Source organism: Lissotriton helveticus, chromosome 9 (genome assembly GCF_964261635.1).
Source record: "Lissotriton helveticus chromosome 9, aLisHel1.1, whole genome shotgun sequence".
Lineage (NCBI taxonomy): Eukaryota > Metazoa > Chordata > Amphibia > Caudata > Salamandridae > Lissotriton > Lissotriton helveticus.
In genome coordinates this window covers 1006788184-1006860272 of record NC_136070.1, presented here as the reverse complement: position 1 = coordinate 1006860272, position 72089 = coordinate 1006788184, and positions in this window count along the sequence as shown.

The window sequence follows — 72089 nt, the reverse complement described above, 5'->3', positions numbered from 1 at the left end:
GTGCTCTTAAATGCAGGGCCGGACTGGGAACCAAAACCGGCCCTGGCAAAGTGCTCGGCCGCCCCCCCCGGGGGGAGGTTGGGGGTGAGACCGAGCTCTTTGCCGGGGCCGGTTTTCGGTCGATTTTGTTACAGGGCCGATTTTGCAGCCATGCTGCAAAAACGTCCCTGTAACAAAAACGGCCCCCAGGGGCCCAAAACCGGCCCCCACCCTTGCGGCGCACCGGGGGATTGCCCGGTGCCCGCAACGGCCAGTCCTGCCCTGCTTAAATGGCATGGTTTTGGCCCTTCTATTCTTTCCTTTATTAGCTTGCTTTATACTTCTCCTACTACCTCGGTTTTCATCAATGGCTCTCAATCTTCTTATTTATCTTTACAAAGAGGCACTCGTCAGGGATGTCCTCTTTCTCCTTTACTTTTTATTCTTTCTCTAGAGCCCTTTCTTCACTCTCTACGACATTCCCCCTCATTTTGCGGTTTTATACATAAATCTGTAGAAATAAAATGTACTGCATATGCGGATGATATTATGTGATATGTATCTGATCCCTCTACTTTTTTGCCTGCATTTGCTGATATTCTCTCAACTTATGCTGCCTTGTCAGGATATAAATTAATTTTTTTTAAGTCTGAGGTACTCCCTTTAAACAAATATTGTCTAAGAAGTATGTTTCAGGGCATCAATTTTAAATGGAATACTAATAGCATTACTTGTTTAGGAATTAAATACTCTTCTACCCTTGCAAAAAAATTCAAGTTAATTTGGAAGAGGTCTTGTCCAAAGTTAAAAGTATGGCTGATAGATGGTCTCCTCTCTTCTTGTCATGGTAGGGTGGATCAGATACCATCAAAATGATGTTCCTCCCAGTTATTAATTTTTACTTTTTAAACACCTCAATACTGTTTTAAGTAAATTGCTTTGGAATGGCCGGAAAGCTCGTATTTCTTTGGCCCTTCTCTCCACTCCTAAAGATCGGGGTGGTGTTCAGTTCCCTAACTTTCGACAATATCACTCTTCTTTCTTACTACCCCCAATGCTACCATATATATCAGCGGTGGAAGCACCTACCACTTCAATTTGGCACAGATTAGAGAAATCTCTGATTTCTCCTTTCCCCTTTTCCCTTCTAGCAAGTTTCACTCATCCTCCTCGATCTTTTAATTGTTCAACGATCTCAACATGTATTTCAGCCTTTCAATCTAACTATTGTAAATCCCAAAGTCCTTTACAGATATTTCTGGATTCACCTCTTTGGCACAACAAAAGAATTACATTGTCTAACCGTACTATCTTTTGGAAGACATGGGCCGCCAAAGGGATTTTTCAGGTTAAACAACTAATACGGCGATCTCCATGTCTATCTTTACAAGAAGTTCAATCTACTTTCGATTTATCTTCATCCTCTTTATTGAGATATGAATCTCTACGTTTGTTCTTGGTGGAACAGCTTTCTCTACTTTCTAAAGTATCTTCTCCCTCTCAACATCCCTGATAGAACCTTTACCCACTTCTTCTTCTATTAAAGTTTCCCAAATTTACAAGTATTTACACTTTTTCGTCCCTACTCGTCCTAAAAGTAAAATTGAACTCATATTGGAATCTGATCCTCGGCGTACCCTCTCTGTTCATACCTGGAACTCCATCTGGGCACGCATACATCACACCTCATGCAATTCCAGTACCACTCAGACCCTTTATTATTTCTATCGAAGATTATTTTTAACCCCTTTATCAATCTCCAAATATGGCCCTAATCTATACCCAAATTTCTGGGTATGCCCTTCTACTCCCAGCTCCTTCATGCACTCCTTTTTCTTATGCCACCAATATGCTCGATTTTGGACCAAGATATGTGAATCAATTTCCTCTATCTGTAACATTGATTTTCCATTTGATATATTTTACATTTTTTGGGGAAGTTACTCTGTAGTACGGTTTGGATCACGTAAGCTGGGCATATTTGTGGACCTTTTAATAGCGATTGCTTTTCAGGTAATTACTTCTAATTGGAAAGACGCCGCCAAAGTTTCCTTTTCTGCCTTGTGGAACCTTCTATGTTATCATCACAAACTGGATCGTGCTTCTGCCAAAACATCTCAGCAACTTATTCGTAAAGAATAATTCTGGTCTCCACTTACCAATCACTTATCAGCGTCGGCACTGCGTAACCAAGACACTTCCTTTGTCTTTCAACCACCATAAGAATCTTTCTCCCTTATTCTTTTAATTAATTGTCTCATAGTCATCAATTTATCTTGGAAACCATTGTTTATTTGACGATTTTTAAGATTGTTATTATTGCACCTTCAATTTCTTTTCTCCCGTTTTCTTTTCTTTTTCTTTTTCTTTCCTCTGTTTTCCTTTTTCTCTGTCTTATATATCTTTCCTACTCTTTGTCCTTCCCTTTTTATTTTTCTTCTATTCTCTTTCATTTTATCTTATCTTTTCCTTCTCTTAAAATTAAAAAATGTAAAATGCTATTTGAATTTTTGGTACATATTTCTCCTACTACGTTCCTCCTTTTGGCGTATTTTGCATTTACCTTAGCTCTACTGTATTAGTTATTAGCCAAATCATATATTCAGTTCCTCATTTTAATGCTTCTTGTTGTAGTTGCATGGATGTATATTTTACCTATGTCTTTAAATTCTTTAATAAAGCTCTTAAACTCAAAAATAAATAAATAATTGAATTAGTAAATGGTATTTACATCATTAGTATAAATACTCATACAGTCAAACATTTGGCATTCTTACAGTGCATGCATATCTCTTATATACAGGTTATGAACAAAGTCAAAAACCTGCCTTCAAATCATAGTGTTGCTTATGCACTTGTGAAGTGATAACAAGCAGAGGGTCTTTATTTACATCCATTGCATGGGTTTCTAGGTGTTAGGCTCCCGATAGCACTGACCCAGGATGGGATTCCTAAAAATAGAGGGCTTATTGCCCTTTAACTGAGGCATTTGGTTTGACCCCAGATGGAAGTGAGAATAAGAAACCCCCTTACAGGTTGCTGTTCTCAAAGTAAAGCAGTCAATGTGTGGCTGTTGCTGAAAGAGTCCTGGTGTCAGCAAATTACACTAGGAAAAATTCAGCTTGTTTCACCAATGTTGCCCCTGATCCCGGATCCAGCTCAATAATAGCTGTCTGATACCCCTCATTTCCTTCACTGATTACATATAATATGCATAGAAGGAGAAAGTGGAAACTTCTGCTGAGGAGGCAAGAAATGACATAAGGTACGGAAATTGAGAATTTCAAAAAGATGTGGGGATTAAAAGGGACTTACAAGCCTGACATCACCTCGCCCAGATGAGTTTGCAAAACTGGTCATGACCCAGCATCATGCTGCACACGTGTAGTGCTGCTTTCACGTGTAATTGGCATATATGTGACTATCGATCTATGTGGTCTGAGGAGAGGCCAAAGATTGCATGTGCAACTAGCCTGAACTTCTTAATGACCTACTGGTAGGCTCTGTGAGAAACTTGTACTACTTTCAGCCTTCTTAATCGTGCCCATCATGAACACCCACCCACAATCTGAACTCACCCAGACACCAGGAGGCGGCTCAGTTCATAGTATGTACTATACGATATTCATAGGTTGCTTCAAAATAAATCTACATAAATATCACCTGGAAAATCAAATATTCTTAAGGATGAAGTCAAGCATGTGAAATGTAAACAGGGGCTGCTTTGCTGACATTAATTACCTTAGGGTTTTTAAGGTCATTGTTGAGAAATCAATCCATGGTCTTGCCTTCAATGTTAAGAACATAAAAATAGGTAGCCATTTCAAAGTCAGTTTTAGGACCCGCCTCATGTAAAGACCATTGTGGGTGAGGGGTATAAAGTAGTTGCACAGGCTCATGAGATTGCCTAGGTCGGCAGTGGTATGATAGCAGGACAGCCCGAATGATGAAGTCGAATAGATTGGGATGAAACAAGAGGAGTGATGACAGTGTCAGCAGATTTGAGAGTGTTTCTGATGTTGAGGGGAGGATGTTGCTGTAAGTTCTGGGAAATGGGGCCTTTTAGACCCCAAGCAAACACATTTGCTTCATGCCAAGACTGGGAGCTTCTGTCTAGTTTTTGCTGCAACACGAAGCCAACAGTGGTATTGTATTACTTTCGATGCCTGATTATGGGGTCATTGTGAAGGACTGTAGAGCGGATGGCAGAGAAGAAAATTGGTCAGAGCCAGTAACCGTCTCCTTTCTGGCCTCTTCAGGACATTTTAACTGAAAGTGTGAGCCTGTCATCTTACGGTGGAGACCCTCGCAGCAGTCAAACAGGACTGTTCTCCTTCTAGTCTTTTAAGTTTTCCCCCAGTCACTTTATATTTTAGCACACTACTTAATAATCTACCACAATGTTTATTTTTATTGTTGTCCCATACTGCCATGAATGAATTGTAAATTAGACTTTTTTGTTCAAATATCTTGAGGCAAATCGATACAATCAAACCTTGCCAGACAAGTCCTGCTGGAATTACTTTTACAGAAGGGCTGTTTCATAAAAAATATATCATTGGCATACATAGCAATATTTTAGAAGAGTAAAGTGGAAGGCGCTTAAAAAATGACGGAGGCAATTTCAGGCAGAATACAGGCAAAAAAAAAACCAATTCTGGCATAAAAAATCATGAGCCTCCCGTCTGTATCGGTTCTTTTGGCATTTATGCTTTGTGTGCTGTTACTTGAGCAAGATCCATTTTGTGTTCTTTTTTGGAGCCACACTGCTGAAATAGCTATGATTTCCAGTTATTAGATTTAATTGAGGCTGATTATAATCTGTTCTCGTAGAGTGAATTCATCAATGCCAGGTTGAGGAGGGATTTGTGGTTACAAAAGTGCCAATTGGAAGGCCACAGTGGGGACTGTTCTTCAAAATGAGAGTTTTTAACAGAATTTGTTCGCAATTGCAGACTCCCTGTGGAGTCTATTGTACCTCCTCCTACTATATGTATATTGAACAGACTTTAGGATTAATCTTAAAATGTTTTCTGAAGGCTATTTTTCCATAATTTGTGCGTGGCATCTTTGGGCTGTTTTTTGGTCTGATACTGTTCTGTATCGTGCTAAATTTGGGCTTGTACTTGGTCAGCTTTGGGCTTTAGATGGGTCTCAAAATCTGGCAACACTGTCTGGAAGGCTGCAGTGCAACACAGTGGAATCGATTGGCAAGCTGTTCCTGAGGGGCATATGTATTTTACCGAAAATGCCAGACTTTGTTCTGACATGGCCAAGAAAGATAGTGTGAATTTTCAGAAAATATGCTTTCATTTTAACTTCTGGAGTACCTTCCATAACCTCTATGAGAAAATCATGAAAAACAGTTTTCTCCCAAAAATGATTCATGAAATCCCAGCAGAAGGTCAGCATTTTTCACAGAGTAAAATCACCTCGGAACACACCACACTTCTTAAAATTAGTACATTACAACCAACTTATGATTCATATTGTAACCAAAATCTGTTATTACCTTTTATACGTGCTCCTTTTTGTCAAAACCTACCATTCGCTACGATGCATTTCAAAGGAGTCCATGTAACAGAGTCCTGTAACAGCTAGCACAGCATGTTGTCCATGTTCTGGCCAGCTACAAATAGGGGTGGTTCCCTTTAGGACCCCATCCCTTACTTTCCCTCTGGGGCCTGGGTGTGCTCTCCCTGCCCACTTACATATTTTTAGATTCATTTTCAGGACATAGGTGTAGCGTCGTTGCCAACCCAGGTACTCGACAATGGCTATGCCACACACATAGCTTAGTATACCACATCTTAATTCTTCTCTGTGTAACTGCATACCCAACCACACGTACCTGCCGCCACCGCCGAGAGTCATTTGCTGGCACTTACCTTACCGCACCTGGGGAGAGACTGCTGCCGCCACCGCCGAGAGTCATTCCAGGCAAAAATTAAGAACTTACCTGTGCTGACGCATTGGCCGCCACCGCCGAGAGTCATTTCCTGGCATTTGAAACCGCGCCGCCGCTCCGGGGGGACTTCAACTCCCGGCAGGCCACGCGGCGGCGCGAGGAGGTGACGCAGCACGCGCCAGCGAGCGCGAAAGGCAGCATAAAGGGAGGAGGAACCCGGCAGAGCGCCGGGAGACACACGTACCTGCCGCCACCGCCGAGAGTCATTCCAGGCAAAAATTAAGAACTTACCTGTGCTGACGCATTGGCCGCCACCGCCGAGAGTCATTTCCTGGCATTTGAAACCGCGCCGCCGCTCCGGGGGGACTTCAACTCCCGGCAGGCCACGCGGCGGCGCGAGGAGGTGACGCAGCACGCGCCAGCGAGCGCGAAAGGCAGCATAAAGGGAGGAGGAACCCGGCAGAGCGCCGGGAGACACACGTACCTGCCGCCACCGCCGAGAGTCATTCCAGGCAAAAATTAAGAACTTACCTGTGCTGACGCATTGGCCGCCACCGCCGAGAGTCATTTCCTGGCATTTGAAACCGCGCCGCCGCTCCGGGGGGACTTCAACTCCCGGCAGGCCACGCGGCGGCGAGAGGAGGTGACGCAGCACGCGCCAGCGAGCGCGAAAGGCAGCATAAAGGGAGGAGGAACCCCGCGTCGCGGGACGCGAGTGGGACGCCCGGGGCTAAGCCCGGGCAAAGGGCGGGCCCTCTACGGCCCTCATCGGCACTAGGAGGCCAGGCTAGGCCACCCCTTTTAATATTACTTTGCTGTGCAACAGGGGATTATCCTTAAAATTGTCTACGGCAAGTAGTGGTGTTCCTGACGCTGGTACAGTCAACTACACTGATGATTCTGTAAAGGAGTCCGCTGGATATCTGCACAAATTTGAAGTAAGACTTTTTTGTTTTAATTTTGGGAACTATATTTTGTCAATCAATTGAGCAGTGGGCATAAGACTTTCACATTTCTTTGCAAAATATGCGTAAAAGAAACAATCATACGGCACCCGACACACCGAAGAACACCATGGAGAACTACCTTGTTCAAGTGGTCAGTAAAATAAACAGCAAACGCAGACAATCGTTAGGTCTGTCCCAATCACCTATTCTTCATCCCATGAGCCCACCCACCTCCTCACAAACCAATGAGTCCCTGTTAACCCCTTCGCTGCTAGGCCTTTTCCCCTCCTGTGCTGAGGCTTTTTTTGGCGTTTTGGAGTAGTGCGCGCTTAGGCCCTTGTAACTTTTTGACCACATAAGGTATCCACGCCAAATTTGCGTCCTTTTCTTCCAACATCATGTGGATTCTAAAGGCGCCCTGGGTTTGTGGATTCCCTTGGAGGGGGCCCAGAAATTTAGCAAAATATAGTGATTTTTTTGTTTTTTTCAGAAAAATGGGAAAAACGGGCTGCAAATGAAAGCCTCTAAGTGTTTCCCTGAAAATGGTATCACAAAAAGGTTTGTGGGGCTGAAATCTCCATTTTCTCAGCTTTCAGGGAATGACAGACTTTTGTCAGAGAACCGAAATTTTTCACTCAGTTTTGGCATTTTTCTGGGACATAGCCTATTTTTGCTATTTTTAGAGCTTTCCACCTCCTTCCAGTTAATGGTAGAAATGAGTTTGAAAGCAATAATGGATCCTGGAAAGCTTTACATTTTCGAAAAGTAGACAAAATTCTGAATTCAGAAAGGGGTCATTTGTCTAAATTCATGAAGGTTTCGTTATAGAAACTAACAGTTAGATATTGGAATATTTGAAATTTTGTTGAAAAAAACAGCCTTTTGTCTCAACGTTTTCACCTATAACTTTTTCTAATTTTGACAGCTCTTGGAAAGCAATATACCGTTACATCCGTTAGACCTTCCTGGTTGTGGGGATATATAGGACTTGTAGTTTCACCAAGAACCCGACGAACCCAGATCCAAAAACTGAGCAGCAACTTGCAATGGTATTTTTTCATTTACTGGGTATAGTGCACTTTGTCTTGGAAAATGTATACATGGAATAATCTGTATGAAAGACACCTATGTATTTCTGAATTGGGTACAAATTATAGACTTCAGAAACAGTATATAATTGCACATTTTCAAAGTTGGGAATACTCATACTAGCATGAGAATTATTGGTCATTTTTCATAAAGATTTTTTTTTTACTCAATGTCTTTCATTCAAAGGGAGAAATGCATGAAAGCTCAATTGGTAATAACAGTTGATTTACAAATCTGAATTACCCCAAGTGTCCCGATAAAAACGGTACCTCACTTGTGTGGGTCGGCCTTGTGCCTGCGACAGGAAACGGCGGAAAATGCAACGTGGTCACACCTAAATTTAGCAGTTACAAATTGACCCTTTTTTGGCAAAGTGCCTACCTGTAGTTTTTGCACCCTAGCTCTGCCGGCACCTAGGGAAACCTTGCAAACCTATAAATTTTTGAAAAGTAGACACCCAGGGGAATTCAGGATGGGGTGACTCGACTGCCTACCACCAGGTTTTGTTACCCAGAATCCCTTGCAAAGCTAAGTTTTTCACAAAATAAACACATTTTCCTCACATTTCTGTGGTGGAAAGTTCTGGAATCTGCGTGGATCAACAAATTTCCACCCACCCAGCGTGCCCCCAGGTCTCCCGAAAACAATGGTACCTCACTTGCGTGGGTAGGCATAGTGGCTGCGACATGAAACAGCGCAAAACGCAGCATGGTCGCACCTCAATTTCCCAGTGAAATTTAGCACGATTCGGACAAAAAGACTACCTTTTGTTTTTGCGCCGTAGCTCTGCCAGCACCTAGGGAAACCTAGCAAACCTATACATTTTTGAAAACTAGACACCCAGGGCAATTCAGGATGGGGTGACTCGCCTGCCTACCCCCAGGTTTTGTTACCCAGAATCCCTTGAAAACATAAAAATTTGACCAAAAAAACACATTTTCCTCACATTTCTGTGGTGGAAAGTTCTGGAATCTGCGTGGATCAACAAATTTCCACCCACCCAGCGTGCCCCCAGGTCTCCCGAAAAAAATGGTACCTCACTTGCGTGGGTAGGCATAGTGGCTGCGACATGAAACAGCGCAAAATGCAGCATGGTCGCACCTCAATTTCCCAGTGAAATTTAGCACGATTCGGACAAAAAGACTACCTTTTGTTTTTGCGCCGTAGCTCTGCCAGCACCTAGGGAAACCTAGCAAACCTATACATTTTTGAAAACTAGACAACCAGGGGAATTCAGGATGGGGTGACTCGCCTGCCCACCCCCAGGTTTTGTTACCCAGAATCCCTTGCAAACATAAAAATTTGACCAAAAAAACACATTTTCCTCACATTTCTGTGGTGGAAAGTTCTGGAATCTGCGTGGATCAACAAATTTCCACCCACCCAGCGTGCCCCCAGGTCTCCCGAAAAAAATGGTACCTCACTTGCGTGGGTAGGCATAGTGGCTGCGACATGAAACAGCGCAAAACACAGCATGGTCGCACCTCAATTTCCCAGTGAAATTTAGCACGATTCGGACAAAAAGACTACCTTTTGTTTTTGCGCCGTAGCTCTGCCAGCACCTAGGGAAACCTAGCAAACCTATACATTTTTGAAAACTAGACACCCAGGGGAATTCAGGATGGGGTGACTCGCCTGCCTACCCCCAGGTTTTGTTACCCAGAATCCCTTGAAAACATAAAAATTTGACCAAAAAAACACATTTTCCTCACATTTCTGTGGTGGAAAGTTCGGGAATCTGCGTGGATCAACAAATTTCCACCCACCCAGCGTGCCCCCAGGTCTCCCGAAAAAAACGGTACCTCACTTGCGTGGGTAGGCATAATGGCTGCGACATGAAACAGCGCAAAACGCAGCATGGTCGCACCTCAATTTCCCAGTGAAATTTAGCACGATTCGGACAAAAAGACTACCTTTTGTTTTTGCGCCGTAGCTCTGCCAGCACCTAGGGAAACCTAGCAAACCTATACATTTTTGAAAACTAGACACCCAGGGAAATTCAGGATGGGGTGACTCGCCTGCCTACCCCCAGGTTTTGTTACCCAGAATCCCTTGCAAACATACAAATTTGACCAAAAAAACACATTTTCCTCACATTTCTGTGGTGGAAAGTTCTGGAATCTGCGTGGATCAACAAATTTCCACCCACCCAGCGTGCCCCCAGGTCTCCCAAAAAAAACGGTACCTCACTTGCGTGGGTAGGCATAGTGGCTGCGACATGAAACAGCGCAAAACGCAGCATGGTCGCACCTCAATTTCCCAGTGAAATTTAGCACGAATCGGACAAAAAGACTACCTTTTGTTTTTGCGCCGTAGCTCTGCCAGCACCTAGGGAAACCTAGCAAACCTATACATTTTAGAAAACTAGACACCCAGGGGAATTCAGGATGGGGTGACTCGCCTGCCTACCCCCAGGTTTTGTTACCCAGAATCCCTTGCAAACATAAAAATTTGACCAAAAAAACACATTTTCCTCACATTTCTGTGGTGGAAAGTTCTGGAATCTGCGTGGATCAACAAATTTCCACCCACCCAGCGTGCCCCCAGGTCTCCCGAAAAAAACGGTACCTCACTTGCGTGGGTAGGCATAGTGGCTGCGACATGAAACAGCGCAAAACGCAGCATGGTCGCACCTCAATTTCCCAGTGAAATTTAGCACGAATCGGACAAAAAGACTACCTTTTGTTTTTGCGCCGTAGCTCTGCCAGCACCTAGGGAAACCTAGCAAACCTATACATTTATGAAAACTAGACACCCAGGGGAATTCAGGATGGGGTGACTCGCCTGCCTACCCCCAGGTTTTGTTACCCAGAATCCCTTGCAAACATAAAAATTTGACCAAAAAAACACATTTTCCTCACATTTCTGTGGTGGAAAGTTCTGGAATCTGCGTGGATCAACAAATTTCCACCCACCCAGCGTGCCCCCAGGTCTCCCGAAAAAAACGGTACCTCACTTGCGTCGGTAGGCATAGTGGCTGCGACATGAAACAGCGCAAAACGCAGCATGGTCGCACCTCAATTTCCCAGTGAAATTTAGCACGATTCGGACAAAAAGACTACCTTTTGTTTTTGCGCCGTAACTCTGCCAGTACCTAGGGAAACCTAGCAAACCTATACATTTTTGAAAACTAGACACCCAGGGAAATTCAGGATGGGGTGACTCGCCTGCCTACCCCCAGGTTTTGTTACCCAGAATCCCTTGCAAACATAAAAATTTGACCAAAAAAACACATTTTCCTCACATTTCTGTGGTGGAAAGTTCTGGAATCTGCGTGGATCAACAAATTTCCACCCACCCAGTGTGCCCCCAGGTCTCCCGAAAAAAACGGTACCTCACTTGCGTGGGTAGGCATAGTGGCTGCGACATGAAACAGCGCAAAACGCAGCATGGTCGCACCTCAATTTCCCAGTGAAATTTAGCACGATTCGGACAAAAAGACTACCTTTTGTTTTTGCGCCGTAGCTCTGCCAGCACCTAGGGAAACCTAGCAAACCTATACATTGTTGAAAACTAGACACCCAGGGAAATTCAGGATGGGGTGACTCGCCTGCCTACCCCCAGGTTTTGTTACCCAGAATCCCTTGCAAACATAAAAATTTGACCAAAAAAACACATTTTCCTCACATTTCTGTGGTGGAAAGTTCTGGAATCTGCGTGGATCAACAAATTTCCACCCACCCAGCGTGCCCCCAGGTCTCCCGAAAAAAACGGTACCTCACTTGCGTGGGTAGGCATAGTGGCTGCGACATGAAACAGCGCAAAACGCAGCATGGTCGCACCTCAATTTCCCAGTGAAATTTAGCACGATTCGGACAAAAAGACTACCTTTTGTTTTTGCGCCGTAGCTCTGCCAGCACCTAGGGAAACCTAGCAAACCTATACATTTTTGAAAACTAGACACCCAGGGGAATTCAGGATGGGGTGACTCGCCTGCCTACCCCCAGGTTTTGTTACCCAGAATCCCTTGCAAACATAAAAATTTGACCAAAAAAACACATTTTCCTCACATTTCTGTGGTGGAAAGTTCTGGAATCTGCGTGGATCAACAAATTTCCACCCACCCAGCGTGCCCCTAGGTCTCCCGAAAAAAACGGTACCTCACTTGCGTGGGTAGGCATAGTGGCTGCGACATGAAACAGCGCAAAACGCAGCATGGTCGCACCTCAATTTCCCAGTGAAATTTAGCACGATTCGGACAAAAAGACTACCTTTTGTTTTTGCGCCGTAGCTCTGCCAGCACCTAGGGAAACCTAGCAAACCTATACATTTTTGAAAACTAGACACCTAGGGGAATTCAGGATGGGGTGACTTGCCTGCCTACCCCCAGGTTTTGTTACCCAGAATCCCTTGCAAACATAAAAATTTGACCAAAAAAACACATTTTCCTCACATTTCTGTGGTGGAAAGTTCTGGAATCTGCGTGGATCAACAAATTTCCACCCACCCAGCGTGCCCCCAGGTCTCCCGAAAAAAACGGTACCTCACTTGCGTGGGTAGGCATAGTGGCTGCGACATGAAACAGCGCAAAACGCAGCATGGTCGCACCTCAATTTCCCAGTGAAATTTAGCACGATTCGGACAAAAAGACTACCTTTTGTTTTTGCGCCGTAGCTCTGCCAGCACCTAGGGAAACCTAGCAAACCTATACATTTTTGAAAACTAGACACCCAGGGAAATTCAGGATGGGGTGACTCGCCTGCCTACCCCCAGGTTTTGTTACCCAGAATCCCTTGCAAACATAAAAATTTGACCAAAAAAACACATTTTCCTCACATTTCTGTGGTGGAAAGTTCTGGAATCTGCGTGGATCAACAAATTTCCACCCACCCAGCGTGCCCCCAGGTCTCCCGAAAAAAACGGTACCTCACTTGCGTGGGTAAACATAGTGGCTGCAACAGGAAACGGTTCAAATTGTACGGTGGTGAATTTACATTACCTTATTGCAAAACTACCTTGATTTTGGGGGGGGGCATCTGAGTTTGTGGCCCGGGGCTCGGTGGTATTCTTTGCAAAGTAGCAAACCCAAACAGTTCTGAAAACTAGACACCCGGGGGACTCCAGGGAGGTATGGCATGCATGGGTCCCCCAATGTTTTCCTACCCAGAACTCTCTGCAAACCTTAAAATTAGGTAAAAATTGCACTTTTCCAAACTTTTTGGCGTGGGATCGCCGGGTCGGCAAAAAAGTCATACCACCCTGCGTTCCCCTTGTTCTCCCGAGTAAAAGGATACCTCACTTGTGTGGGTGCCCCAAAGCAGAATATGCCAAAAATGAATTTTGAAAAAAGTAGTTTTTACTCATATTTACGTTTTACAAATTAAGCACCCCAGCCTAAGTCACATGCCTTTGGCCCACCCACACAAGTGAGGTATCATTTTACTCGGGAGAACAAGGGAAACACTGGGTGGTAGGACATTTGTTCCGGCAGCGAGATCCCACCCAAAAAAGTATGGAAAAGTGGGTTTTTTGACCAAAATTTCAGGTTTGCAGGGGTTTCTGGGTAGGAAAACATTGGGGGACCCACGCATGCCATACCACCCTGGACTCCCCCGGGTGTCTAGTTCTCAGAACTGTTTGGGTTTGGTAGTTTCCAAAGATGCCTGCCAAACCCCGGGCCAAAAGCTCAGGTGACCCCCTCAAAAAATAAGATTATTTGGCTAAAGGTAATGTTTTCGTCTCCACAGTATGAATTGGGCCTTTTCCTAAAGCAGCCGCTATGCCTACCCACGCAAGTGAGGTACCATTTTTATCGGGAGACCTCGGGGAACGCTGGGTGGGAGGTAATTTGTGTGTGCCCAGTGATGCCACGCTTTCCCACACTAAAACGTGTGAAAAAACTGATTTTTTACCATGCAAAAAATGAGGTTTGCAAGGGATTCTGAGTAAAGGAACGTTGGAGGATCCACGCAAGCCATACCTCCTTGGAAGCCCCCGGTTGTCTACTTTTCAGAAATGTGTGGGATTGGTAGGTTTCCCTAGATGGCTGTCTCGCACGGGGCCAAAAACCCAGGTAACCCCTCTTGCAAAAGCTGGTGGACTTAGGGGTTACCTGGGTTTCTGGCCCCGTGCGAGACAGCCATCTATGGAAACCTACCAAACCCACACATTTCTGAAAATTAGACACCCGGGCGCTTCCAAGGAGGTATGGCTTGCGTGGATCCGCCAACGTTCCTTTACCCAGAATCCCTTGCAAACCTCAATTTTAGCAGAAAAAAATCAATTTTTTCACACGTTGTAGTCTGGGAAAGCGTGGCATCACTGGGCTCACACAAATTACCTCCCACCCAGCATTCCCCCAGGTCTCCCGATAAAAACGGTACCTCACTTGCGTGGGTAGCCATAGTGGCTGCAACAGGAAAAGGTCCAAATCTAACAGTGGTGAATATAAAATACCCTGAAGCAATATAACTTTGATTTTTTGGGGGGGAGGCACCTGAGTTTTTGGCCCGGGGTGGGTGGTATTCTTTGGAAAGTAGCAAACCCAAACAGTTCTGAAAACTAGACACCCGGGAGAGTCCAGGGAGGTATGGCATGTGTGGGTCCACCAATGTTTTCCTACCCAGAACTCCTTGCAAACCTTAAAAATAGGTAAAAATAGCACTTTTCCAAACATTTTGGCGTGGGATCGCCGTGCCGGCAAAAAAGTCCTACCACCCTGCGCTCCCCTTGTTCTCCCAAGTAAAAGGATACCACACCTTAACAGAGTTACTCAAAAGTCAAACATTCAAGCACGGCTATCTATTCCTCAAAGACACACACATACAGGTTGGATTTGGCACGAGGGCGAGTGATGGTTCAGTACATAAAATTTTATTAACAAGATATTTCAAAAAAATGAAATGCTCTGTCAATAAATAAATGCATAAAAACTGAACCAGTGACTCGCAACTCGTGAGCTGTAAAGCCACGACAAGGCACCAACCGTTTTACAGGCCATTCACGCACCTTTCATACCTGATACAAACCAGACCATTGACACCATCCGAATGGAAAAGCAACACATAACAACAATCACAATAAGGGGCAAGGTACACCCTACTGCAGAAATTAGAAAAAAAACAATTATTACTGCACACCCATCTAATCCGCAAGCACACACACATACTGGTTGGATTTGGCACGAGGGTGAGTGATGATTCAGTACATACAATTGGATACGCAAGTAATTTCATCAAAAATGAAATACACTGCGTATAATTGAAAGTATGATAAACTGAACCACTGACTCGCAGCTCGTGAGCTGTAAAGCCACGTCAAGGCACCAACCTCTTTACAGGCCATTCATACACCTTTCGTACGCGTGACACATACAAAACATTCACACCGCCAGCCGCGGACCCATCACATTTCAACACTCACACCAGCAAACAGCGCCATTCAAGGGCCCATCACTTTCACACACCCACATTTCTGACACTGCAACTACACAAAATGATGGACTGTGTGGAGTGTCACTCAACTAGCAGTGTGTGTAGTGACCAACAGAAAGTAACTACTCACACACCGCCTGCCGAGCGCCAGTCCACCCACACCACCATCCAAGCACCAGACCATGCACACTGCCAGCCAAACACCACTCAGCGCACACCGACAGCCAACTACCACTCCACACACACCACCAGCCAAGCATCACTCCACGCACACCACCAGCCAAGCGCCACTCCACAAACACAACACCATCCAAGCACCACTCCACACACGCCGCCAGCCAAGCACCACTCCACACACACCGCCAGCCAAGCACCACTCCACTCACACCGCCAGCCAAGCACCTAACCATACACTCCGCCAGCCAAGCAAAAATCCACGCACCCCCCCAGCACAACTCCAATCCATGCACTATGCCAGCCAAGCACCAGACCACGCACACCACCAGCCAAGCGCCATCCACTCACACCACCAGCCAAGCACCTAACCATGCACTCCGCCAGCCAAGCAAAAATCCACTCACCCCCCCAGCACAACTCCAATCCATGCACTATGCCAGCCAAGCACCACTCCACACACACCGCCAGCCAAGCACCACTCCACTCACACCGCCAGCCAAGCACCTAACCATACACTCCGCCAGCCAAGCAAAAATCCACGCACCCCCCAGCACAACTCCAATCCATGCACTATGCCAGCCAAGTACCAGACCACGCACACCACCAGCCAAGCGCCATCCACTCACACCACCAGCCAAGCACCTAACCATGCACTCCGCCAGCCAAGCAAAAATCCACTAACCCCCCAGCACAACTCCAATCCATGCACTATTCCAGCCAAGCACCAGACCACGCACACCACCAGCCAAGCGCCTGTCCACGCACACCAACAATCCAAGCACAATCCTGCACACACCACCATCGAAATTAGAATTTTTTAAAGAAATACCACAAATCAAATGTAGAAACCTACAAATTTGCTAACACAAATTCAAAACCTAAATGCTTTGCACTAATGCAAACCTAAAAGCAAACAAAAAAATATTACAGAAAACAAACCAGACAGTACACTTACAAGCTCAATGAAACTCCCAAAACTTCTTTTGTGTGTGGTACGATTTAAAACAAGCTGGCACACACAATCCAGGATTTGAAGGACAGTCAGGACAGTGCATACGAGACTCCCTCCGCACTTCTCTTCGCCAACAGACGCTACATCTTTTAGTGGGATTGTCTTTTGCAGTTGTGGGAGGAATGTATTCTGGAAAGTGGCGATCTTTCAGTCTAGCCACTTCCTCCACCACTCCAAATCTTGGCACACTTGCCTGTTCCACTAGTACAAGGCTGCCTATTATAGTCTCCTGAAACTTAACAAAAGGCATCTTTGACTCAGGACAAGATTTCTGGAAAACAACAAAAGCATTAAAGGATGCCAAGTGGAAAAGATGGATAGCCAACTTCTTGTACCAAACGTAAGCCTTTCGAAGAGCAGCATAAGGTTCCAACCTCTGATCTACTCTGTCAACACCACCCATGTGCCTATTATAGTCTAAAATGCACACAGGTTTACGCACTTCAGCAGTCTCACCCCGAACTGGCAGAGCTTCAGTGCTTTCGTCATGGATAGTAGTCAGCATGTAAACATCTCTCCTGTCTGAAAACTTCACAGCTAGAAGCTTCCCACATCGCAATGCAGTAGACTGTCCCCGCACAAGCCTTTTGCAAACAAGTTCTATTGGAAAACCTTTCCGGTTACTGCGCATCGTGCCACATGCAACAGTGCCCACTTTGGCCAACTCCTTGAACAAACGCACACTAGTGTAGAAGTTATCTACATATAAATGGTGGCCTTTGTTAAATAATCGTCTACCTAGTTCCCACACAATTTTCTCAGTCACTCCAAAAGTGGACGGACAAGCAGAAGTGTTAATGCTGGAATCCTTACCGGTGTACACCCTGAAATTATAAACATATCCAGTCTCACTGTCACACAGCATATACAGTTTGATGCCATAGCGTGCCCTCTTACTAGGAATGTATTGCCTAAAAACCAAGCGGCCCTTGAACAACACCAAAGACTCGTCCACAGCTATTTCTCTTCCAGGTGCAAACATCTCAGGAAAACGATCAACAAAGTGATCAAGGACAGGCCGAATCTTAAAAAGACGGTCACAATCAGGGTGATCGCGTGGCAACGCTAAATCATTATCAACAAAATGCATCATGCGAAGAAGAAGCATATATCGATCACGAGTCATAACTGCTGGAAATATAGATGTTGCCATCAAGGGACTAGTGGACCAATAAGAAGACATTGATGGCTTCCTTAGCAAGCCCATCAAAAAAGTTAATCCCAAAAACTTCTTCATCTCTTCAACATATGTGGGAGACCAATGGGTAGCTCTGGAATGGGGCTTAAGGCTGGCACTGTGGTCCCTCAAATACTGCTCTGCATACAAATTAGTTTGCTCCACAATCTCCTGCAAAAACTCATCGTCAAAAAACAATTGAAAATATTGAATTGGCAAAAAATTGTCAGTATCCACTCTACACCCTGGAACACCAGTGAAGTCTGGCAATTCCGGCTGCACCATGCCAGGGGCAACCCAGACGTCATCACTAACATGAGGAGAAGAAGCCACCCTAGCCTGCAGGCCAGATGCCTCTTGCTGCACTACATCAACGGGAACACTAGCATCCCCAGATGCCTCTTGCCTCACTACACCAACAGGAATACTAGCATCCCCAGATACATTTTGCATCTCTTCACCAACAGAAGAACTCACATCCCCAGCTGCCTCTTGCATCTCAACATCAACAGAAGAACTCGCATCCCCAGATGCCACTTGCTGCTCAACAACAACAGAAAGACTAGCAGCACCAGATGCCTCATGCTGCTCAACAACAGGAAGACTAGCAGCACCAGATAACCTTTGGCGCACCACAGCAATGTGAAACCTTTTGGGCGCAGCCTTTACCACACTTGCCTGTTCCTGACGAGAAAAAAAGGGAAACCTTGAGGACCTAGGCTGCCGCTCACATGGCTCTTCCCTCTCTACCGGCACATCAATGTCCCTCTCTACCACAGGCACTTCATCAGCACTAGAAGAAGAATCATCATCCGATGATACCATGCGAAGAGAAAACTCACTGCCTGAATCTTCTGCACCTAACTCAAGCTCCGAATCGGAGTCAGTGTCTGGACCATGGTCAGAGGAAGACTCAAAAAGCAAACTAACAACCTGCTTAGCAGTAATCCTGCGAGCAGCCATTATCCTTACAAATCAAGAAGACTACACACACAAGTGAACAACAACCTACACTGTGCAAAGGAAGAAGTAAACAAGGTAGAGTCTTCACACAAAAATCAATACACTCAAAAACAATTCAAATCTAACCAAATATAAGAAGACTCACCAGCACCTACTCTGCTGAAACACAGCAAAAAGAAAGGAAATCCCACTGGAAAGAAAAAAAAAACAAGTATAGATTAGACAAAGTACACATCAAGCAGCAATACAAAAAAAAAAGTTAACAATCAAGAAACACAAAGCCACACAAACAGCAATAACTTCACTTTTCATAACAACACATTTATCTAGGAAAAATAGTACAAAAAACATTTACTTACCAAGCACATGCAACTACACAAGCTGCAAAACCAGCATTAACCGAACCACAACCTACACCAATACAAACAGCAAAAGCCTGGATCAAAAACAAAGAAGAAAAAAAATAATTTAATACTACATTTCACAAACAACATAACAAATGAATAAACAATACACAAATTTACCCCCAAAATCACATCCACACAGATGGGCCATCAAAAAGGGCAAAACGGACAAAAGTACGGGTTGATTTGCCCACCGGGGGGGGGGAAGCCAGAAAATCTAAATTTAAAATCCGACCCACCTGAAAGCGACCCTTGCACAATGGGTCACTTCCTACAATCTAAAATAAAATCCCTGGTGCTAGTGGGGGCATTTCCACCGCACAATCGCAATGCTGTGCGCGACCGTGAGCCAGAAATGCCCTGCAAAGAGACATCAGAAGAGAGGAAAATCACTTACCTCTCCCCTGATGCCTCTTTGCAAACCCCCCCAAATATCTCAAAACCAACCTAACACCTCCAGGCGCAGGAAGCAAATGGCTTCCCGACCGCCTGGGAATCCCTGAAGATGTTGGCGCGTGCTGTGCGCGCTGACATCATCAGGGATTCTCATGGGGAGGGGGACAACAGAATTACTGTGGTTAACTGCGATGCTGGACAGAGGCACTTGCATTCTTGATTTTCACAAGCGCAATCCTAAAACAGTTCCTATGACCAGGAGCTTCTTTCTCCCCATCTGCTGCTCTCAACAGTCTCTGACCATTTATACACATAAGAGGCATGTGAACTCACACAGAAGATCCCCTATTGGCAACGCCCACCAACTAGCGGAGTGCACCATCTTTCCTAAATTTACCCACTATGATGGACAGCTCACTGAAGGGACCTGTGCACACATTGGTGCGATGGCATAGTAACACACACGGACACTGGAGACAAAGCAAGCGCTCGAGTTGCAGCACAAATTCAGGAAAACATTCATCAGCCCAAAAACATTTGTGACCTTCCCACTATGATTCACAGCTCACACAAGGGACCCCTGCGCACATCTGTGCAATTGCATAGTAACGCACACATGGACACTGGAGACAAAGATGGGGCTCGAGTTGCAGCACAAACTCAGGAAAGCAATCATCAGCCCAAAAACATTTGTGAACTTCCCACTATGATGAACAAATGGTCTCTGTTTCCAGATACCTAAGAGCCTTGCTAGTTTATTCAGATAACAACCAACACACACTGGGGTCGATTGTGAAAATATGGTATTGTGTACAAAAAAGGGGAGAAATGCTCCTCTTTTAGGTGTCCCCTCACTCACCAGGGTTGCCCCACGGTGACATGCTTCATCATTGGGGCCATCCCAGTCCTCTACGGGCTGGGGCGTGCTGCGACTTGCGAAAGTTACGTAGGAGCACTTTATTAGACTATGTGTGGTGCATGTGTATTTGAGGAGTGGACTATGTGATGTGTGAAATACCTGCCCAGTAGGTTTACAATAAACTTTATTCTTGCCTCTAGGTGGTAATAAACGGGGTGGAAAGATAGGCTGCCCTAAACGTAATGTGTCCAGATGTACCTATCAACTCCTATCGTCGACATGTTTCGTGCATACACCAAGCACTATGATGGACAGCTCACACAAGGGACCCCTGCGCACATCTGTGCAATTGCATAGTAACGCACACATGGACACTGGAGATGGCGCTCGAGTTGCGGCACAAACTCAGGAAAACAATCATCAACACAAAAACATTTGTGAGCTTCCCACTATGATGGACAGCTCACTCAAGGGACCCCTGCGCACATTTGTGCAGTTGCATAGTAACGCACACATGGTCAATGGAGACAAAGATGGCGCTAGAGTTGCAGCACAAATTCAGGTAACAATCAACAGCCCAAAAACATTTGTGAGCTTCCCACTATGATGGACAGCTCACTCAAGGGACCCCTTCGCACATGGCATAGTAACACACACATGGTCACTGGAGACAAAGCATGTGTTTGAAAAGCAGCACACAAAAAAAAACATTCATCAGGCCAAAAACACTAGTGAGCTTTGCCTAGGCAGCACAGGTGTGTTTTTTAGCCACTTCAGAAACACACATCAGTATAAGTAATGAAGGACAGAGGCACTTGCATCCTTCATTACAATGAGCACTATCATTTTACTTTATAAATGACCCCCATCAGCATTTTTGTACAAAAAACGGCCTTTCCACAACATTGCAGCCAAGAGAAGACTTCATAGATAATGTTCCCCCAACAAGGGGAGCGACCCTTCCCCAAGGGGCCGCTCCCCGAACTAAGAAACTGATCACAAAACCCAAAAAAAAAAAATCCCTAACATTCCTGCTGCACGATCGCACGATCGTGCAGCAGGAAACCTCTAACATGCCACCGAGGGAAAGGAAAAGCCTTTCCTTGCCCTCGATGCAAGTTGCATCACAATCCCCCCCGCCCCAGCCGCAAAACTAACCTCTTTGTGCAACGACGCGCAGGAAGCAAATGGCTTCCCTGCGCGTCTGTAAACAAAGGAAGCCTCCGGTGATGTCAGCGCGCCTCGCGCGCTGACGTCATTGATGACGTGGGCGGGGAGGGCGGGGGGAGGCAGGGGAAGGTCTTCCCCTGCCATCCCCGCAAAAACAAAAAAAATCAGGCAGACTCGGAGGGAGCGCTGGCGCTTCCCCCGAGGGTGGGGCTCATGACGAGCTGGGCTCGTCATGAGCGTGCGAGGAGGCTACGCCATGACGAGCCCAGCTCGTCATCAGCCCCGAAGGGGTTAATAGACCTGAACAACGATCTTCAGGTACCAGCTTCCCCAGAAACTGTTAATATCGATGTGAGCGCATTGAATGTGGGGGATACTGATCATCACGTGGTTAATGAATCTGATGCACAGGTTATCATTGAGGTTGAAGGAACTAATGACAATGATAAAGAAGATGTGGAGGATGACCCACCGGCCAAACAGTCCTCAAGGGCAGTTAGAGCCTGTCGCAGATTGCAAAACAAACGTGGGGGGGCACGCTTTGGGAAAAACAAGGCTACATCACCACCACCAAAGGAAAAAAACATATGCAAGTACAATGAGGAAAATAATCTAAGGGACACTTTGGACGAGGACTTAATGTCTAAAATAGCGGAGCTGTTAGAAATAAAAATACAGACAATTATCAAGCCACTTATTAGTAAGATTGATAAACTCTCCGCAGAGATAAAGAAGCTTGGGAGTGCACAAAATGGCCTAGCAGATGCAATAGGCAATGCCCTTAGTAATGTCAACAAAGACAGTGATCTCCCAGAGAAAGATAACGTACCCAAGGTAACGCCAGACGCTACTCCTCCAGTAGTAATTCCTGTAGAATGCCCACAAATCTCTGGCAAAAATACTATCAACTTGCCACTAGAAGCCCCGATTGACCGACCAATTGATTCCATGCAAACTATAGTGCACTCTTGTTTTGATGAAAATCAAACACAATTTGTAGTTGAAGCAGCACCGTTAGTGCTTGTGTTAGCCAATACACCAACCCTATTACCGGACCAAATTGAGTCAGCCTCATCATTAAAAAGTAAGGCATTATACTGGCTCTCAAATAATATGCGGCTAGCGCAGGGGGGTGAACAGCGGTTGGCCGATGAAATTAAAACAGCAAGGAGGGTTGGTTGGATAGGTAATAAGCAGAAAAAATGGAAGGGCGACTGTGTGATACTAAACCTCTCGTCTGCAGCTGCTCTTCCAGATATTTTACCAAATATCCTTCCACCACAAAAGAGAAGTAGCTCTATAATCCCTCTTACACTAGAATTTTTCTATAATGAAATAGAAAAGGCCAACATTCAAAAACCCCGGAAGCCAGTTTGGTCAACAAGAGCGCATGGTTGGGGAGGGGGACCATCAGCTTCTGACATGATTTATGCTCCCCAAAATAGGGTGGGTCAATGGCCACCAAATCAACACAACATCTTTCAAAACACTACCTTAGGGCAAAATTGGAATCAGATGGCCAGACAAGGGCCTGGTATAATAACCAATAATTGTGGCCCTACAGGAAATGCTAAATATAATGGAGGATGGCTAGGTATGCAGCAGAATACACGGTATCCTAATACCCCAGTACCTATGGGCAATGCTAACTTTAATGGAGGATGGCTGAGCTCTTACCAGAACCCACCCTTCCCCATTACTCCTGCACCTGGATGGAATGCCCCCTCTAATGACTGGGGTTTTGGGGCCCCATCTTACAACTGGGGAGTTAGCACTTCAAATAGGTTTGAAGCCCTAGCTGGCTTAGCTGACTGCGACTGACTTGAGAGAGGGGACCCGATAACGCCATGCAGAAGAAACCACATACATCGTAGGTTGTTGCTTAAAGCTGGAACAAATCAGACTGTACCTACTGAAATCTTGCATCAGCCATTACATCTAGCTGAAACAGTAGCGCAACTATCGCATTTAGAGACATCTAGGGTAAGCGCACCATGTCAGGCAGTAGAAACACTGGGGGATTTAGGAAGCATGAAAATTATCTGCTGGAATATAGCGGGTTTGAAAAAAAATCTCTCAGACCCGTCTTGGCATGATTACCTGACGAGTGGGGATCTAATTATGTTCCAGGAGACATGGGGGCTCGAAAACTACTTCAAGGTGGATTATAGATCTTTTTTCATACCCGCAGTAAACGCAAATGGGGGGAGACCCTCTGGCGGATTAACAATCTGGGTGAAAATCATAGGAGGCCTGTCCTTTGAGCAAATTGATATGAACAATCCCGACATTTTATTACTCAAGCTAAAAAACACTAAGGGTTGTAGTACTTACGTGATCAATATTTATAATAGACCACATCGATCATGTAAAGAATCAACAGTTGTAAACCATCTGAATAGTTTTTTGGCGGGACTTGATCAAAATGCACAAATAATTATAGGTGGCGATTTTAACAGAGGCTTTGAACCTATAATAGGTTTAGAAGACATCTATAAGGATGAGGACATCGCCAACAATATCCCCCTAGTAGATACAAACTATAAAGCACCCTGCTCTGTGAGCGCCTTACAATTACTGAACTTGACATTAGAAATAGGCTTACGCGCATGCAATGGGCGGTTGTCATCAGACTGTCCTAGTAGACCAACGTTTACCAGAGGGGCATACTCCAGCCACTTAGATTATTTATTAGTCTCCCTGAACTTGTGGCCTATGATCATCGACCTTACTGTGGATGATCGCATGGAAAGCGACCATTATCCTCTGATTTTATCTGTTCAAACCCAGATCTTTAAAACCCTTGATAAAAGTGCAAACAGCACTATATCCTTGCCACAAGATCCTCTAGTGGCAAATAATCGCAGATCCCTGAAATGGCCAGTAGTACTAGACAACTCCAAAATCATTACTCAAATCTATAATGTATTTGTGAGTCATATGTCTTCACTCCTAGGCAATAGCACTGATATCCAAAATCTTAGTTTGATAAAATCCCATGAGCATTTAACTAACCAACTTGGCGGGATCCTGACCAGGGCAATAAAAAGATCACATAATGCCCAAAAAAGTAAACAAACAGGGATTACCTGGTATAACCAGGATTGCAGAAAAGCCAAGTCAGATCTAATTATAGCGGTTAGGGGGGGCTCAATGGATATTGTGAGAACCAGGAGAGTACAGTATAAAAGAACTTTATCAAAGGCCAAGAGAGAGTGGGACGAAAGGGTTTGGTCCGATTTATTGGATGCATGCAAGCGTAAAGATCAGACCACTTTTTGGAGCCTCATTGCTAGAGGCACCAGGGGGATGACAGAATGTAAAGATAAATTTCTAGAGGAAAAGACATGGGTCGAGCATTTTACTATGTTATACTCATGTACAAGTTCAGGTGAGAGTGGAGGCTGGGATAGTCTGCAGGCTCCATTGGTAGCGTATGATGCACCTCTTGTTTTTTCTTTAACAGAAACTATCTCTGCAATTAAGGCAGTGAAGCCAGGGAAAGCACCAGGCCCTGACAGAATACCAGGTGACCTTTGGAAACACGAAAACTACATTTGGGCTCCCTACATCAATTTATTATCCAACGAAATTGCTCAAGGAGCTCCTATTCCGGAAACCTGGAAGGGGGCAGAGATTGTGACTCTGTTCAAGAAGGGTGATAGGTCAAATCCTTCACATTACCGACCTATCAGCCTTATTGACGTGTTACAAAATTTTTTTGCACGGCAGGTCCTTGGTCGGCTCACTTCTTGGATTGAAGAACACTCTATTTACACAAAATATCAGGCTGGTTTTAGATGTAAGATAAGTACAGTAGACCAGGTTTTTAGATTTTTATGTTTAGTCTGGAAATATACCATTATAAGGAGTTCCCACATATACGTGGCCTTTGTTGACTTAAAGGCAGCTTTTGATATGATACCCAGGGCAGCCCTATGGAAGACATTAAATGAAATGGGCGTCCCTGGTAATATCCTTCAAATTCTAATTAGACTCCATGAGAACAATTATGCACGTGTTAGATGGGGTCCGAATGGAGAAGTCACTGAAAAAATAAAAATAGCAAAAGGGGTAAGGCAAGGGTGCGTAATGGCACCTACCTTATTTTCTTTATACGTCAATGACATCCCTGATACTCTTTTGGGCTGCGAGCATGACTCTCCCAAATTTAGTGGGCAAGCCGTTCCGGCACTATTATTTGCAGACGACACAATTTTAATTTCTCAGACACCTAGGGGGCTCCAAAATCTTTTAAATACATTTAGTTTGTATTGTCATGACAAGAAATTAGAAATCAATTCCTCAAAAACAAAAGTTATGACAATCAACCCCCATAAAGGCTTCAATAAGGTTTTTAAAATAAACAATGAACCTGTTGAAGAAGTTTCTAATTTTAAATACCTGGGTATTATTTTAGACAGTGATTTGACATGGAAAACACAATTGGAGAATTCAAAACTAAGGCTAACCCAAAATCAGGTTCCAATCTTAAAGAAGCATAAGAATAGCCATTTCAAAGCGGTCTCACCAGCCATTGAATTATTTAAATATAAAGTGCAATCTTCTTCTCTTTATGGTGCGGACCTCTGGGCAAATGCTTCAAAGGATACTTTTCGAGTGAGGGAAAATTCCTTCATTCGGCAACTGTTGGGGATACCACGGTCAACACCATTGACACCTGTACTATGGGATCTCAACTTCAGGCGTACTGACGACTATGCTTCTCTTCGCCCACTACTCTATTGGGTCCGTTTATGGTCCACTGAAGAGCTGGTCGATTATAGAGAAGCATTGCAAGAGATACTGGCCATAAAGAACATTACGCATTTGCCATGGCTGGAATATGTTAAAAAATGGCTTGAAAAATTAGGTCTATGTGATTTTTGGTTTGACCCTGATTCCCTTACAAATAGCTCAAAAAACATCTTGAAGCAAAGGTACTGGGACTATATTAGAGACTCAGTGCTTGCAAATCCTAGAACAGGGACTCTGACCTCGAAGTTCCTTGAAATTAAAATGAATATGCAATTAGAGCCCCTCATGGATGAAATTCACCCACCATTGGCCAAAAGCCTATATCTAAAGTTCCGGTATAGCATTTTGCTTTTAAAAGATAGAACATCCAGCTGGAACCGTAACAAGGGGTTGACCGGGGTCGATGGCTCTAATATATGTGAGTTTTGTCAAATGGGGATGAAAGAAGACGAGTCCCATGTCTTGTTCACATGCCCAGCATACCTTAAAGCAAGGAAAAAATGGCTTAAGCCAATTTGTAACAGGTTAGGCCTTAGGCAAATTAAGGTTGGACTCAGGATATTTAAAGGAGATACTGCACAACCGATTGTGTTTAGCCTAAGTCGTTTTCTCTTGTGTGTTGCCCTGATCAGGAGAAAGAAAGATCAGAAAATTTGAATGTAATGAGCTATTTTACCATGTTATTAATTGTTCACTAGTTATATTGCAGCCTGTCTAATCGCTATGGTGTATACTACTTTTTTAAACAAAATAGAAATTAAATTATTATTTTATCATTGTCATATCTACCTAGTGTTCTCAATAGAAGGGGGACCGACCAGGATCTAGGTAATCCCAGTTTAGACGATTCCTGCGTATTTTGCACAAATAAGATGTGATGATATTTTTACCCACTGCTGTATTGTTATGTATTACAATGATGTGTATGATTCGTTTTTTTGTTTGGTTTTTATGTATTGTATCTTACAAGGTTTTTTAAACCGAATAAAGATTGAAATTAATGAAACAATGAAATGAAGCATACCCAACCTTCTAAACCTGCATTCAATTGAGTACTCTCTGATGTTTACATCACAGTTCTATGTAGTCCTTCAGGAACCACAAAGGTTCCGTCATTACATGCTCACACAACACTACAAAAGGGGCCAAGTCCCTGAGTCTTGTAATGGCTGTCAAAACACATACCAGCAAAAAATAAATTAAAACAACATTCACAGACCAACTCTGACAATGATGCCCCCTCTGACAGTCAGTCAGGCAGCCCTTTTTAGCTTGGGATGGTCTATTAAACTGCTGGGGATTGGCTCCTTATCTACTTTAAAGTTATTTTTTTATTTTGCCGTCATTTGGAAAGCTTCAACTTTTGGTCAGACATTTATTTAGTGTATTTACTGCTAGTGTGTACAAGGCTCATAGGCATCAAAACACTTTACAAACTAAAGTTTGTTAGGCCTGTTAGTCTTGGGGTGGTCTTCCCCAAAACTTTTGGCCTTCTCTCCTCCTGTTTGCTGAAATGTATTTTTGTTGGCTCTAGGACCTGTGCTCTCTACCACTGCTAACCAGTGCTGACATGCTTGTGCTCACTCCATAAAACAAGATACAATTGGCCTACACCTGATTGGCACATTTAATTTACTTTATGTTCCTAGTAAAGTGGTACAACAAGTACACAGGGCCAGTAAATTACATTATTCTATTGTGCCTGCAGTACTTATTGTGTCACCCACTTAATTAGCTTTTTAAAACATGTCCCTGGCCTGCCATTGCAGATTGTGCAGTTTTGAACTGCCAATTCGACCTGACAAACTAAACTTTGCCAGGACTAATATTCCATTTTTAGTATGAATAAGTCACCTTTAAGGTAGGCCCACAACTGCCCATAGGGCAAGGTACATTGTATTTACAAAGTTGGCTATGTACTTTTAAATGTAATGTATCCTGGTAGTGAAAATCTCCTAAATTAGTTTTTCTCTAATGTGAGGCCTTTCTCTCCCATAGGACCACATTGGGATGCCTTTTTACATTTAATAAGGGATAACTAGTCATTCTGGAAATGCCACTGTTAGAAAGTTGGCATTTTCCTGTCATAAACATTTGGTGCCTGCAGGCTGTGCACTTGGACACATGACTAGGTCTGACCGGCAGGTGGCCTTTGTTTATTCCTCCCAGACAGTTTAACAAAGGGGAACTATGGCTTGGCAGGATGGGCCAACCTGCCAGGGTGTGTGGGGTGGAGCTGTTCCCGGATCCACTTACATTTTAAAGAAGCTGCCCCAGCACATTCACAAATAACTTCAATATAGCCTTTTGTGGAGCCCACCCGGGCAGGGATAAAATTTCAGGACCATCTGTAGGAGGACAACTCCAGAAGTTTCTTCCACTTCAAAGCTGGCACCAAGTATGAAAATAGGAACCTCAGACACACTCTTGAGTGCACGCCTGGACCTCCAGAAGACACCCAAAAGGTCTGTGCTGCATGTCAGAGGACTGCCCTACTGCTTATGGCCTACGTTGTGCTTCAAAGGAGTGCTGTGTTGCTTGAAGCTTGCCTTGAACCCTCATAGGACCGCCCAGCTTTGGAAGTCTGCCTTGCTGCTTGAATTCAGGACTACCAGAGTGACTACAAGAGCTAGTTGGCTGGCCTCCTGTTCTGAGTAACATGAACATACCAAGCTCAAACAACTTGAACCCTGCATCTGGACCCTCCCTGAAGTGAGACCTATCCTCCTAGTGGTGCTCACCCAGTCATCGACCCTTGAAAGTCATGCTAAAGATGCCCAAACAGCTTACAGAAAAATACTTGGCACTTAGAAAACTCTGCCAAAACGTGCCCTAAGAACTAGCAGAAGACCAAGACGTACTTGCTTGCCGAACCGCCCAAGGGTGGAAGGGGATCTGGTCTCGTGGATCTCTTGTCGGTTACAGTCTGCAGCTCCGTCCCCCTGGAGATTTTCAACTTCCAAAAAAGAGAAAAAGGCCCAGATTTAGGTACCTGTTATACAACACAGAGCAACACCCAAAGTTGCTGCACTGCATTGCGTGACTGGGAGAGAGGAGGAGGAAAGCGGAATTTCTACAGAGATATGGCACTGTCCTCCCCTCTACAAAGTGCTGGTAAACAATGTTGCTGCCAAGCACCACGCACACACCTTTGCGCCATAGTGCAAAGGTATCTGCGTAAGTCTAGAATAGGTTTTGAACTAGAAGTGCACCCTTCCCGTACACAATACTATGCTCAGACTTTGTGTGTGTGCTGTACAGTTCAGCACACATGCAAAGTCAGAAAAGAAAGGAGAAATTAAAGCATTTCTCCTTTTCACACCTGTTTCAAGTGGCGTTAATTTTTTATGCAAAACCCTGTCTTCTCTTGTTATTAGATGGGTTTTGTGTCAAAAACCATGGTTGGTAGCACGGGAACACCCAGGTATCAGCCATGGAACCCCTCCTTGATACAGAGTAACAAACAGCAGCGCATCATGCTGGTTTGCATGACTTTTTCTTGCAAAACATTGCACATACCATTATACGTTTATGCATTAAAAAGTAAAGCAAACCCGATGTAAAACCTTTCTAAATCTGGGCCTAAGTCCGCATGTTGAAAATTTCACTACAACTTAATTGAGCGGTGCCCTGACAATGACGCCTACTCTTTGGGCACTGCTGGGTGCCTTGCCCTGCTGAACCTTACCTTCTCAGACAGTTTTCTTTAAAAATTCTTCCATGTCTGAAGGTGTGTGGAGGCCAGGCTCTATATCAACCTCGTGTATCCGAACCATACTCCTTCAGGGTTGGCAATAACTTTGGTCTTTGCCACAGTCTCAGGCAACTAAATGTCCGCAGTTGGCGATTTAATCTTTTAGGTGGTCCTTTTTACTAAAAACTTTTTAAAAAATCATAACTCCAGTCCTTTTGATAGGATTTCTTGTTGTTGTTTTGTGTAATTATTTATCCAATTTTACTAAATTTTTCTAAATTCGTTTGTGAATTTTCTTATGTTGTGTTCTTATGTTGTGTTTTTACTTTATTACTGTTTAAGTGTTGCATAAATATAATTTACATATTACCTCTGAGTTAAGCCTGGCTGCTTTTGTGGAAAGCAACTAGAGGACTAAGCACAGGTTACGTTAGTTACTTTTGCAGTTCACCTTGGCATGTGATTTCTGCTTGAGAAGGGTTCTCAAACCCCTCAACCAAAAACCCAGGGCCTTATTTATGAGGCCTTGTGACAGTTGTGTGCTTCCGTTGCGTCACTTTTTGTGACACATCAGCGGCGTAAAAACATGCCCCCTGTTGCACCCTATTTGCAAAGTGACGCATCTAAGCAGATGCATCACTTTGTAAACTCCTGCGTTACATTATACCTGCATCAGGTATAATGTATGCAGGGTGGGCGTACCCACGTAAGTAAGCCTCGTAGAAGTGACGCAGTGAAATCTACCAGATTTCACTGCGCCACTTCTAGGGTGCAAATGCGTCAATATCTTATTCCTGCCTCACAGCAGGCGTAGGACTGACGCAAGCCCTTTCACATGGGGCTTGCCCCATGTGAAAGGACACATTGCTGAAGTTGCGTCACTTTTGTGACACACTCCAGCAATGCGTCACTTTTGCGCCATACAGATACATCATAAATACTGACGTATCTGTAATTCCTTGCGACATGATGCGTCATACAGTAAATATGATGCATCAATCATGTCGCAAGGAAGGCGCACTGAGAATTGACGCATCGCTGCTTTCACGCAGCGATGCCTCACTTCTCATAAATGAGGCCCCCAATTTCTAACAAAGCTAAACATAGCAGGAGACAAAGAAGATAACAATACAATAATACAATATCAAACCTACAAAGAAATAGTTGATTAGGACAGGAAGAGTACAAATAACTTAGTTTATGTGCCATTCACCAGTAACATGATCATAAAAACCACAACAAAAGCTCGGCAGACCTCAATGAGTTGAAGTAGCTAGAGGGAGGATGAGACAAAATGGTGAATGATAGGAATGTTTTTTTAGTTCTCTATTAAAGATAGAAACAAAACAAATTGTGTGAACAGTAGGTGAAAAGGAGTTCCCGGTTTTGAGTGCCCAGTGATAGAAACAGTGATTCAGGATGCAGTTGTGATTGAAGTTATTGAAGTTAGTGATGTCTAGGAGAAGAGTATCTGAGCTCTAAAATTGGTGTTAACTGTTAGAGAGCGGTAGGTTCTTGGCCAAGCAATGGGATTGTTTGGTATGTAACAATTGATGATCTACACAAGAAACTTTGTATGTGGATCTTCAATCAGTAGGGAGCAAATTTAAGGAGTGTAGTGTAGGAATGACATATTCAGAGCTGCCTGAGACCAGTCTGGCATTTTTGAAGGGCGCAAGCTGAATTTACAGAAAGCAGGAGAGAAGTGAATTCCTTTATTCAAGTCTGTATAGAATCAGTGCTTGGTCCACATCTTTAGGATCATGTTCTGGAAGGAAAGGTTTGATCCTGTGCATAAGTCTAAGCTGATGATTTGTGCTATTGGCCATGAAATGTATATGTTTCTGGAGACTAAGATGAGAGCCAAGAGTGCAGTCCAAGATTTCACCATAGGCTGTTAGTAGATTCCAGCCAGTTCTGGGTGAGGATGAACTGATTAAAAACTCTTGTTTGTTCAGATTAAATTTGAGGTGGTGAGCGGTCATCAAAATCAGTATGCACTAGAGAATCAAAGCAACCAAAGTAATATGAGAGCGACAAAAAACCTTCAGGTAAAGTTGGGTGTCATCAGCATACTAGTAATATGAGATGCCAGACTCTCTTATGGTATCATCCAAAGGTTCAAAATAAAGGTTACGGGCCCGATTCTGATGCGGGTTGGAAAGCTTCCCGACCCACTCGGATCGGGAGAGTCCGACCGATGGTACGATGCATCTGGATGCTTCCCGATACGATTTGGTCGGACTCGCATTGACTTCAATGGCAGCATATGTTCCTAACCGTATGATATTTGGGCCATCTGTCGGTATGACATGTTCCCGATCCGATTTGGAAGGAGCAAATGCCGTTAGGAGGTCTTCCTAACCGCATCAGAATCAGGACCTAGGTGGGAATGCTTTCCTAACCGCATCAGAATCAGGCCCTTAATAGAGCAGGGGCTAGAATGGAATCTTGCAGAATGCCTGAGATAAAGTAGCAGTGGTGTAGAAGGAGTGATCAATGTTGATCATTTGAGGGTGAATGGATAGGTAGAATGTGAAATAACCCAGTACCTTGCCATCAGCCACATGCTCTTATAAAGTGCAAATAAGGATTTTTGTATTAAAAGCTGCAGACAGATCCAAAAGTATCAGCAGGCCAGTATCCATAGTTATAAAGTACAAGAGTGATGCAATATGTTAATAATGAACCTTGGTTTGAGCATATATACAAGTAGACTGGTTAAAAAATGACTTATTCAAACAAACATTTAGAATTCAGTGACCAGACAAGTTATGAGGTTATTAGGTAATGTAGCAAACCTCAGTAGTCCTCATTATGCAAACTAAAAGAATCTATTCACACCTAAAATACCTTACATGTATCTTATATATAATATATAAGTGATTACAATGTGCCCACAAGCAATCACCCAGTGAAAAGTGTACAAAAGTGAGACAGTGTGTGTATGCAAATACAATTGATTGAAAAGTCACAGTGAAAATAATCAGCCACGGCTTGGAATGCACAGTTCAGTAATTAATACTATGGTGGGATTCCCTGGTATGAATGTATATGCGTTGGTGGCATTTCAAGGGATTTCTGTTAGTGAACACTGACTGGAATTGACAAGAGTTAATGGACACAGTTGCATGATATGGGTGAACTATACTGCACAATGTGTGTGTGTGCAAGGGCAACCAGTCACTGACTGCAGATATTTTGCAACACTATTGTTTATGCGGTATCTGTTCTCTACTCCTGTCAATTTAGCTTGTGGTCCTTCAAAACTAACGCACTAATAATATCGTTGTTGCCTAAGGGCCCGATCCACAGAACTAACTTAAGACAAAATCCTAAACCTACTACCATTTTGGTATTCACAGAAGGCACTTACTCATTTCGGTATTCACTGAAGTTAGGCGTCCTAACTTTAGGACTCCTAAATGACTTCTGTGAATACCGAAAGTCTTAAAGTTAGGATTTTTCTTAGTTTAGGAGTCCTAAAGTTAGGAGTCCTAACTAAGTCTTAAAGTTAGGATTTTTCTTAGTTTAGGAGTCCTAAAGTTAGGAGTCCTAATTTTAGGACTCCTAAACTAAGAAAAATCCTAACTTTAAGACTTTCGGTATTCACAGAAGGCATTTAGGAGTCCTAAAGTTAGACTTTTGTCTCAGTGAAACTTAAGTATTGGTCTTAAGTTCAACTTATATCAAAACTGAGACAAAATTCTAACTTTACTACTCGTAAATGTCCTTTGTAAATACTGAAAGTCGTAAAGCTAGACATTTGTCTCAGTGAAACTTAAGTTTTGGTCTTAAGTTCAACTGATATCAAATCTGAGACAAAAGTCTAACTTTACTACTCGTAAATGCCCTTTGTGATTACCCAGAGTCGTAAAGTTAGACTTTCATCTCAGTTTATGTTTGTGAATCGGGCCCAAATTGAGGGAAAGTGGGGGTCGCCAGTGAGGCAAGTTAATAATTTGCTGATAGCAGAATTAGAAGGATGTGGTGAGAGGAGTGCAAGCACCAACAGATAGAGGCCGCTTTCTGATGGATATCCCGCCAACCACCTCCATGAGTGCTTGTCTCTTCAGTCCTGCAAGTGTTGGATGACTTGCGCCCAGTTTTACACAATTCCACCACAAGGTAGGGGAAGGTAGCTCATGTGATGTCTTTTTATTTGGAAAGACATGTTGCACTGGTATATCCCCGAGGAAGGAGGACTGAAATGAATAAATGAATGGGGAGCTAATTCTCAGATTGCTTACAGTACATATTTTTAGTTTTGATTCTGATTTCCTTAGCTCTGTCATTATAACCTACCTGTGGCCTAAATCTATTATGTGATGGGTAGTTAAATAGGGGTGTTTAAAGATGTAGGTCTCCCCTTTTGGTCCCACGAAATGAAGCGAAGTGCTCAAAAGAGGGTTTGTTTGTGAGAATTGTAATGTTTGGCACCATGCATACCTGTGTGATGAGGCCTGGCAGTCCAAGACGGTCCCTTATGGGAAGGGGCTAAGATTGATTTACCTTTTTTAATGGCACAGACGAGCTAAAAAACGAAGCACTGGAATGAGTATGACCAGTGGTCGAGTTTAACTCAAGCATTCCATCCATCCACTTTGTCCAGAGGTGGGCCCTGAGCTCACTGTGCAAAGGGATTCAAGCTGCTCTTCACTACCGAGGCTCAATATGGCGGTTACGGGACTGCAGGTTATTTGTGTTTCTACAGAGAGAGGATGTGGCCTAGCAGTTCAGGCTGGATCATCCCTATTGGAGTGTGACCGAGACTGCTTTGCATATGGTTGGTCCCTGTCTATAATGGCAGAAATCTAAACAACAATGAACTGGAATGTAGCCCATAGGGATTAACAGGATTAACAATGAAATGTATTAAAAAATCAAGAAAGCTTTCACATCACCAACTGTCAACATTCCCTAACATTCTGCTCCAGTCAGGAGGACCGAACCATGGGATGGAAAAAAAGGGGGGGGGGAGTGGTCAAGAAGGAAAGGCACAAAAGAAGCAAGGGTAAAATGGGCAAAGTTACTACACCCACCCATCCCTTTTTGTTCAGTCTGTAAGTGATGCGAAGAGAGAAGTAGATTAATTAAGGTGAGCTGTAAGTAACCCGAGAAGTAAGAACTCTTCACCTGAGCTACAGTTGCAGGCCCTTGTTCGAACTTTCCCCCACCGTTCATTTCCAGCGATCCCTAACTGGAACAGTCCAGGTGTTTCTCGGTGGCAGGGGTTTCCTGTTTTCCAATTCCAGTTCCCTCTCCGGTTGCACTGCCCTTTCCATTAATTATTCCAGGTCGTTTATGGCAAATGCTCAGAACAGGCAGGCACACGGTGTCCTTGCAAAGTTGTACCCAGAAAAATCAACACTGAGATAAATTAATGATTAACGCTGGTCACACCGACTTCCAACGGCCCAACCACTTGTTTACACCAATATTTCTGTTCCTTGATCTTTCTCAACCGCTGAAGGATTCTGAGAGAAGGTACTCCTCTCTTAGCATGACAAGAGAACCTGGGGGCATATTATCAAGAACAGCGTTAAACTTATCGCCGCTTTAGGGGCAGGACACTGCTGCTAAAGTGGAGATAATGGGCTTGATAATATGCCCTTGAGAATTCCAATAGAAGCCCAGGTTCACACCAGAACATGGGCTTCTATGGGAATTCACAACGGCATATTATCAAGCCCATTATCGCTGCTTAAGCGGCAGTTTCCTGCTGTTAAAGCGGCGATAATTTTAACGCCGTTTCTTGATAATATGCCCCCAAGAACACCGGAACATAACTCTGATGGCTTTTAGATCCTGTGGCTGTGTGTTGTAGGTAGTCCTTACCCACTCCTGGTCAATCTTACTGCTTATGTTTATTATCTCGCTAAGATATCTCTATACGGGTTTGAGCCCTGCAGCCAAAAGTAGTCCTGCTTTAATAGATGTGATGCATGCGCAGGAACTTGTCACACCTCTCGGATCGCAGGACCCTATCACCAGCACAAAGGGGCAGATTTCTCATTCTTTCAGGAATGCACCATATCTTTCAAGATATGGTGCATTGCTGCTCTCTTCTTGTGCTGGCCCACAATCTGCTGCCTAGCGCCAACACAGGCCGCTCTTGGGCCATGGTGCAAGGGTGCCTGCTTTGCATGCAGCATTTTTTTTGTGAGGAAGGGGCACCTTCCTGTACAAAAACAATCCTGTGAGACTGTTATCCTTTTTCTAAGTGTGCTGTAGAGTACAGCACACTTAGAAAGAGGAAACAACAGGGAGAAATAAAGATATTTCTTCTCGTTGCGCCTACCCTGGTAAGAAATAGTATTTTGACGCATTACCTAGTTTATCAGTATTAGTAAATCTGAAAATGCGCCAAGATTTACCAATACTAATAAACTAGGTAATGTGCCAAAATCCATGAGTAGATGCGTGGGGACACCCACGCTTCACTCATGGAACATCTTCCCAGGTTAGAGTAACGCAAAGCAGTGACTTGCGCTGCCTTGCATTCTTCCAGATTTGCCAAGCAACGCAGTGGCCAGGCAAGGAGGCCTTGCATTGCTTGGTAAATCTAACTTCGGTATTGTATTGCCCTGGCAACACCATGCGTAGTGCAAGGGCAACACAATCCCTTGATAAATCTGCCCTCAAATCTATTTATTACCAAGTGCCCATGCTTCAAACCCAAAAGCCCACCACTCACACTAGCTTTCCTTTAAAGAACATTTACACTGTGAACCAAATGCCCTGCTGCTTTAGGTGGCTTCACCACTGGTTCTGTATTTTTGTGAAATGCTGATGTGATTGACCAAACAGAAATCTCCTAAACCCACCTGTATCTCAGATTTAAAGCCACGTTGCATTACAGTGTGTCTCCTCTTTTCTAGCTCTTAATAAGTTTTGTGAGGATTTGACATTATTTTAATCATTTTTTGCTTTTCTTTTGCAAATAAAGGACTTAAATCACTACCTTAATGTACTTCTTTCATGAAAGAAAGCTAATGAGAGGTAAGTTTTAATAAAGTATTTGTACATTTCAAAGAACGTAAATAATTCTTGTGAGGAACTGGGTTGTTGGTTGACTGGGATGTGAGCCCTGGTCAAGCAACACACACATTCCCTTGCAGGGTGAACCACAAAAAGTCACTAAATTAGCCTGCGCTTAACCCTGGTTAGCTTGGCACAAAAAGCAGTCAGGCTTAACTTAAAGGCAATGTGTAAAGAATTTATCCAGCAAAAAGCAGCAATGTGAAAAAAATCCCAAACCAATTTAGAAAAATAGAGTAATGTTAATGCAATATTTGATTCCAAAATGACACAAATCCATTCAGGAGAACCACAGTTATGAATTTTTAAAGTTTAAGGTTCAAAACAGCACCTAAAAGATCAAAGTGCAAACTGCGGGCATCTATTCGTGTGAGGCCAGGTCAAAGTAGAAAGATAATTTCGACCGTGATGGAGTGGGGCTCTGATACAAGAAGTAGATTAGGATTCAGAAAGTTTTCTGAAGAAAAATGCCTGGGAAGGAAAAGTTTAGTGGGGCAAAGCTGGAGGAAATGTGTGAAGAAAAAGCGCTGTCACCGGATGGCCTTGGCTCGAAGCTGCGGAGAAGTCCTCTATGTTCGAACTTAATCTCCGACATGGAAGTCGGAAAACTCCAGTGGGACAAGGCAGAAGGCTGTAGCCAAAGATGGTTCCACGAGGTCAGATACCTCTTTCACAAAGGACCGCTGAAACGGATTTGCTGCTGCAGAGAAGAAAGTAGCAGGTGAAGCTGCAAAGTCAATCCAACTGGCGATGCACCTCAGGCGGAATGGCGAGCAGCTTGATCCCAGTTTCCTGCTGGGCACTTTTCTGACAAATTATCTCTGCGTTCTCAGTTTTGGAAAATGGCCATTTAGGGACCTTTAGGACCACAAACAAGGGTCCAGGACTGATGAGACACATAATGTTGGTTCAGGGCTCACTCAGGCTGGGTCCAGGTGTGCGTTCAAGATAGTGGGAGCCTGTTATGTCTATGTGGTTCTGAACAGGAGGCCAGCAAACTAGCCCCTAGAGTCACTTCTGGTAGTCCTGAGTGCCTGTGTAGATGCAGGGCTGATCCCCAGCGCTCGGATGCCTCAGGGTAGCCATGCGCTTAATAAGTGTTAATTAATAAAAAATAATAATCCCTGAGTGTGCAAGGCAGGCTCCAGGCAGCAAAGCAGACCTTTCAGGTACAACAGCAGTCTGGCAGAGTGCACAGCAAGTCACAGCAGCAGTTAGTCCTCTGAGAGTCCTTCCGCAGGTCATTAGTGAACTCAAGAGTGGTTCTGAAGGTTTTATTTTAGTACCTGGGTTCTCTTCTTCTAGAAGGTGAGAGAAGCTTCTGGAAAGGTTCTTTGAAGTGCACAGAATGTCCTGACTCCCCTGCCCAGCTTCAAGCTGGATTCAGCGATAATATAAGGTCCTTAAGTCCTTTGTATGGAGGCAGAGCGCAAGCCATTCAGGTGTAAGCAGGGCTGTGCTCAGCTCTGACTCCCCCCATCCTGTCAGCAGATGGCCCTTTCATGTCCACCTAATTTAGTGCATGACGGTCATGAAGGAATTCACAAAGTCTAACTGTCTGTTACACGCAGTCATGTAACACAGGTCAGCCTACAAGTACAAAAGGGTTAAGGGCAGGAAAATGCCAACTTTCTAAAAGTGGCATGTTGGACCCGGCCTCGTGGCGTGATCCCACTCCTCCCGCATGGCGGGCCCTGGACGGCATCGACCCCTGTCCTCCCCCCTGAAACTACCCTCTCCAACCTTCAACGAGAGCCGCCACTCCTGGCGACCCCCGGCTCTCCCCCTCAGGAACATGGCGACCCATACTCGCCCCACTCTGCTGGTCCGGCCCCTACCCCGGACCGCCATCTCAGGCCCCGACTCCATCGTGGGCCCTCCACGTCCGGACCACGTGGCCTCGGCCCGACCTCGGCCGCGGCCCCAGCGAAGTCCCGACATCGAGGCACCAAGATCCGACCAGGTGGTAAAGCGGCCACTTGACGGATCAAGGAGGAGGGGAGTTTCGATGGCCCTCCAGCCGTCCCCGGACGCCTGGTTTCGATCGCCCCCCGGCCCCCGTGGGTGCTGGCTCCACCCCCTGCTGGGTGTCTGAACACTCTCATCCCGGCCCCTCTGACCCCCAGGCGCGAGGGTCCGGACATCAAAGGACTCCAGACCTATATCTGGGGCAGCTCTGGAATGGGTCGGCAGTTGTATCCTGGAGTCGAGAGCCCTGCTGATTGAATCGCGGCTGACCCTGAGAAGAACTCGCTACTTTGAACCCTGAAACCTCGGAGCTCTGCTGACCTGGTCGCGGCCCCCCCTACTTGCTGAGAAGAAGATCCTCACGGTTCATCGGAGCCCTGCTGACGCTGTCGCGGCCCGACCTCGCTGAACCATCCTCGGAGCCCTGGTGACGCTGTCGCGGCCCGACCACGCTGAACCATCTTCGGAGCCCTGCTGACGACGTCGCGGCTCGACCTTGCAGAACCCCCCAGCTCGAAGATTGAGAGCTGTGCGTAGGGAATCCCCGTGCCAGGCTGGTACTAAGACTGTCCCGTTACCCCCTTCCCACAGTTACCGAGACATTAAGGATCCCGCGATCCGTTTGTACATATTGCTGAGAGAACCTACCTTTATTGCTGATAAAGACTCTAAGAATCCACCCTCTTGTGTGGTGTCCCTTTGTAGTGGTGTGATTGCTCGGCTGTTACGATTCTAGGAGAGGAGCCTCGCCAAGGAGGCCTCTCGACGGCGCTCGGCCAACTCCAGAAGGAGAGGTGGGTCTCGGGGTGGTCAGTCAGACATCTTCTGCCTCCCCTGGGATCGCCTTTCTAACATTGGTGGCAGGCGGTGCGATCCGAGCCGACGCAAATCGTACAGAGAGTAACTCACCCACTACTGACAGAAGCACACCACAACCATGAGTACCAAAGAAACCAGACCGACCGCGGAGTTCCAGAAGGAACGGTTGGAAGAATATACCCACAAAGAATTGAAACAATTCTGCAAGGACCTGGGCATCGCTACCATTGGACTAAGCACCAAGGACGATTTCCAGCAGGCCCTACAAACATGGGTGGAGGCAGGAGCGACGCCAACCCAGATCGAAGATGACACGGTCCCAGACATGCACCCGGAAACCCTCGCAACCCCAGCGGAGGAAAGAAATGCCAACGTAGACAGGGGCCTCTCCCACGAAGACGCCCGAGAGCGAGAAAGGAGCCGGCTCCACGAATTGGAGCTCGCCCGACTCCGTCTGGACGGAGAACTACAGCTGGCCGAGAAAAAGATAGCCCTTGAGCAACTACGGCTGCAAGGAGACCTGGAGGAGAAACGAAGGCAGAGGGACTTAGAGGAGAAGAAGCTCACGTTCGAGCACAAGCGTGGATTAAAAGAACTTGAGATCAAGGCAAAACATGGTGAGGCCAGCGCCTCCGGGAACGCGCGTAGTAACCTTTAGCCATGTTTTAGACTGAAAAATTTGTCAAATAGCACTAAAAGTCTCCATACGATAAATGTATGCAATGTAATGTATTATAATCTACCTAGAATGAACATGTACAATATTATGCATTTGTAGATTACACATCACAAAAACATAGGAGACATATATATATAAAAAATTCATAAAATATTGTTCCTTTTTTTAAAAACTATTGCTTAATAAAATATATAAACAATTTTTGTACCATGCATATTGTCTATCACTAGTCATTTCTGTCTGATGTCAGTCCCTGTCCATTTGATATCCTTGTTCCTAATTTCTCGTTCTTCCAAATAGTTTATATATCCCGAATTAGGAACTTTAGTCGGGGATACCCCCCTTTCTTCACGCACATCGACCCATTTCTACTGGCCAAAAATGAGAAATGATGTTAACAATCACTGCCGGACTTGCCCAACCTGCCAAGCCAGCGGGAAGGGCGGAGGGAAGCACAAGGCCCCCCTTCAACCCTTCCCAGTCGTCAACACCCCATTCGAGCGGGTGGGGATCGACATTGTGGGCCTCTGGAGCCCCGAACCTCTCAAGGTCACCGTTTTGTTCTCGCCCTGGTGGACCATGCCACCCGCTATCCCGAAGCCATCCCTCTCCGGTTCGTGACGGCCCCCGTGGTGGGCCGGGCGCTGATGGGGATCTTCTTCCGGGTGGGCTTCCCCCGAGAGGTCGTCAGTGACTGGGGTACGAACTTCATTTCCCGATACATGAAGTCCCTGTGGCAACAGTGCGGGGTCACGTACAAGTTTACGACCCCCTACCACCCCCAAGGGAATGGACTGGTGGAACGTTTCAATCGAACCCTCAAGGGGATGATCATGGGCCTGGAAGAGCCCTTGCGACGCCAATGGGACGTGTTGCTGCCCTGCCTCCTCTTCGCCTATCGGGAGATCCCTCAGAAGTCCCTGGGGTTCAGCCCCTTCGAACTATTGTACGTACACCCCGTCCGGGGTCCCCTCAGCCTGGTCAAAGAAGGCTGGGAGGTTGCAGTCCGAGATGCTCCCCCCGACGTCTACCGGTACCTCCTGACCCTCCGAAACCAGACTCGGAAGTTCCGGGAACTTGCCGAGGCCAACCTCGAGGCTAACCAAGAGGAGATGAAACGCTGGTATGACCAGAACGCCTCTTCCATTGAGTTTGAGCCGGGCCAACAGGTCTGGGTCATGTCCCGATCGAACCCTGTGCCCTCTAGGACAAGTGGACTGGGCCCTTCAAAGTGGTGGAGCGCAAGAGCCCTTTCACCTACCTGGTGGACATGGAGTCCCCCAGGAACCCCCTCCGGGTCCTCCACACCAACAGGCTCAAGCCTCACTTTGTCCGAACGGAACTTAGCCTGCTGATGGCTACTGATGGCGGGGCCGAAGACGACTCCGAGCCCCTATCGGACCTCCTGAGCACCTCCGAGAAAGACGGCTCCGTAGAGGGCGTCACCCTCTCCTCCGCCCTGACCCTAGAACAGCGCCAGGACTGCCAAAAGCTGTTGGGTCAATTCACAGACTTGTTTGCTCTCACCCCCGGAGTCATCCAGTGGTGCGTCCACGATGTCGACACCGGGGACAGCCCCCCTGTGCGACACCGGGCCTACCGAGTTCCCGACCGAGTTTGGACCTGCATTCAATCGGAGGTCTCCAAGATGTTGGCCCTGGGGGTGGTCGAACCCTCTGACAGTCCATGGGCCAGTCCCGTCGTCCTGGTCCCAAAAGCCACCGCCCCTGGCGCCACTCCCGAACTGCGATTTTGTGTAGACTACCGGGGGCTGAACGCCGTCACCCGGACCGATGCCCACCCCATTCCCCGGGCCAATGAACTGATCGACCGCCTGGGGGCTGCCCGCTACCTGAGCACATTCGACCTAACCTCCGGCTACTGGCAGATCGGACTCACCCCGGGCGCCCAAGAGCGCTCCACTTTCTCAACCCCCGATGGCCACTACCACTTCAGGGTGATGCCCTTCGGGATGAAAAACGCCCCCGCAACCTTCCGGAGGCTGGTGAATAAGGTACTGGCAGGGCTAGAAGAGTTCAGCGCCGCATATCTGGACGATATTGCGGTGTACAGCCTCCACTGGGCCGAGCACCTCAAGCACCTCTGGGAGGTCCTGGCGGCCCTCAGACGGGCCGGACTGACCATAAAAGCAAGCAAGTGCCAGATCGGCCAAGGGTCCGTGACCTATCTGGGACACCAAGTGGGGAGCGGCCATGTGGCTCCCCTTCAACCCAAGATCGACGCCATCATGGCCTGGGAGCCCCCGGTCCCCCAGACAGCAGTCAGAGCCTTCCTTGGGCTCACTGGGTATTACCGGCGCTTCGTGAAGAATTATGGGAGCATTGTGGGCCCCCTCACTGAACTCACTTCCAAGAAGCAGCCACAGAAGGTGCACTGGACCTCCGAGTGTCAGGCCGCCTTTGAGACTCTGAAGACAGCGATGTGTACCGCCCCCGTGCTCCAAGCCCCCGACTACAGCCGGGAATTTGTAGTCCAACCCGATGCCTCGGAGCACGGTGTCGGGGCGGTCCTTTCCCAAATCAACCCCGAAGGAGTTGATCAACCTCTGGCCTTCATCAGCCGATGTCTGCTGGCCCGAGAGCAACGCTGGAGCACCATTGAACAAGAGGCCTTCGCCGTGGTGTGGGCCCTCAAGAAACTCCGACCCTATCTCTTCGGCACCCACTTCCGGGTGCAAACTGACCACTGGCCTTTGCGGTGGTTGATGCAGATGCGAGGAGAGAACCCAAAGTTGCTGCGATGGTCCATCTCCCTACAAGGGATGGACTTCACTGTGGAACATCGCCCCGTCAACGACCACGCCAACGCCGACGGCCCGTCCCCTTTCTTCCGCCTCGGCGAGGAGAAGCCCCAAGAAGATGGGTGACTCTCCCTGCCTTCAGCTGGGGGGGACGTGTGTTGGACCCGGCCTCGTAGCATGGTCCCACTCCTTCCGCATGGCGGGCCCTGGATGGCATCGACCCCTGTCCTCCCCCCTGAAACTACCCTCTCCAACCTTCAACGAGAGCCGCCACTCCTGGCGACCCCCGGCTCTCCCCCTCAGGAACACGGCGACCCCTACTCGCCCCACTCTGCTGGTCCGGCCCCTACCCCGGGCCGCCATCTCAGGCCCCGACTCCATCGTGGGCCCTCCACGTCCGGCCCACGTGGCCTCGGCCCGACCTCGGCCGCGGCCCCAGCGAAGCCCCGACATCGAGGCACCAAGATCCGACCAGGTGCTAAAGCGGCCACTTGACGGATCAAGGAGGAGGGGAGTTTCAATGGCCCTCCAGCCGTCCCCAGACGCCTGGTTTCGATCGCCCCCCCGGCCTCCCTGGGCGCTGGCTCCACCCCCCTGCTGGGTGTCTGGACACTCTCATCCCGGCCCCTCTGACCCCCAGGCGCGAGGGTCCGGACATCAAAGGACTCCAGACCTATATCTGGGGCAGCTCTGGAATGGGTCGGCAGTTGTATCCTGGAGTCGAGAGCCCTGCTGATTGAATCGCGGCTGACCCTGAGAAGAACTCGCTACTTTGAACCCTGAAACCTCAGAGCCCTGCTGACCTGGTCGCGGCCCCCCCCTACTTGCTGAGAAGAAGATCCTCACGGAACATCGGAGCCCTGCTGACGCTGTCGCGGCCCGACCTCGCTGAACCATCCTCGGAGCCCTGCTGAAGCTGTCGCGGGCCGACCACGCTGAACCATCTTCGGAGCCCTGCTGACGACGTCGCGGCTCGACCTTGCGGAACCCCCCAGCTCGAGGATTGAGAGCTGTGCGTAGGGAATCCCCGTGCCAGGCTGGTACTAAGACTGTCCCGCTACCCCCTTCCCACAGTTACCGAGACATTAAGGATCCCGCGATCCGTTTGTACATATTGCTGAGAGAACCTACCTTTATTGCTGATAAAGACTCTAAGAATCTACCCTCTTGTGTGGTGTCCCTTTGTAGTGGTGTGATTGCTCGGCTGTTACGATTCTAGGAGAGGAGCCTCGCCAAGGAGGCCTCTCGACGGCGCTCGGCCAACTCCAGAAGGAGAGGTGGGTCTCGGGGTGGTCAGTCAGACATCTTCTGCCTCCCCTGGGATCGCCTTTCTAACATGGCATTTTCAAAGTTGTAATGAAAAAGTCCAACTTTACCTTGAAAGAGGGTTCATAGGCTTCCAATCTGACATTACCTGAACAAGCTTCAACAGCTGTTTAGAACCAACTGAGAAGTCACTTTGCTTTTCCTGACTTCCATGTTACTTTGCTCATTAGCAGCCAGATTCCTCAACGGAAAATCGGCTCGCAAAGGGCCAGATTCTGAGAATCTAGCCTTTTGCGAGCACAATTTTTGCATTTGGGATTTATCATCCCAAATGCAAAAATCGCAAATTGCGAAATCGCTAAATTGCGAGAAATTGCATTTAAGGAATCTCTATTTGAGATTCCTTAAATGCAATTCATGAACCATTTTAGAATTGCGAGATCGCAATTTTTGGCCGCTATTTACCGCGAAGCCTGACTTCGTGGTAAATAGCGAAAACATTTTTCTAAGTTGTATGTTACACACACACATGTCCTTTGGACATGTGTGTGCGCAACATCAGTCTACATTTTCATTTCAGGGGTGCTACAGGGAGTCTTTGGACACCCCTGGCACCCTTGAAATCGCATTCTTATTTGCTATTAGCAAATTGCTAATCGCAAATAAGGAATGACTCCCCATTCATTCCTATGGGCCTAAATTTGCTAATCGCAAATAAGGAAGCTGTAGAAGTCGCAAATAATTTTGCGGTTTCTACATGAATCCCGTTTTGCGAGTCTTTAATAGCGATTCCTTAATAATCGCTATTAAGGACTCGCAAAACAGGACAATGATGAATCTGGCTGTAGGTTGCTAATTTCTGCTTACACTGTATGTCGGTATTATAATTGGCACGTTGCTGATCTTGCATTTCTCTGTTGACCATGTTTGGGAAGGTGTCTTTTTCCTGTTGCCTGAAATTGCACTACTAATTGTATATATCCTAAAAAAACAGTCACACAGGGACGAAGCAGACTAAGACTACCATCATGTGTAGTGACTTCTTCCTAGCTGTCCAGCAAGCATTTCTGCCTACAACTACATTTAATTTTGTTTTTGAGCTTCTGCTGTGTCGGGTGTGTTTCCTTCATTGATCCTCTGGGGTGCAAAAAGATTTCCCTAACAAATGCTGACTGTGACTTGGATAGCATAAAATGTCACACAGGTAAGTGCCTTGCCGCATTCGCCCTTCAATGCTTAGAATATAGCTGGCAATTAAACAGGGGACTGAGGAGCAAACTAAGTTTCTCCTTATCAATAAATAGATTGATAGTGGCTGATGCCTTTGGGGCAATCGTAACCCATGCAAGAGAGCCTGAGCCAAAGGAAAATGTATTCATTTTTTTTAGGGGACCCCGGGAGAACCCCCCCCCCCCGGAGTATAGTGAGGGGAACATCTGATTGGTAACTTGCACTGGGACAGAGGTGCATGATTTTGAAATGGGCACAAGTGTAGCAAGTTATTGATCAATAACTGTAATTGAATGGTGGTGTGCAGATATGTTTTGTTACATTTGCTTAGAGTGGTGTTTATTTGACTAACACGTGAAAATGTTAACAGTTGTTGATTTCTTTCTCCCTCTCTCTATCCAATGCCTAGCATTTTTCGATGCAGGAGACCTTTTGTTTTGTTTCTCTTACAGGGTGTAAGTGCACATCGTGAGTAAAAATAGCACATTTCACTGGAGTGAATCTTTGAGAAAATGATGATAAGCCCACTAGAAAGTTGTTTCAAGAGCTGTCAGGAGAGAAAGGTTTAAGAAATATGACGAGCTAGCCCGGCAGATCAAGATAAGGATACTAATTGTGCCCTAGTAAGGACAGGGAGAGGGACGGCACAAAGTGTAACTGACACCCAGCCTAAATGAGTATTGAAGACAGGCTACATACACACACAGCTGTAAGGGAAGATACATCTCTACATTCTGGAAGTGACATTTATAAAATAGTAAAGTTAACACTAACTTTACCAGTAAAAAGGCACCCAATATATATAAGAGGAGCAGGCCTCACAGTAGTAAAAAACAAATGTGTGTGTTTGACAACACCAAGACATGTAAACTTAAAAGTACGTGCCCTACCTTTTATTTATACAACACCCATCCCAATTAGCTACCTTAGGGGTGACTGATATGCAGTAAAAGGGGTGTTCAAGGATTGGCAAGTAGTTTTAAATGCAAATCAAAGTAGCAGTAAATTGCACACACATGCTGCAATGGCAGGCCTGAGACAGGTTTGAAAGGCTATGTCTGTGGGTGGCTTACTAGAAGCATTTAATTTACAGGTGCTGGGCACATGGTATACTACTTCATAAAAAAGACTTTTCAGGTAAACTGGGTATGTTAATTGTGTATACACCATGTAAAATTGTTACTGAAAATAGGAAAGGGTGCGAGAAGTGGCGTAGATTTGCTTTTGAGCCCTCCTTATGGCACACAGCAAATGATAGATTCTGACTGGCGTGAAGTATGTGGTTTTAAATAGAATCAAATGAGTTCATAAGCAGCTCCAGCAACAGAGCTTTAACAGCTACAGCACTCAACACAATATTTTCAATGCACCACCCAGAAAACAGGGAATACTAAAATTAGCATGTCATTGCTCGCAGTAAGGTGCAGGTAATTCATTAATACTATGGGAGCTGCATGTTGGTTTAATTCTGCTGTCCGAGGTGTACTGCTGAGCAGATAACAGGTAGCCCTACGCTTTCCAACTGAAGGCCTGAATATAGGGACATATTATCATGACAGGAGATAAAATTATCGCCGCTTTAGCGGCAGAAAACTGCAGCTAAAGCGGCGATAATGGGCTTGATAATATGCTCTCTGTAATTGCAATTGAAGCCCATGTTAGTTGTGAAGACATCTAACATGGGCTTCGATTGGAATTCCATAGAGCATATTATCAAGCCCATTATCGCCGCTTTAGCTGCAGTTTTCTGCCGCTAAAGTGGCGATAATTTTATCACCTGTCCTGATAATATGCCCCATAGTTCTCAAGAAAGGGGCCCTCTTCCTATTAAAGAGACACTCTGCAAATGTAACTGGGTCATGTAATTTAAAACAGCACGCCTAAAAGCCACTAACAAACAGCAGAAAGTAGCTTCCTTTGTATTAACATACAGACTTTCATTAAAGGCAAAAAGTCCTGAAAGTTTAGAAATATTGGGGCATATTACCAACAACTAGCGATAATTTTTGTCTCTAACTTGTTTAGAGACAAAAATTATCGCCGCACATCGGCGATTTTTATCGCAGATAAACCTTGCTATTAGCAAGGTTCATCGCAAATGCGATAAAAAACGGCCGCAATGCATGAATATCGCTGAAAAGTCAGCGATATTCATGCATTATCGAGCAAATGCTCTTAGCCATGTTATCCACCTCCCATTGGATAACATGGTGAAGAACTGCTCAGGGCAGGTGTTAGCTTTTGGAGATATTCGCGCTTAGCGCGAATATCTCCAAAAGTTGGTAATAGGAGATAGCGATGTTAGCGACTGTTTCCAGTCGCTAACATCTTGGCACGCCCACTTTGCATGTCATTAGTGATAAATATCACTGACATGCAAAGCGGGGCCCAAGATGGTCGCTATCTCCTATTAGCTGTCACTAACTGGTGTTAGCGACAGCTTGGTAATAGGGAGATAATTTTATCTCCGCTTTCTTGGCTTTTAAAGCCAAAAAAGCGGAGATAAACCCCCTTGATAATATGCCCCATTGTTTTACTATTTTGAATAAATTCAGGATGAAAGGCAGGCCTTTTGTTCCGTTTTTTTAAATAAATTATTTTACTGTTTCTTCCCTTTGGAGCACATTTGTGGTTTTAGAGTAAACAATTCCTTATTTCTAAAGGGTACAATAAACATTTCTCTGTTTCAGTACAGGATCGTGTATGCAGCAATAAAGAAATCAACATAAAATGTAAATTGAAGACCCTAAGCAAAAGCCTCTGTAGACATAATATTTGGCTTAAAAATAATGCTCCTCTTTACTTAGGGGTTCTTTTTTTGCTTTGGTTTCAAAATACGTCTTTTGTAACTGTTATAAATAAATACATTTAAAGGCATTTGTTAACTTTGCATGAAATAAACTCTACATTAGAATCAAACTTAATCAAATAAATAAAAACATTTCATATAAAGAAACCAAAATAAAATTATCAGTGATTACTGTGTAATAATGACTAAGATTAAATAGGGCCTACTGCCACACATTTTTCTCAACATACATACATCAATTATTCTTAAAATTCATTTGACTAAAATCATGTTTGCATTGTGTAAATGAAATTTGTACATTTCGTATATAGCCCTTGTAATAATAAGGAACCTAAACAGGGTGAGCTGGTTTGGAGGGGAATATATATATTTTCAAGCCGTTTTGCTTCTATTTTTGATTGATTGATTGATTACTTTATTTCGATATGCATATATCATAAAAGCAGTACAAAAGATAAAAACAGCATGTCGCTTCTATTTTTATAGTCTGCAGCAGATGATTCGTGTAAGGAAGCTTACACATGTGCAAACAATGTTGTATTGAGTTAGCCCTCACCACAGTAAATGAGGGCAATTCCCTAAAAGTCAAGCAAATGCACACTAGAGTGCAACTTGTTCTAAATAGGTACTTCAGACCGGAGGAAAATATATAATGTATGCTGTGATTTTGAAGAGAATTTTGATCATTATTGAATTCCTTTGTATTAGTATCTTAAATATTTCATGGTGGGTGCACACACTGCGGGTAATGTACAGACAAGAACATAACAATTTAAAAAACCTAATTTTTGAAAATGTTAAATTGAATATAACTCTGATAGTGTCTTGGGGCTGTCTTGTGCCTATCAAAAAGAGGGTCAAATTGATGTGAATACGTGTAAACATTTTCAGGATATCGCATTAGTAATTTAAATAGATTTAACAAATGGAAGAATTTACATAGTGGTTGCAGTGAGATTATTGATCCTGCCCTCCGGAAACTAGATTGGACACCACAGGTCTGTTCTTGGTCCGAGAACGAAAATGATTGTCAATAAACACGTAACTAAAAGAAGGAGACTGTGTCTCACTGGATTGTAACTTGCTTCAGGGACCGTCACAATGCAACTAACAAAACTGGCTCAAGGAAGCATTGCAATTTCTGTAAGGGGAAAGGCGGACATCACTTTTTTCTTGAGGAATAGTACCTTTATGGAATATGTACAAGGTGGGGCTTACCTTACTGAATAACAGTACCGAGGGGCACAGCTTAGACAGGATGGAGGATAAGGATACCAGAGAAGAAACATGAGTAGGTATCAGTGTTATTCTTGCAGATGCCAAAAGACTTACAGGAGAACCAGTGCTACATGAGGAATGCTTCCCAGGGAAAACAATGGATCAGCATAGTGGAACACCCAGCCCAGTGCTTTAAGATGAAGGTAGACAGATTTCATAAATTTTAATATGGATGCGCCCCGACAATTTGTTGGGGAGATACCTCCTCTGCAAAATATTTGCAACAGTGTATTTTTCAATAAATGGGATTTACTTACAAGTATCTGAGCACAGGTTAGAATTGGCTAACAGAATTCTAACTGTAATGGTGAGCATTGAGCTAGGACCACAGGAAGCGAGATATTTTGAGTGGCAGCTTAAGAACAACATGTGTGTATAGCTGTAGCACCAGGTTTTGACACTAAACTTTTGTACCTCATGGTCAAATGCCTTTAGGACTAACAAAGAACTAAGTATATTACATTTCCATTGGGACTTGTGTATGTGTTGATAGATGATGAATTATGGTAATGGAATTCAGTTTTGATAAACTTGAAGGGAATATGGCTTTATAGATGACTAAAAACAAGATTCTAAACTAGTGAACTGAGAGGTTTGAAAAGTGATACTTGAAAAAGAGAGGTTTGTTGAAAACATGCTGTCCCCATAAAGTGACACCTAAGGAGAATGTTGAATTGCCTTATGCACTTCAGGACAGACTGTTACCTCCAGCAGAGAAGGGAATATAACAGGTGATTTAGTCTCAGGGTATCATTAAAAAAGACCCCTTGTTCCTGTAGTAGACCTATCATTCCACTGCCCAAGGGCAATACAGGGTGTACAACATTTAAGCCAGATAAACAAACTGGTGGTTCCATTAGAGCCTGTTGTGCTTGACACCAATACTGTATAATCTTCTATACCTGTAGAGGCAGAATTTTTATCTCTACTCAGCGATTTTCAGCTTTAAAGTCCTTCACCAGAGTGAGGACCCCTTTGCCTTCTCCATAAAAGAAACCCAGTACACTTCCTTCACTGAGATCCCAAAGACAAGGCACAGGCACTAAAGAGAGACTTGGACCATCTATACCTGGAAGGTGGTAGCGTCGTCTTACACTACGCTGATGACCTCCTTCTGTCATCACCATCACTTGAGGCCTGTGAACAAGACATTGTAGCTCTGCTGAAAAACCTCCCTGAGAGAGGACACAAAGCCTCATTGTCAAAATGACCGTAAAAAGAGGAGTCTTACATGGGTTGTGATACCAAACCTGTGACCTCCAAAGAGGGTTGTGATACCAAAACTGTGACCTCCAAAGAGGAGTTATCGAAACCAAGGTTCCCTTCTGCTTTGTGTAATAGACTTGTCAACCGAGTGATCATAGAAAACAGAGGGAATGCATACGGCCTGAGACCCCACCAATTCTCATGAAAAGCATCCAATCCAAATGCCTCCGGATCTGGACGCCAACTGTAGAACCTCAGTAACTGCACATTTAACCTGTTTGCAAATAGAGCCACATCGCAAGAACCCCTGAGGTACATTAGTCTCTGAAAAACCTGACTGTCCAACTTCCAATCGCTCAAATCCCTGTAATGTCTTGAACACAATTCCGCCTCTACATTCTTCAGTCCAGAAATGTGTTCTGCCTGCACTAAAATCTCCCTTTGAAGACAACATTCCCCAAAAACCTTTGCTAGATATGCAAGATCCTTTGACTTTGGACCCCCAGCTTGTTCACATACCTTAAAGCCGAAACTTGTCCATCTTCAGGAAAACCAAACACTTCACCTTGTTTTTTGTAAACTCCTTATCGCAAAGGACCCTGCCAACAGTTCCAAACAATTTATATGGAGTTTCCTCTCCTCCTCTGACCAAGCTCCACCTGTTGTGACTGAACCACATCATGCTCCCCGACCTTCCTGGCTCACGTCTGATTCTATCACCATGCCTGGTCATTCCCCAAATATTGCTTTCCCATTCCATGCCTCCAAGTTCCTTAACAGGCAAACCAGTTTCTCCCTACTCTACTCTGTGAGAACAATCTCCTCTGAATACTTTAGACTTCTCCTCAAATGCCTTGCTTTTAATCTCTGGAGAGCCCAATAATTCAAAGGTCCTGGAAAAATAGTGTGTATTGTTGAAGAAAGCAAACTTATCACCCTTGCTAAAGCTCTTTGCAACAATCTTTCTACATCCAAAACCTTCTGTATTTCGTTCCTTATGCATTTTAGTTTCTCTTTCTGTAGTTTCAGTTGACCAACCACTGTATCCATCATAAATCCTAAAAACTGAGTTACCTGTCCTGGTACAAGACATGACTTCTTCTTGTTCACCACAAACCCCAGACTTTCTAATACCTCCACTGCCAAAACCATGGGGCATATTAGCAAGGGCATTTACGCCGCTCTAGCGGCACTTTCTGCATTGCTAATATGCCCCCATGTTCTCTACCAACCTTAGCCTGCATTGATCTATCAACAGGATGTTGTCCAAAAAAATAATCAACCTTACACCTCTGTCTCTCAAATACGCTGCCACTGGTAGAAGTACCTTTGTGAAGCACCATGGGGCAGATGACAGACCGAGCGGAAGACAAACCGGGATCGTCAGATAAATGTCCTTCAAATCCAGACAATTCATCCAGTCCCCCATTTGTAAAACATCTCTCACTAAATGAATGCCTTCCCATTTGAAATGGTGATACTCCACCCAATCGTTTAGTCCTCTCAAGTTTATCACTCTTCTCATACCCTTGTCATTTTTCTCTACCAAATAAATATTGCTGAAAAAACCTCGTACATATTCCTTTACCTCCAGAGTTGCAACTTTGGCAATAAAATCCTGACCTTCCATGTCTACCAAGGCTAAGAGTTCCACGTTGAATTTCAACATCCCAGGCAGATGATTTTGAAATGGCTTCTCTTTAAAATCTATACGATAACCTAAAACTGTTTGCAAAACCGATGGAACTCCTGTCACCTGCTTCCAATTTTCCCCAAAATTAAGCAAGTCTGCCACCCAACTTTTGAGGGGTATCAACAAAAAGGTCTTGCCTTACCTGTACCTCTTGTATGCTGTTTGCTTCACCCACCTCTTCAGCTATTTCTCTGCCTTTGTGAGTTGAAACCTCCTGTTGATATGTACTGGGTCTAAATTATGCCCTAGTAATTCCCTGACCTCTGCCGAGGAACCGACCTCCTGTGCTCCTAGCCCCTCCAAAAACACGTTTGTCAAAGACTTTCTTGAGCTCTCTTTATGAATTCTGCAATGAGCCAAAAGCTCCCACATACTTGGACATTTTCTTGATGAAATCGTCCCCAGACAGCAAACCGTTCGCTGATTGACCCCCTTCATTACTAGTAAGTTCCACTAGTTTAGGATTAATTTTCAAGAGGATACTTTTCCTGTTTAACAAAAAAGTAGTGTTAGCATTCCCCAACAAACAAACCTGCCTTTGAATCCATTGATGTAACTCTTCAATATCTAAAGACTTACTACCAACTTATGTCTCCTCAACCATCTCAAATATATTTGCCAATGGACCTGATAATTCAAGCAAACAATCCAAACGCTTTCCTAGGATCCCGTCCTCCTTTGCTAATAAATGCAATGATTTTTGCATCTAATTCCGACATCACCATGACCTTGTTGGCCAAACTAGGTCTTGGACATTCAGATATCAAAATAATTTAACATCCTTGGGAATCTGCTTCCTCAACCAGGTCTCAATGAATTCCAAAACATGAGCCACCGGAACCCTAGTGGTAATGGGTGTTTTAGTAACATGGGGTCAAACATAAACTCACCCAAGGGATCCATATTACCTTCAAATCTACAGGTTTCTTTTTGCTCTCTCTCTGTTATTTTCCTCTGAATCTGAGGAACCACCTATCTCCACCTCTGCACTGCTAGCGGATTCCTCACATAGCAGAGGAGTGCTTTCAAGTTTCAAAATTCTTTTTACATGTGTATTCTGGACCCTTAATTTGGTCCCCATGTGTGTCCTTGACACCACAACGATTCTTATAGCCACTTAAGGTTTTATCTGAGTTTCCTTTCCTAAACTTCTTAGCCACAGCTCGCACTTCCACCAGGTGTTTTCTTTTCCTTCTACTGTTGGACCTTCTCTTGTAGAGTAAAACCTCTCATCTCAAACTGTTAAACCCTCACTTTGGATTAAATCATCTAATTTTCTCTCCATCTTACTATTAAAAGCTAAAGAAAATGTTGTTAACATTTAAAATTCTCCATATTACTACTCTCCAAACAGCCCAAATGACTTGCTTCACTCATCATAAACTAAAAAACTCCATTAAATTACCGAATATGCAAGAGAGAACTAATGCCCTGTATATAATCGTCACACTTGAAATCCTGTCACAGCTCATTTGAATAAATGTTAACTCGATCACATGAGCCCAATCTTTCAAAACCAATTCCCTCATACACTTCCAAGAGGCTTTAACAATGCCTCAAAATTACCGCCACGTTTACGTGATCCAGCCCCGTATTCCTTTTTCATTTCCATTAACTTCCTTCACGGAAGTTTCTCGCACTACCTTTACTCGCGCATTGGTACTCAGCCACAGAACTCAATATCCTGCACGTGTTTAATACGCGCACGACACGTCCATCTTCTATCAATGCCATTATTTCTGAAACATATCGATAAGCCTAAAAGATGAACTAATCCAAAATCTGTGCACCAAGGTGGACTATACTTTTACTACCCTACTACACAAAAACGTACATGCATGAAACCATTGTAAACATAATGTATTTACAGTACAAATACATTTGAAATCACACCCAGACACTTGCCGTACAAAATCTTATATTAACAACCACACTAACTAAATTATTATCAAAAATATCACAGTATATACTCATAATACCACTTAGATCTTAATTAAAAACAGAGCCGCTATAAGATACTTCTCTTATCATGTAGAAGCAAAAAAGAAGGAAGAGGAAGGTTTGTTCTACTGTTTTAAAGTATTGAAATTCTTATGGTCAAAAGTAATTTTTTTAAAGGAGCTGCTGTGTGGTGGCATTAAAGGAGTACTGCAATAATAATATGAGCCTCCGGTCCTGCCATAAAATTGCAATTCCTGACTGCACTTAGATGTTGACAAGAGTAATCCAGTTGATAATCAAGGTGCAACACATTTCAATCTCAGGGGAATATCTATGAGGCAATGGGGCGGTGCCGTGGAAAATTTAGCAGTGCCACATTGCATCATTTCAATAATGCAGTGATGTGGTGTATATACAAGATTATGGCACACACCTATGTTCTCCCTTGCGCTGGCCCTAAAAATAGCTACCTAGCACCAACATAGACACCCTTGCACCCAGGCGCGCAACACCCATTGGGCTCACTCACTGGGCTTCAGCCCCCCAACCCCCCGTCGTGCCTGTCAGCTCGGGCTGACACAGCTTCGCGGGCTGGCGAGCATGTAATTGCAGCTGCACCCGAGTACTTAACAGGTCTTTAAAAGACCATTTAGTTGTAAATTAGGCTTTTGTTGTGTGGTCACCCCCTCTCACAGCCACTTTGTCCGTGGTTGGAAGAATTAGCCCCCCCCCCCAAATATTTTCAGCCCCCCCCCCCCGAAATTTGGCTCTAGTTGCCCGCCTGCTTGCACCATAGCACAAGGGCGCCTGAATTGCAGGGATGATTGTTTGGGTGAAACAATCAATGTTGGCGGTTTGCTACTTCTATGTGAGAAGTAGCAGATCGCCATTATCTAATGATTTTATGTGTGCAGTAGGAACACCTTCTTGCACAAAAACAATCAGTAATGGTGTTTTGCTCTTTCTATGTGTGCTGCAGAATGCAGCACACATCGAAAAAAGCAATAATGAGGAGAAATTAAAATAGTTCTCCTTGTTGCGCCAATTTAACGCCATCTTTTGCATGGCATACATTTTTGTCACTGACTCAGATTTGCAGATCCTTGTAAATCTGGGGCAGCAGCAAAAAGAAATGGGTGTTACAGTGGACCTACCACAGCAACACCCCTTCCGTGCCCCTTTGACACATAAAACTGTGTGTGAAAGGGTACCCTATTTACAAAGAGGCGTTAATCGACGCAATGTGGCTCAACACCACTTTGGAAATATGGTGTAGTGCATTGCGCCACCTGAACGTAGGAAAAAGTGACATTCGGGTTGCGTAATCCCCTTGTGGATATGACCCTCAGTTCCTCATTGTTGCGTAGGACACCTGTTACACAAGGGTATGGATTGCAAATCACACTGTATTTCCCTGTCAGATGACTGGATCTCAGCATTGTTCTCACTACCATTGTGTGCCTACTCTGAGTGAATAGGCTCTGTCATAGTAGTCAGATTACGATCACTGACATTCACACCATTTCAACAGAAGCAGAGTTAGTTATCTCCCGGGTGTCACACATTGTTTTAATCAGACCCATGCACTTGTATGTGTACATGCCGTTGCGATTTTGGTCCTGGCAGCCAACGTACTACCATATAGTGATGGCACCCTGATCATACATTGACTCTCATGTGCCTACAACACCTACATAGGTGCATCCATATCCAATGGACTGACATGGCAGGATGTTATAGAGTAATATGTGTCAGGCAGCACCCCAAATGGTAGTAGTGCTGTGAATGGTGACGTACCTACCAAGGGACGTATTTACATAGAAATGGCACAGCACCGCGGTGCAAGAAATTTAGCCGCGCCACCCTGCGTCATTTCAAAAACACAGGGTTACACCTCATTTACACAATTTCAGCACAATCCATGTGTTTCCCCTTGCACTGGCACTGTAAATAACAGCCAAGCACCAACACTGACACTCTTGCGCAATGGTGCAAGGGTGCATGCATTGGCACACGGCTATCCTTTTGGCTCAGGACAGGGGTGACACATTTCCCTGCAAATACAGCCCATCCCTGCATTTTTGCAATGAGGCAGCTCAGGGCAGCTGATTTGTTTGCATCGCCGTGGTGTGGCATTTTAGTGTAAATATGGCCATAGTCCTCTGGTGTACATCACTTTCATTCCCCCGACCCCTAGTCATACTTAGTAGATGAGAGGAGTTCATGCTGTCCCTACCATGGCAGCTGAGTGCTCTGAGCCTGCATGCCAGGACGGCTGCGCACAATGTAGTTTATTCTAGTTAACTATGAACGTAACTCTTGAAATGTCCCAATGTGTAGGTATTACCATGGCGACATATCCCCCAGCCCTCAGATGTGTTGTTTCTCCTCTGAGAAACCAATTCTATGCTATGGATTTCCAGACTAGATTAATGTGCATATGTGCAGGTGAGACAGAGGGGCATATTTCATTAACATGTGTTGCAGCGCAGCACCACAAACCAACTTGCTGCTCCATGCTGTGTGATTAGGAAAGTGCAGGATTGTGCTGCGGTGAAGAAGATACAAGGCATCCCTCTGCTTTCCTCTATGCTGGTGCACTTTCAGCTGGCTGGTGATGCAGCGGGTCTAACATAAAAACCCTTTCCTTTTGTCACTAACCCAGGAAAACTCTTCTCATTTACTCATTGGTGTGCCCATAACACCGAAAAACACTCACTTATTCCCTTGTCTCTGGATTGATGATAATTAGACGAGCGGCAAGACATGCGGGGTACCTTATTAACCTATACATTAACCATATACATTATATATATTTAATTTTAATAGCTGTCAGATCCAAAAACATTAAGGTACTCCGCTATTTGGTCGATGGACCAACTAGTAGGAATCAGTTGATGGCGATTAAATGTCCAGCTCAATCAAAATTTAAACTTTCAACATTTATTTGTTGTGACTTTTATTCTAATAACCACAGACTCGAGTTTATATTTTCATAAGATTTTATCTAAATCTATTTAACGAGAAATTTAAATTACGGAAGTTTTGTTAGGCAAATACATTTAAGCATTATTTCAATACATTTAAGCAAAGGAAATTAGAAAATGGAAAATACTCATTACCCCTTGGCCAAAGGGCGATGATGAGGATGGTTCACCAGCAAATGAACCGCAGATCACAGGATAGGTTCCCAAGCTGACTGTCTGTCCCTCTAACCTCCTCGGACGTGTCCCTCCCGAGATAGAATTCCCACGACAGTCTCGTTCCTCTTCCCCATCAGAGTTCAGAGTCTCTTGCACCATAAAAGAAGAAAATCGTCTCAACTGACAGCATGTCGTGCTGAGCAAAGGTGCGAAAGAATAAGCCACACTTCGTCATAAGCACAAGCTCTTTTTATACCCTTTCACTAACTTTCTATACCCAAAATTGAACCTTTTAGGGGCTACATCCACTTCTGTTTAGTCTATTGGAGGGGTGGTGATGGTCACCTCATTGTCCTCCTAGCTCAAACTAGTTCGTAAAGTCCTGACTCATTCCGGGGTTCACATGACTTAATAAAATATTCACATTTATATTTTGTTAAACTATTTGTAACATTCTTCCACAGTTATGAATTTGCTCATCCTCTGGATCTCAGTTCTTTCATCCGTTCCCATGCTTTGAGGATAGTCTCTTTGGCACTACTCCTGTTGCAGGCCAGGCTGGCCTTGACATCTCTCACTCCGGGCATAGGCCATACACTCGTGACTGAAACTTCCATTCTGCGCAGGGCCATCTTAATTTTCTTTTGCGCCGTCGCATTTCACAGCAGCCATTTTTCTAGCGAGGCGTAGCACAACCAAATCGGGAAATAATACCAAAGCAAACATAACAGAAATTAGTTATAGAAAATAAGCCCTTCTGTTTACCGCCCAATGTTCTAATGACCCGTGTTAGGTATTACCTAGCAAAAGCGACATTCAAAGTCATTTTACTTACCAGCTGCATTGTTTGCCACGACATAACTCTACTACAGACAAAAAAAAATACATGTAATTTACGCTACATTTTTTACGCAATCACAAACCTATGTTAATTTAATTCACATTTTATTATAAATTAGAATTTTGCAAATAGCAGTTCGTTTCCCACATGTAGTGTCTAAATAAAAGGTGATTTGTTGATTAGTTTACGTGCTTCACACAGTTAATATTATTAAAGTAATGAGGTCATTAACTTCAAAGGGGGTACAAAAATGTTTGTATTTCCCCTGCTGCATCAACTCCCCCAACGGAGGTACCCTTGCACCATTTTGCAAGGGTGCCTGCTTTGGCAGACACCTGCTGTTTGTGAGCCGGCACTGGCAGAACAGACAGGAATGCAGCGTATTTTGTAAATGTGGCGCATTTCTGCCCTTTCCTTTTGAAATAGGGTAGCACAGGTAGTAGATTGCAGTCTGCCCTACGCCAACATATTATCAAAATATCCGTGAGCCTTCTCTTGATGTCATGTTTCACCATAGATGATCCAGCATCCTACCCTTTGTCCTGCAGACAATGCCACAGAGCACGGGAACATAGCTGCCTGCACTGCATGACATCGGGGACATGGTCACAGCCAGCACTGTCCTGTCTCGCAACTCCAACATCTGACTCCTCGGAGATGACAGCGGACACCTGCTCCTCCAAGGGATCCAACTACTTGTCTGCAATGCTGCTTTGAGATTGGTTGCCATTTTTGCCTTTGTCTTGCTCTTACAATCATCCCAGTGCTTCTTACAGTCTGTCACTGTCCTCTTGACTGCAGCAACACTGTTCACCTTCTCCACTGTGGTCTGCTATATGGTCATTTTCCTCCCCAATGACACTTTGGACCTGGCGAAGAGCTGGTGTTGGTGCTCCATAACCTCTGTGATCAAGATCTCCTCCTCACTGAACTTGCAATTCCTCTTCCCCTAGGATTCTGACTGGCCATCCTGGCTAGTAGTTGGGTTGCTGAGGTTGTTGTACTGGCCTGTGCTCACTCCTGGCTATTCCATTGCTGCTTTCAGGTAAGATAAACATTTTTTTTCAGTTAGCTGTGTTTTTTGTTTTTTTTACCACTAGGTGCACAAAGGTGACGTTAGGATGGCTAGCATCTGGTTTTCTGGTCGCTAATTAGCTGAACATCACTTTTTCTACGTTAGCGTGCATTTTTCTTACTGACTCGGCGAACACATCATCCTCAGTTTTTTGGACGCTGGCCTCTTCTTAATGCCATACAGCACCCTATTGTAAATACGAAGCTAACATGACGTTAGGAAATGTTGTACCGCAGCAAAACAGCAGAGTTCCATTTCTTGTAAATATACCCTATAATGAGAGAGCTTTTTCCTATCTATCTTCAAAACTGTGTATCTCGCTTTCATTGGATTTAAAAGGCTCTGCTGATCACGGGCTTTTAAAAAGAAACTAAAACCATGGGCCGGTCCATCAGCATAACTTTTTTTCTGTCCCTTGATGACTACCCGAGGCTCTTGGTGCCTGGAATCTCCTTTGGGGAAGCAGCAATGCTATGTACCCTATATTTCATTAATTCATTATTTAATTCATTCATACATACTCTGACCCCAGACCTCAATGGTGTGCAGACCTAGTCCACCAATCCCCCCAAAAATGCCACCTGTTAGCCCACTCAGCCTCCTTGCCTTAGCTCCTTTTTTTCCACCTACCGGACTGGAAGCACGATGACTGTACTAGCTCATAAATACATATAAAGAAAGAAACCCCCTGTGTTCTATTGTGAGGTTTCCAAGTGAATCATTTCACTACATCAGTAACATTTTAATTTTGCCTGCTGAAATGTCTATTTTCACAAACTCATTAAGTACTGAATGAGCACAATACAATCTATTACATCTTAACTACCTAATGATTATAATTATTAGGTATTTATATATGTGTATATATATATATATATATATATATATATATATATATATATATATATATATATATATATATATATATATATATATATATATATATATACTTGCTCCCAACGATACACCAGCCTGCTGCACTCACGAGCGGGTGCTCCCTCAGGTGGGGGTGTGCCCATCCGATAGATTCTTGCTGCAAAATCCAATACACAGTCTTGTGAAATTAGAAACGGCACTCACAGGGGGGTACAAAGCCAAAGATTCTTTATTTGGCTACCAGCACACACAAGACGCGTTTCGGCGATGAGCCTTCGTCAATTGCAACTTGGAACGCGCCGTCATTACTTTTAAAACACACACAATGCAATCGTCACAGTGATGGCATGAACAAAGACAGAGGACTACTCGAGGGCTACAATGAGCGCCATCTTGAGAGTAGATTTGAAAAATGAAAAACGACACAGATATATGTCACTCGCTTTTCCTATAGTTAAGGGTATGAGTACATCAAATACATATTTGGCCGTCCCCAAGACATTTAATATAGCCCTGAATGGGCATATCTCTTATCAATAAGTAATTTAGCCCTTAGATGGGCTTATGCTCTGCCACCACTCTTTGCTGACATGATTACATACACAAATAGTTAAAAAGGCAGTTCATGAAGCAAACCATGTTCTGATGAAAACAAATAAAGGAAAATTAGACAAGTTTTTTCAAGGTGAAAAGAAAAGAAAAGAAAAGGAGAAGCGCAGAGAAAAATAAGAACATACAAGAAGCACAGGACCAGTTCATTAATATTCCAAAATTCAGTGATTTGAGATGTCTGCATAGTATTAATATCCTAGATGGACTGCTAAATCTTCATGTGTATTAAGTCCATGAGGACTCTTACTCTGTAGGTCTATAATATACCGTGACTCTAGCCGCCGTAATTTTTGTAGGCGATCACCCCCACGAGGTAAGGGTGGAACACTATCTAGACAAAAGTAGGCCAACAGATCCCTGTTGCGTCCATGCATTTTGTCGAAGTGTCGTGCAACAGGATACGACTCGTCTAAGTTGCTGATGGCACGCATGTGCTCCAGTATACGTAATTTTACGGGATTGATGGTACTCCCGACGTATTTTAGTCCACATGGACACATCAGACAATAGATGGCATAGGGTGTTGTACATGTCAGAAACTTTTTGATGCTTTTTGGGGTTTTTAAACCTGGAATTTCATAGGTGAGGGTCCTTTTGCTGATTTTGCAGGCCTTACATCGGCCACATGGAAAGAAACCATTGAGAGGTATCTTATTGGATACATTAGATTTTACCGTAAGATGACTATGTACTAGATCATCTTTCAAAGCTCTTGCTTTACGGTAAGTTACCAACGGATTTGTAGGTAAATCTTCCCTGATGACATTGTCCGTTAGTAAAATGTTCCAATTCTTTTTCAGAATTTTCCGGACCTGTTCTGAATTCTGAGAATAGGTCGTGATTAGTCTGAAGGTCTTGAAGTTATGTTTTTTAGTTTCTTTAGGTTTCAGTAAATCTAGTCTGGGTCTCTTATTGACTTTATTTAGAGCTTGTCTGAGCACGCCCTCTTTGTACCCCCTCACCTTAAATCTGTTCATGCATAGTTTAGCTGCTTTCTCAAACTCTACTTCGGTGGAGCTGTTTCTTTTAAGTCTTAAAAGTTCCCCGTAGGGAATACTTTTAATGAGTTTCTTGGGATGATGGCTTGTTGCGTGTAATGTACAGTTCCCTGCTGTGGCCTTATGATACAGCTTTGTATGCAATGTATCCTCTTCCACAAAAATGGTCAAGTCTTGAAAGTTTACCTCTGAGTCACTTATTTCACCACTGAATCTCAGATTCAAGTTATTCTCATTTAAAACCCCCACATAGGTTTTAGCTTCCTCTATTGTCCCATCAAATATAATCAACAGATCGTCGATGTAACGATTCCATGATTTGATTTTCCCATTCCATGTATCATTATTGTCATTCCAGGCTATCTGTTCCTCCCACCAGCCTACGCTCAAATTTGCGTAGCTGGGGGAGGAGCAAGAACCCATGGCTACACCTGACTGTTGTTTGTACAGTTGTCCCTTAAAGACAAAGATATTGTTGTGTAGACCAAAAGTTATGAATTCCATGAGCATTTTATTATGCTCATAGTATTCCACACCTCTTGTTTGTAAAAAGCTGTGTATGGCCCGTAGACCATCCGTGTGTGCAATACTTGTGTATAAGCTGGTGATGTCCATCACCAGCATACAATAACCTGGTTTCCATGTGAACTCATTTAGTATATTTAGAAGATGGGTGGTATCCTTCAAATATGACTTCAATGTAATAACAAATGGAAACAAAAAAGAGTCCACATACATAGATAAATGTTCTGTTAACCCCCCTAGAGAGGATACAATCGGTCGTCCAGGAGGGTTTGTACTGTCTTTATGTACCGTGGGAAGATGGTAAAAGGTGGGAGTAATAGGGTTCATGCAACGAAGAAACAGAAATTCGTCACTATTTAGCATATCTTTATTGTACCATTTGGTGATCATGTCATGATAGTCTCTTATGCTATTTTGGTAATCCAAGTTCGTAATTTTGATATAGCATGTGGTATCATTTAATTGTCTAAAAGCTTCCTTCTCATACTGTGAGACTGTCATGAGTACGATATTTCCTCCTTTATCTGATGGTTTGCATATCAGGGAAGACTCATCACATAGCTCTTTGAAAGCCAATTGTTGTTTTTTGTTGAAATTCATTTTCTCATTCTTTTGATACTGTACATCATGTCTTAGTTTTCTCAGGTCTTTTATCACCGTTTCTGAAAATATATCTATGGCATCCGTCGTTGTTGGAGGCATAAAGACCGATGCTGGTTTGAAAGAGGAGATCCCTCCTTTAAGTTGGACATCCATTGCCGAAACCATTTGTGTATTTGAGATGTTTATGTTTTCCTCTCCCAAGATTTCTGCTCGCAATTCCTCCATGGTAATGATACCACTTAGATCTTTGCATAGAAGGCCTTCTGTGCATTTTTGTGGAGCTTTCTTGGTATTGGGTTTTATTGATATGGGTTTCAATTTGTGGAATTTATGTAGCTTTAACTTCCTCACAAATTTGAAAAGATCGATACGTGTTTGAGCAAATTAAAATTTCCTCTGCGGACAAAAGGAAAGACCTAGTTTCAATATGGTTTCTTCTTCCGTAGTTAATATTTTCGTTGTCAGGTTAATGATGGATAAATCTTCTATTCCATCTAATTCCTTTTGTTGAAGGTCTTTTTGCTCCTGGTCACCGGGGGTGAGCTTGCTGTTTTTTTGACTCCAGCCCCCCCTCCGCGTTTTCCTCGTGGTGCTCTTTGTTCTGGGGGTTTTCCCCTGCCGCCTTCCTGCTGTTTCCTCATGACTTGAAATTCCGTGTAAAAATGGGAGCTTGTGGAGGCTCCCATTCCTTCCTCTACGGAATCCTCATCAGGTGTCACTTCGGATTCAGAGGTTTCTTGTACCGTAGGCGGCGGCCCCGCTTGTTTTTTCTGAATTTCTTTTCTGGGATTGTCGTATTTTTTTGAAAAGGTTAAAACTCTGCCCAACCTATAGTCCTTTTCATCGCGATCGAATTTCTCTTCCTTTCGCTGTTTGATTTTTTGTTCATATGCTTTTAGTCGTTTCTTCATTTGGTCTCGTTTTTCCTTAATGCTCTCTTGATCTCTTTCCTTCTCCAATTCCTCCTCCAAATCCTTTATTGAAGCCAGTGCTTTATCGCGGTCACTCCATGCAAAACGTACTAGTATTACTAGCATTCCTTGGCATGAGTCCGCTATATGTTCTGCCCACGCATCTAACAACAAAGGATCCGCATTAGGCATGTTTAAAAAGAAGCAACACAATGAAAATTCTGATCAAGCAGGTCATAGCGCTATACCCTCCACGTTAAATGCAAAGCTAACCTCCTTGGAACGCCTATATGAAAGGGAAATTCGTAAGTGGTGGGAGGCCACCTCCTTGCAAAACTACATGGAGGTAAAACGTGTACCCAGAGGATTAAGAATATACACCATACCTGCATATGAAAATCCGGATCCTTTGTTGTTAGATGCGTGGGCAGAACATATAGCGGACTCATGCCAAGGAATGCTAGTAATACTAGTACGTTTTGCATGGAGTGACCGCGATAAAGCACTGGCTTCAATAAAGGATTTGGAGGAGGAATTGGAGAAGGAAAGAGATCAAGAGAGCATTAAGGAAAAACGAGACCAAATGAAGAAACGACTAAAAGCATATGAACAAAAAATCAAACAGCGAAAGGAAGAGAAATGCGATCGCGATGAAAAGGACTATAGGTTGGGCAGAGTTTTAACCTTTTCAAAAAAATACGACAATCCCAGAAAAGAAATTCAGAAAAAACAAGCGGGGCCGCCGCCTACGGTACAAGAAACCTCTGAATCCGAAGTGACACCTGATGAGGATTCCGTAGAGGAAGGAATGGGAGCCTCCACAAGCTCCCATTTTTACACGGAATTTCAAGTCATGAGGAAACAGCAGGAAGGCGGCAGGGGAAAACCCCCAGAACAAAGAGCACCACGAGGAAAACGCGGAGGGGGGGCTGGAGTCAAAAAAACAGCAAGCTCACCCCCGGTGACCAGGAGCAAAAAGACCTTCAACAAAAGGAATTAGATGGAATAGAAGATTTATCCATCATTAACCTGACAACTAAAATATTAACTACGGAAGAAGAAACCATATTGAAACTAGGTCTTTCCTTTTGTCCGCAGAGGAAATTTGAATTTGCTCAAACACGTATCGATCTTTTCAAATTTGTGAGGAAGTTAAAGCTACATAAATTCCACAAATTGAAACCCATATCAATAAAACCCAATACCAAGAAAGCTCCACAAAAATGCACAGAAGGCCTTCTATGCAAAGATCTAAGTGGTATCATTACCATGGAGGAATTGCGAGCAGAAAGCTTGGGAGAGGAAAACATAAACATCTCAAATACACAAATGGTTTCGGCAATGGATGTCCAACTTAAAGGAGGGATCTCCTCTTTCAAACCAGCATCGGTCTTTATGCCTCCAACAACGACGGATGCCATAGATATATTTTCAGAAACGGTGATAAAAGACCTGAGAAAACTAAGACATGATGTACAGTATCAAAAGAATGAGAAAATGAATTTCAACAAAAAACAACAATTGGCTTTCAAAGAGCTATGTGATGAGTCTTCCCTGATATGCAAACCATCAGATAAAGGAGGAAATATCGTACTCATGACAGTCTCACAGTATGAGAAGGAAGCTTTTAGACAATTAAATGATACCACATGCTATATCAAAATTACGAACTTGGATTACCAAAATAGCATAAGAGACTATCATGACATGATCACCAAATGGTACAATAAAGATATGCTAAATAGTGACGAATTTCTGTTTCTTCGTTGCATGAACCCTATTACTCCCACCTTTTACCATCTTCCCAAGGTACATAAAGACAGTACAAACCCTCCTGGACGACCGATTGTATCCTCTCTAGGGGGGTTAACAGAACATTTATCTATGTATGTGGACTCTTTTTTGTTTCCATTTGTTATTACATTGAAGTCATATTTGAAGGATACCACCCATCTTCTAAATATACTAAATGAGTTCACATGGAAACCAGGTTATTGTATGCTGGTGATGGACATCACCAGCTTATACACAAGTATTGCACACACGGATGGTCTACGGGCCATACACAGCTTTTTACAAACAAGAGGTGTGGAATACTATGAGCATAATAAAATGCTCATGGAATTCATAACTTTTGGTCTACACAACAATATCTTTGTCTTTAAGGGACAACTGTACAAACAACAGTCAGGTGTAGCCATGGGTTCTTGCTCCTCCCCCAGCTACGCGAATTTGAGCGTAGGCTGGTGGGAGGAACAGATAGCCTGGAATGACAATAATGATACATGGAATGGGAAAATCAAATCATGGAATCGTTACATCGACGATCTGTTGATTATATTTGATGGGACAATAGAGGAAGCTAAAACCTATGTGGGGGTTTTAAATGAGAATAACTTGAATCTGAGATTCAGTGGTGAAATAAGTGACTCAGAGGTAAACTTTCTAGACTTGACCATTTTTGTGGAAGAGGATACATTGCATACAAAGCTGTATCGTAAGGCCACAGCAGGGAACTGTACATTACACGCAACAAGCCATCATCCCAAGAAACTCATTAAAAGTATTCCCTACGGGGAACTTTTAAGACTTAAAAGAAACAGCTCCACCGAAGTAGAGTTTGAGAAAGCAGCTAAACTATGCATGAACAGATTTAAGGTGAGGGGGTACAAAGAGGGCGTGCTCAGACAAGCTCTAAATAAAGTCAATAAGAGACCCAGACTAGATTTACTGAAACCTAAAGAAACTAAAAAACAGAACTTCAAGACCTTCAGACTAATCACGACCTATTCTCAGAATTCAGAACAGGTCCGGAAAATTCTGAAAAAGAATTGGAACATTTTACTAACGGACAATGTCATCAGGGAAGATTTACCTACAAATCCGTTGGTAACTTACCGTAAAGCAAGAGCTTTGAAAGATGATCTAGTACATAGTCATCTTACGGTAAAATCTAATGTATCCAATAAGATACCTCTCAATGGTTTCTTTCCATGTGGCCGATGTAAGGCCTGCAAAATCAGCAAAAGGACCCTCACCTATGAAATTCCAGGTTTAAAAACCCCAAAAAGCATCAAAAAGTTTCTGACATGTACAACACCCTATGCCATCTATTGTCTGATGTGTCCATGTGGACTAAAATACGTCGGGAGTACCATCAATCCCGTAAAATTACGTATACTGGAGCACATGCGTGCCATCAGCAACTTAGACGAGTCGTATCCTGTTGCACGACACTTCGACAAAATGCATGGACGCAACAGGGATCTGTTGGCCTACTTTTGTCTAGATAGTGTTCCACCCTTACCTCGTGGGGGTGATCGCCTACAAAAATTACGGCGGCTAGAGTCACGGTATATTATAGACCTACAGAGTAAGAGTCCTCATGGACTTAATACACATGAAGATTTAGCAGTCCATCTAGGATATTAATACTATGCAGACATCTCAAATCACTGAATTTTGGAATATTAATGAACTGGTCCTGTGCTTCTTGTATGTTCTTATTTTTCTCTGCGCTTCTCCTTTTCTTTTCTTTTCTTTTCACCTTGAAAAAACTTGTCTAATTTTCCTTTATTTGTTTTCATCAGAACATGGTTTGCTTCATGAACTGCCTTTTTAACTATTTGTGTATGTAATCATGTCAGCAAAGAGTGGTGGCAGAGCATAAGCCCATCTAAGGGCTAAATTACTTATTGATAAGACATATGCCCATTCAGGGCTATATTAAATGTCTTGGGGACGGCCAAATATGTATTTGATGTACCCATACCCTTAACTATAGGAAAAGCGAGTGACATATATCTGTGTCGTTTTTCATTTTTCAAATCTACTCTCAAGATGGCGCTCATTGTAGCCCTCGAGTAGTCCTCTGTCTTTGTTCATGCCATCACTGTGACGATTGCATTGTGTGTGTTTTAAAAGTAATGACGGCGAGTTCCAAGTTGCAATTGACGAAGGCTCATCGCCGAAACGCGTCTTGTGTGTGCTGGTAGCCAAATAAAGAATCTTTGGCTTTGTACCCCCCTGTGAGTGCCGTTTCTAATTTCACAAGACTGTGTATTGGATTTTGCAGCAAGAATATATATATATATATATATATTACCTACTGGCGGTCGCCAGTAGGTAGTTATAGTTAGGACCTAGCTACCATAGGAAATCCGCAACATTCAATTGGGAATAACTCTGGCGCCGGTTGAGGAATTTGCGTGTAATTTTCCAAACTTTTGGCCAGCTCAGCTCCGCTGCTTCCCTGAAAGTTTTGGGGGGATTCGTGAAGTGGGGGCTGAGAAAAAAGGGGGTCCCAAAACGTGTTTTCCCCATGTTAATTTCCATAGGACGTTCTGACAAGTCTACAGCCCGAACCGCTGAACGGAATTACACCAAACTTGGCAAAATTGTAGGGACTGGTACGCAGATGTGCCTTTGCTATATTTGGTGACAATTGCTCCAGTGGTTGTTATGAAAATTAACTTTAAAAACACATATATATATCTATAGGCACGCTACGAGCGCTCACCGGTGCGTGTACCGGGGAGCGCACCCGGCGCGCTATGGGAGTGCGCGAGCGGAAAGCTGATTGGCTCTCGGGTGTCTGTCAACATTCTAAACAGTTCGGAGAGTCCGCCATCTTGTGTCTCGGTAGAATCGAGACACACGAGGTGAAAATAAAAAGGGGGAAATGATTAAAAGGGGGCAGGGTAGACACCCCCTGACCCCCAGGTTTTCTGAGGGGGGCCTAAAAGGACCCTGAAGGGCAAAAAAACATTTTTTTAAAAATTTTCACGGGGTAAGCGCTGGGTGCGTTCCCATGTGCGCTTCCCGGTGCGCGCACCCTGAGTGCACCACGGGGAAAAACAGTGTAAAAAATTATAGTAAAAAAAATATTTAGAGTGCTTAGAGGTAGGGTAGCTCTGAAAAGAGCTGTTGTGTTATGTGGGTGTTTTTTGTACCTACAAGTAGGTACCAATGCAGAGTCTATTCCCCTCATCTGTAAAATGTATACCATCTCTCCTATAGATGCCTTGCATGTTGTAACGCAAGTTGTTGTGGTAAATGGAACCCATACCATAGTCTCTGAGGAAAGCAGAAACAGATTTATTTACATGTTTCCTTGCTTTCTCAATCTGTAGACAAAATTGGTTGGACCAGTTCCATTTTTGCCTTTGGCATATATTAGAAAAAACCAAGGCAGTTTTTGGAAAAAGTGACATCAATTGCCCAAAGATGTCCTTTAAAAGCATTTCCAGACCTACCCCAGTCAAAGTGCCTAGGTCATTTCCACCACAGTGCCCAATTATAAGGTCAGGGTGTGGAAGATGCATAAAGGATTTTATCAATGGTATCAATTGGTGACTTCTTAATCCTCTCTGTCCAATCCACACAATGTCCACATTTGGTAAATCAAGATTGTAAATACCTCTGTTGCTTGCAAATGTTTCACTCCAGAAGACATAGCTATGACCCACAAACCAGACTTTTGGCATCTTGAAGGTAGATATGCTTGTATTCAGATGAGTTGTGGAAATGAAATGGCAGTTTCATTATGAAACAAAGTGGTTGAGATTCAGTGCACTTGAAAAACCAGAAATGATTGGTGCTTTCTTAAAATTCACCACTGAAAATTAGGGTGCATGCTTTTTTTTTTAAAGAAGTCATCATTTCAATGGTTGAGAAAAAGTCATTTAAAGAAACATTGCACTTGATTAGCTAGTACATTGAGAGGTCAAACACCCTTGCTGGATTATGGTGCAACATTCTATGATGAACTTCTGAACTGTGTGCTGGGTTAGGAGGGAGTTACCATGGTAACAGGGTGAATGAGCACTGGGGGGATGGGTGAATGTTATGTGAGTTTCAAAGTGTTCAAATGTACAACCAATTAAAATGTGCAGTTTGGTTTTGAATTTGTGTGGGATGAATTTTGATTGGTTATGTACAAGAATATGGGTCTGAAATGAGAAAGAATCTGTGCCATTATTCTGAGGCTCCAGTGAAAGAAGCATTATTTAGAGATTCTGCTTTAGAAAATCTGTTGAGTGTGACTGACACTGTTCTACATCTTTCAAAGCATTTTTAAAGGTGAGTAATGATTCTTTTAATAAAGGTAGAGTGCTGTATGCACTATGGGGAAGATTAATAAGCATATTGTGCTTCTTTATTCTTGCTTTTTGTGTCATGTTTTTTTGTAATGTTGTTTAAAAATAGAATGGTGCATATTGGAAATGTATTTTGAAAATGAGTTAGGTTTCTGCTTTGTTTCTGTAGTGGTCATTTAAATGAGCTGTGTTTTTTGTCAAAAACGATTTAGTATGCAAAATATTTTCTGGAAAAAAGTCTGCTTTTTAAATTTTGGAGAAGCATTTCACTGACTTTCTGTTTGAAATAAGAGAAAACATTTTCACATTTTTCAATAATGTCACCTGTGCCTTGTAACAGTTTGCCTCAATTAGCTTAAAGAGTATTCTTTGCTTGTGTCTCACTTTACTCTGTACCTGTGTGTAATCTGATATATGATTCATTTAATGAAGATACACTGCTGTATGCAGTATAGGGAAGATTAAGAAGCATATTGATAATCTACCTAAAATGGAATGATTACATTGGAATAATATGCTTAGTTGATGTCTTTAAAAATATGAAAGTACATGTTTTTTAAAGACATGGTAGATTACATGTAACATCCTGGTCATGTGCCTAAGATCACACTGATGGGTGAATCAAGCTTCACTCACAGTGTGATCTTAGGCACATGACCAGGATGGTACATGTAATGAGAAATTAAAGTTATGTCTTGCTTATATATAGGTGGCCTGTTTTAGGCCTGTAGAGACAGTGAAATAATATGAGCAGAGACACACATACTGCTTGTAGAGACAGGCATGGTAGATTATATGTAACATGCTGGTCATGTGCCTAAGATCACACTGTGAGTCAAGCTTGATTTTTAATGGATCTGGGTGAATAATGTGATTAGTTGATGTCTTTAAAAATATGGAAGTACATGTTTTTGAAGACATGGTAGATTACATGTAACATCCTGGTCGTTGTGCCTAAGATCACACTGATGGGTGAATCAAGCTTCACTCACAGTGTGATCTTAGGCACATGACCAGGATGTTACATGTAATGAGAAATTAATGTATGTCTTGCTTATATATAGGTGGCCTGTTTTAGGCCTGTAGAGACAGTGAAATAATATGAGCAGAGACACACATACTGCTTGTAGAGACAGACATGGTAGATTATATGTAACATGCTGGTCATGTGCCTAAGATCACACTGTGAGTCAAGCTTGATTTTTAATGGATCTGGGTGAATAACATGCTCAGTTGATGTCTTTAAAAATATGAAAGTACATGTTTTTTAAAGACATGGTAGATTACATGTAACATCGCAGTGTGATGTTAGGCACATGATCAGAATGTTACATATAAAGTACCATCTTCCCTTTTCTTCCTTTAGTTTTCCTAATGCACATTCCTTTAGTATCTTACTCCCAACAGTTCATTTCTCTCTCCTGCTCTTGTTCACTGTCACTGAATGTATCCATGTCATTATCCTTTTAGTAATTTGCTCTCTGTCTATTTATTTTTAACTCTCTCTGACCTTCACCATTCCTTTGTTTTTCTTTCTGAGTCCATCACTTCTACTTTATCTCTTACTAACCTTTTATGACTTTTAATCTCATACTTTGTCTCTTGTATTGTAAAATATATATTATAAATATTCTAACTTATTTTCTTTTCGCTTTCACAGATATTAATTTTAATGAAAATATGTAATTAAGTTTACATTACTTATAAGGTAAGTTTGGTGTACAAAATTTACTTTCCCTATACTCTTTTCCTTAACCTCACTACTCTTCTCTGATGCTCCCAAACCTCTGTTCCCTTATTGCGCTTGCCT